General features: G+C 40.3%; 3 protein-coding genes and 1 pseudogene across 3 annotated transcripts; 2 read left to right on the forward strand and 2 right to left on the reverse strand.

Moving 5' to 3' along the window:
* Window positions 1-3127: 3127 nt before the first annotated feature.
* Window positions 3128-11998, reverse strand: LOC129519448 (methylosome protein 50). The gene is made up of 10 exons (XM_055339959.1): window positions 11718-11998; window positions 11352-11537; window positions 9786-9927; window positions 9444-9493; window positions 6487-6557; window positions 6317-6371; window positions 5760-5831; window positions 5080-5188; window positions 4472-4540; window positions 3128-3891 (listed from the first exon to the last, which is right to left on the reverse strand). The coding sequence occupies exons 1-10, from the start codon at window positions 11830-11832 to the stop codon at window positions 3732-3734; spliced, it is 1029 nt and encodes a 342-aa protein (XP_055195934.1). The 5' UTR covers window positions 11833-11998; the 3' UTR covers window positions 3128-3731.
* Window positions 11999-12084: 86 nt separating this feature from the next.
* On the forward strand, window positions 12085-24616 carry LOC129519449 (ATP synthase F(0) complex subunit B1, mitochondrial). The gene is made up of 7 exons (XM_055339960.1): window positions 12085-12235; window positions 12480-12516; window positions 16574-16719; window positions 18597-18760; window positions 19157-19282; window positions 22929-23108; window positions 24319-24616. Exons 1-7 carry the CDS (start codon window positions 12196-12198, stop codon window positions 24394-24396), a joined length of 771 nt encoding a protein of 256 aa, XP_055195935.1. The 5' UTR covers window positions 12085-12195; the 3' UTR covers window positions 24397-24616.
* Window positions 24617-47651: 23035 nt separating this feature from the next.
* On the forward strand, window positions 47652-48795 carry LOC129519817 (olfactory receptor 6C6-like). Its single transcript, XM_055340652.1, has 2 exons — window positions 47652-47689; window positions 47889-48795. The coding sequence occupies exons 1-2, from the start codon at window positions 47652-47654 to the stop codon at window positions 48793-48795; spliced, it is 945 nt and encodes a 314-aa protein (XP_055196627.1).
* A 6992-nt stretch (window positions 48796-55787) lies between these two features.
* On the reverse strand, window positions 55788-61883 carry LOC129519818 (olfactory receptor 6C74-like; annotated as a pseudogene).
* Window positions 61884-72089: the final 10206 nt, after the last annotated feature.

Below are 72089 nucleotides of genomic sequence, written 5' to 3' on the forward strand. Positions count from 1 at the left end.
ATCAGGAGATGATCAAGCCTCTTGAGAGCAACAATGATTGGTCAGGCTGGGCAACAACTTGTACCACTGGTTACATTTCCCCTGGTATGGTTTCTAACACTAATGACCATGCTCTTACTGGGGATTCCCAATTCCTAGCCTGAGTCACCTAATTCTTGTTAAATGAGTCTCTGCATTAATTTCCCTTCCTGTTCTGTAAACCATAGACACTACAGTTGTTCCCCACAGCCTGGGTCCTGACTCAGTCTTGCCAGGCACCTGGAGCCCTTGCTGCCTATTTTTAAGACCCCCTTGAAGCGAATGCCTGCCTCTCATAAGCTTACCCTCATGCTGCCTCCTGTCCCCCAGATTCCATATCGCGGAGATTTCCCACTAGGTTTGCATCCTTCCATCCCAACTCCTGCCAGCACTAGTTCTTACTGCTGTCCCCAGCACAGAGCTAAAGTTGCTTGCCAGTCTGAACCATCATCTGCACCTGGGTCAGTCTTCTGGGATCCTACTCTGCTGCACTGGGTAAGGCTGGATCTCAGACCTAACCATTCCATGGCCTGGGATGATGAAGATAAAGAGAACACCACAATGTAACAATGGATGCCTAGGAGTGACCTCTACTTCAGTCAGCGATGACCATGCCAAGGATGGCAACTGTGATTCCATGTGTAAAGCAGATGAATAGTAAATGCTGAATGACGGTCATGTTCAAAGTCATTTGCCAGATCACTCTGCTCTCAACCCTTGAGTTCTGTCAGAACCCACCCGGATACTTGAAAATACTCCTCCCTAGTGCTTAGCCTGTTCTCATGAGAAGACATTTACAAAGGCCTTTCATTTGGCTTCCTGAAGAAATGGCCTACAGCAGTGCACCCCCTGCCGCATTTCACAATACCCAACTAGATGGCAAGATCAGAGTTGAAATATTATGGTTTTAACAAAGCATTTGGCCGAATCTTTCATGACACTCCTATGTAAATTGGACAAGTATGACCTGAGCAAAAATCAATTGGTTGAATCTAGAGTCCAAAGACAGTTGACTATAGATTGGTAAAACTTGAAAGATCTTTACCATTTTACATCTTTAAAATGAATAGGATAGGGGCACCTGGCTGGCCCAATAGGTAGAATGTGAAACTCTTGGCCTCAGGGTTGTAAACTCAAGCCCCACATGTGATGTGCAGTTTATTTAAAATAAAAAAATCTTTTAAAAAACCAAATGGGATAGATTTGGCAGTTTCCAATATTTTACATGAGACAATTTTTGGTTGTGCATGAGGATTTAAAAATTATTGTATATTAAAAAGTGTATATTATCCCTACATCCCTAATTTCATATTGCTTAAAAATTGAGGCAACTCAAAAAAGGATTATTTTAATAAGTTAATAAAGGTAGTACTATTTGGTTATTTTGCTGCTATGATGTGATGGTGAATCAGCAAGTAATGCCCATGTAGCTATTAATGACCTGGCCTCCTGCTGTCCTATGGGGCAGGAGACACCTTGGGAATCAGAGCAATGTCTGGTGCCACCTGAAACCATACAGAGCCTTCGTCAGCATTTGGCTCCAGGCACTACCCAAAAGTTGAGCCTCCTGTAACTGTGGTGACTGCAGACCAGCAGTGGACTAGTGGGTCAGGATGGTGGTCTTTAGAATAAGAACGATGAAGTTAGGGAAATGGATTTACTCCAGCATTAGACATTTGAACCAGTGAAATTAAATGCAGTATGAATGCCTGTAGTTTTAAGCAAAGCAAAATTGAGTCCATTCCCAACTGTCACCACTAAGTTCATGCTCACGCTACTCAAACTAGCATCATGCCCAGGACTCACTGAACCCACCCTACATGGGATACCTATTGCATTTCTCTCATTGAGAAGTCACTTTCTATTCTAAACCAACTTTTTTGCTCACTGTAACATACACATTCAACCCAAACTGGGATGGTCATTGCTACCTGGTATGGTGATTTTGATCAGATTTGCAAATATCTTGGTGGCAATCATTAAACGATGTGATTACTCTCATTGGCAGAGATCTGAATCCAAACCAACTCTTTTTTTTTTTTTTTTAACAGTTAATTTTTCTAAAACTAAATTTTCCCTCTTTGCTGTCATTTTAACCACCTGGATACAAACATTTCCTTGGGTTCTCAACTTCACTGCTTTCCTCTCCATCGCTCAAGTGGAAGAAAAGGACTGCGTAAATTTAGTTCCTACCCACTTCATCCCTCCTCACTTTCTCTAAGCCTAAGAAGGCTAAGAAGTTTATCTAAGAAGTTTATCTCTGTGAAGAACTTAAGCATTTCTACCCACCCACTCTATTACCTTCCAAGAAGTTATTAAAAATAGTGAAGGCTTTCTTCCCATCTTACCCCAAACCTAGTGACCACATGACTACAAATTCCAATGTTTTTACTTGGGGTCATTGTGACAACAGACCGTATGTTTGGCAAGGATGAAGCATGGAAGCTTTACTTAAAACATTGTCCATATTCCTTCAAACTGCCCCGTTTCATGCAACTGTAGCTGAGCTAAACTTGCAAAGCACCAAAGTACGTAACTGATTATATTTAGTTTCATAATCAGTAATTAACCAGGACTTCTGGCAGTAGCCAGTCCACCAACCCAAGTAACCCAATATTTAAATTCCAACTAGCAACTCTTAAGGGGCTAGGGAAGCACACACACAAGTCCTGGGTCATGATATCCTGATGCCTCACACAGTGATATCTCTAACTTCCAAAAACAGGCCAACGAAGCCAACACTTTTTATTTCACCAACTGGTATTTCTGATTTTCTGATGCTGCACTTTAAAATCTTCAGAGTCCACAAAAACAGCATTCAGACCTCCTATGTCCAGAGAATGGGATCCAGAGGCCAGGAGAGGTCAGGCCTCAAGCTGTTTTTCAGTGGGAATCATGGCAGACATTTTTCTCCAAGTCTGTGTCAGTTTTTAACTTAACTGAAATGCCTTTAAGCTCTCCATCATCCCAACTTTTTTCCATGGGATCTATGACAGGAAAACATTCAACTTTCACATATACAGTTCCATGGGCCGGGGTTGGAGGTGGGGGGGGGGGGCAGGGGGGAGCATAATATAGGCACCAGCCAAAATTTTATACAGCCAGAAAATGCATTTTTTTACTCCGTTTAATGGCAAAGAGATGTGCAAAACTATGATGAGTGTCCTGGCTCTTCCTTGAGATGAGCTGGGTGGGATTTTTGTGAATGAAGCACTGCCGTGAAAAAGGCAGACTAAGTTCTATAAAAAATAAAGTTGCTCCCATCTCCATGAGTAGTATATAAGCTGCTTCCAAGAATCCAGGGATGCCCCACATCCCATACCTCATCTAGTCATGGCCACTTCCTTATGCACAGCTACATAGGAAGCATAAAACCCTTTTGTGAACTTTGTGGGGTTTTTTTTTTTTTTTTTTTTGGTGGAGGGAGAGCTTGGAAAGACGTTAAAATGGACTTAATTCCCTCCCACCACCAATAACTATGTATCTACAGACACACACTCAGACATACCTACATATCCAATTTTAAGAACGCTGGTCTTCCCTATGACTACAGGATCCCAGAATCCAGCATCCCTCAGGCAAAGAGACAATGCCTATTAACTGCCCAGATCTGGTGTAGAGCATACTGTAAGGCTCCTGTGTGGTCTCACAGGCTGAGAGGGCAGGGGCAAAGGGATACTCATGGGGGATTCGCTTTTTGTCTTAAATCCAATCTACTCGGCAACACTCTTAGGTCCAAGGACTGGGAGAGGCTCTGTGGGCAGGATGTGGTGGATGACCTGATGGTCCCAGCCTACTGTGGTAAGGAGGGAGTGATTGAGCGGGGACCATGTAGCGTCTCTCACAAAGTCTCTGTGGGCTCGGCTTCTAAACCTAAAAGAGAAAAAAGGAAAGTTTGGGCATGGTGAGAGACAAGAGGAAAATGCAAAGGTGGAGAAGAGAGAGAATCCAACACAACCAGGACACCTTTCTGGATGTGTTACATAAACTTCACCATATGCGTGGCAATGTGGTTATCCATAGAGAACCTCATCTATCACTCGATCCTGCGCCCTAATTCCATATAAAAGTGGTGGCTAAAGAAGGGTAGTAACATGGGCCAGGATCAGAAAGTAAATCCTGGCGAAGAAGAAAGTATAATTCCAGTACTCTGCTGCCTTTCACCCCACAGCAGGCCCATTTCATGTACATGCCGTGTATGTGAAGAGTGCAGACTGCCCCTTTCTGGGGGACAGCTGGAACACCAGGCTGGGAAATCCCACCTGCCACCACACCCCTCCTTGACCAGGGATGGAGCTGGCTGTGAGTCAGCCCCAGGAAGAGGGAGACAGTCATGTCAGCCAGTTGCCATTACCTAGTCCCCTTGAGTGAGACAGCGTACTCAGTGCACTTTAATGAAAACAGAAAGGACCCAGCCAACCACAGCTCTTCTCCCCGATTCCTGATGACTTACACCTCAGAAAGGCCAGAGTCCAGCACAGTGAGTGAGCAGTCCTCACTGACAGCGGCCAGGAAGGGAACACTAGGAGAGCAAGGGGAGGGTTATGACAGGTAAAGCCCTGGTTCCAAGATGAATCCTGCCCAGTCTAGTTCCCAGCCCCCACCCTAAAGGGACCCAGGGGAGGTGGCTTGATCCTCACTTTAGGTTAAGGTCTGGCTACCACTCAACTCCACGTTACAAGTTCCCGGGAAAGATGAGGGAAATGAAACAAGCCAGGTTTACAATTATCCTGGCAACTAACTATCCCATCTGGTCCCTCCCTGCAGCTTTAGCAATAATCCAAAAACACAGTTTTCCCACCCAACAGTCTCAGAAGCCCACAATATTCATCATTTTGGGTGTTGAGCAGGAACAAGACCAGCTTTCAGCCATGTGCAGACAGACACTACATCACCCAAAAAAAGACTATGGTCTTAAGAGATCTTTAGCATTCTGAAACCTCAGCTAGGGCACTGTCTGCTTTAAGGAATGACCTAATTGGCTAATGTTCTGCAAACATAAGCATGCCCCTGCACTGTCCCATTCATACCCAGCAGGCCCCTGGGGACAAAGGACAGTACCTGTGTGGGGAGAACACCAGCCCAGTGACACACTGGGAGTGCACAGCTGAGCTGAGGGCACAACTTGCACTCTTGGTGTCCACCAGGGAGACGGTCCCACTCTCATCACCTAGAGAAAGCAGGGAGCCCATCACAGTGGGTAAGAGCATGGGCCCTGGAGTCAGCCAGACCTGGATTTGAATGTTAGTCCCTCAGTCTTACACAAGCTAACCACTCTGTGCATCAGTTTCTTCTTTTGCAAAGTGGGGATAATTAGTCACTGGTGGTTGTGAAAATTAATGAACGAGGTAGTAATTATTTTAACCACAAACTATGTCATCATAGGTACAGCCTCATTGCTGAGAGCATGAGAGCTACCCCCACTCTACAACAGAATTCTCTACGTAGCGATCCACTTTTTCTGTTGTGATCCACTGACTTCTGGCTGCACCCAAAACATAGGAGCTGAAGCACATACTCAGGAATCAAATATACCAGGAAAAAAGTCCTCACATTTTGCAAAGTCAAACTAAAATCACTTTTGGATCATTCCACCTTCCTACCTCACCACTGGCAGAATTTACATAATGCTCAGGTGTGCTGGTGAGACTGAGCGGCCAGGGCTTTGTGCTTTACAGGGTCAGCGTGCTCTCATCCTCCCCCTTCCCAGAGTCAAAACGCTGTGTGACAGGCCGCCTTACCAAAAACAAAGACTTCACTCTGCTGAGGATGCCAAGCCAGAGAGGTAGGAAGGTAGCCAGAGGCAGTGCAGCCTGCAAAAAGAGAAGAGGGATCTGAAACAAGACTTAGAGCCCAGCTCTGGGAAGGAGCTTCTCAAACAAAATTCACTCCAAATCCCAGAAGCACCTTAATTTGCCTTCTCAAACCCTGCTAAGGCAGTTGTGTCCTTGCCCTCGATCCTCATACCTTCATTTATCCTTCGGCCTCTCCTGTCCTTCCTGGACACTAGTCACAGGCAGGTTTCAGGTATAAAACACGAAGGCAACAATTCTGGCCCCTTTATCTACCCATCCCAGAAACGTAAAGTATATTAGCCACCCACGAATCAACCCATCATCTTGGTACCCACTGCACACAATGGAATCAACAGAGCTTCAATGGGAAAGAGAGTGAGTGATTATGTCTCTTATGCCACAATGACTGAGCATTTGGTGACCTTGCCTTTGTCTCTGGCCCAGGAAGCCTCTTCCAGGTGGGTTCCTACTACCACCCTCCCACCACCGGCTCTCAGACTCACCCATCTGTGATGCTGGCTTGGGACAGCGGGTATCCCAGAGTAAAATTCTGTTGTCCTAGAAGAAGGAACAGGAAAAGAACTTCACAATCCAAAAAGCAGCTGCGGGCCTCCACACTAGACTTGTGGCCAGAGGGTTCGAAGTGAGGAGGGAAGGAAAGGCTGTATCTCACCTCACTGCATGAAAGGAACACGGAATCCTTGTGGGGAGAGGCTGCGACACAGGTGACCTGCCCAGAGTGAGCTGTGAAGGAGAGAGAGGCAAGCATGTCAGAAAAGCTGCAGGCATCACTACCAAGCAGCCCAGATACCACCAAGGGACCCCTTATCTCATGATGCAATCTAACACATTTTGTGAGAGATTTTGGATCAGACAAAACCTAAGAGAAAATGTTGATGGAGTTCTAAGGCTAAAAAGGCATGGAGAAGCCAATGAATTAGTAAAGGGAAGAAAGATCAGAATAGCAATTTTCAGATTTTAGTACACACACCTCCAGACAACATACAGAAACTTTCAAGGGAGGTCTGGACACTGACACATTTAGGAAAATAAACTTTCCCAAAGTTCTGTTTCCTAAAACTGAACTGAGAAGCTTCCAGTCTGCCAGTGCCCCTTTCCTTCCTCCTCTTTTACATTCCCCTCCTCCCAGTTTTATAAGAGACACGCACTTCTCAGCCACCCCACATCTCACCATGGTACAGTGCCCAGGTGTCTGAAACCCTAAAGTATTAAACAAAAGGGGCTTTTCCCTGATAGCCAAAGAGCATCTCGGCAAAATTCAGTGCAGGAGCTGGCCCTGTTTCAGCTACCACAAACCACAACACACCACGAGCAACTAGAGTATTCTGGGACTCTATTTCTGCCTAACAATGAAAATTTTGAGAACTATGACAGATGATCTCCTGAGGACACATCTGACAAATTTAACTGAATTTAAAAATGAAGTCAGACCTTTTCTGATAGGAAGTTGAGTCTAGGGGCTCCTGGGTGGCTCAGTGGTTGAGCGTCGGCCTTTGGCTCAGGGTGTGATCCTGGGGACCCAGGATTGAGACCCACATCGGGCTCCCTGCATGGAGCCTGCTTCTCCCTCTGCCTATGTCTCTGTCTCTCTGTCTCTCTCATGAATAAAGAAATAAAATCTTAAAAAAAAAAAAATCACTGTAAAAATCGAAACCAAACTGACATGTTACTCAAAGCTATGGTTTCACGCCAGCACCATCAGTATCATTTGGGAGCTTCTTAGGAAATAGTCTCAGGACCACCCCAGAGTTGCACTTATGCAAGAGCCTCGGGTAATCCTTTGGTACATTAAAGTTTGAGATGCGGGAATTCCTGGATGGCTCAGCGGTTTGGTGCCTGCCTTCGGCCCAGGACATGATCCCAGAGTCCCGGGATCGAGTCCCACATCAGGCTCCCTGCATGGAACCTGCTTCTCCCTCTGCTTGTGTCTCTGCTTCTCTGCCTCTCTCTCATGAATAAACAAAATCTTAAAAAAAGGAAAAGAAAAAAAGAAGGTTGAGTCTAATTTGGCCAGCTGGCCTAACAAAGCAGGTTGGTTTTTAGCCAGTTAGGTTATTCGGTAGACATTTGGCAGAGGTTACAGGGACTTAAACTGCAAATCCAAAATCTTGACCAACACGTGCTTGAAACCAGTGCACAATAAATGATATGGCCAGAAAGTACCTCCTTTGCAACTATTTAAATTTAAATTAGATGCCAATTTAAAAATGTGAGGGTAGTTTTTCAAAAAATTTTCAGGAGGGCTACATGATAAAAACTTTAAAGATCACTGCTCTATGATACATACAGGCTGTGGAAACCACCTACTCTGAAGGCATTTACCAGGCTACTGGAGATAGTCTGAATATGGCTCTGCCCAAGACAGGAGGATGTAATCCAACCACCTTTCATAGTTCTTTCCTAGCTCTTGAATCCATAAAAAGCCAACACAATGAAAAGGAATTGACCGGCTCACTTGTAAGCAAAGTTGAGACAAGCACCATGGGAAAATACAAAAGATAAAGAGTAAGTGGTTCCTCTGCCCTCAAGGGATTTGCAATTCAGTGGGGGGAGTAAGACAGAAATACAAAGAACTGATGAAATGCAATGAATGGAAAAAGTGCTGAAGGAGTTAGTGCAGACCAGGAAAATCCCTCATAGACCTAAAAAACAAAAGGCATCAGTGTTTTAACATTGACTATTAACAAATCTTGGACTCCCACTAGAGTCTAAGAATTATAAATAGTGAAGGTCCAGGATATGTAGGAGTTTCTAGTTTTTTGCTTTGGCACATATATGAATCATACACTTTGCAATTAGAATTGGCAGGGAATGGCACTTAGCTATTGAGTGAACCAGGTAACTACCTGGCATCTATATCTCTTAACCACACACACATTAATGCTCTAGGCATCATCTCCATAAGAGAATGGCTCTCAGAATAAAGTCAGCTGCTACTGCTATTGATGAAAGTAAAAAAAAAAAAAAAAGTAACATTAATAGCAAATAATGGTTATCACTAGAAAAACAAATTTTATGGAAGTGAATATTCAAAAGTGCAAGATTCACAAGTTTCAGAGTGTATACGTGGAAAATGCCAAGGCTCTACTATGGCTGGGTTTGATTAGACCAGTTTTTATTTACAGGGCAAGAGACAGAAGGGCTCCACTGCCATAACAAGAAAATGAGATATTAATCCACAAGCCACGCAAATCACGAAAGGTGAAGGACTGCAGACGGAGAGATGAGGTGAGTGCCACCATCAGTGCGAAGTAAAACTTGGAAACAAAAGGGAGCATCAGAAATGGAAAGGGAGATCACTGACCAGGTGGAAAAAAATGCCAAAGGACTTGGGAACCCACTGATGGTGAGGAAGCAGGAGGGGTGGAAAAGTTTGCCTTCGAGGTGGAGTCTCATGTGGCCAAAAGATGGGGAGGCCAGTACTAGAAACAGGAAAATTATTAAGAAAAGGCATGGAACAGATACTGGGGCCTGATATACTTTTTGGAAAAAAACTATAAAGCAGAAAGGACAAGGAACTGCTGCCCCTAACACCCAAAGTTCAAAGAGCCCAAAGGAAGAATACAAACAAAACAGCTAAGGCCAGGATTAAAAAGAATGTGCACTTACCCCGGTATGAACTCAGTACCATCTGCTGGGCAAGGTCCCAAACCTTGATGCTAACAAGCAAAAGGAAACAGATCCTTAATTTTGACCTACAGTATCTACAAAAACACACGTGTTCAAACAAGAGCTTCCTTTAACTGACATGTCCTATGTCACTGCCTATTGGGCTTCTGAAAAGGCCTATTCACAATGAATTTCAGTATCTCTAAGGAAATGTTATAGACATGTCATAATAAATCACTGTGTTCTTACAGTAAGCCCAAAACATTACTTGGAGAGGCTAATAGGATAGTAAAGACACCCAAAGGACGTCTCATTGCAGGAGCAATGAGCACAAGGACCCACCAGAAGTCTTTGCTACCGCTGACAGCCTGCGTGCCAGAGCTCAGGACACTGACTGTAGACACGATGTCATCATGCTCATACTTGCAGAACTTGCTGACAATGAGTGTCTCGTTCTCGTCCAGTTCCCACAATTCAACAGCACCTGTTGGGAGTGGGGAGAAGGTTGAGGGAAATGAGTGTGGATATCACCAAGACAGTAATTCACTTTCAGGATTTTTCTTTTTTTTTTTTTTTTGTAAAAGGTTTTTTATTTATTTATTTACGATAGTCACAGAGAGAGAGAGAGAGGCAGAGACACAGGCAGAGGGAGAAGCAGGCTCCACGCACCGGGAGCCCGATGTAGGATTCGATCCCGTGTCTCCAGGATCGCGCCCTGGGCCAAAGGCAGGCGCCAAACCGCTGCGCCACCCAGGGATCCCCCACTTTCAGGATTTTTCAAGTGAGTCCACTGTCACTAAACTAACAAAGTAAGCTATCGCTATAAAACCAAATCCGGGGATCCCAGGGGGGGCTCAGCAGTTTAGCGCCTGCCTTCAGTCCAGGGTGTGATCCTGGAGATCCGGGATCGAGTCCCGCGTCAGTCTCCTTGCATGGAGCCTGCTTCTCCCTCTGCCTGTGTCTCTGCCTCTCTCTCTCTCTTTCCCTCTGTGTCTCATGAATAAATAAATAAAATCTTAAAAAAAAAAAAAAAAGCAAAATCCACTGTCACAAGAGGATTCAGCTAATTACCAAGCCAACTGGTTTTATTCTGGCATTACTGTTTTCTTAATAATGGTTCAAACAATTTGGTGAGGAAAGCTTCCAGAAAGACAAGGAAAGATGGAATGGCTGGTAAAATCCGTTATCTGGCTTCCAGTGAGAAAACTCTAGAGAGTAAGTGCGAGGAGACATGGATAAAGTGTCAGCAATCTGTGTAGCACACAGTCCAGTGTGGTTTAATCTTCCCAATTACTTGGACATTAATATTCGTTAAACAATTTGAATAAACACCTTATAACTCCTCTAAAAATATTGTGAATAACTGAACGTCTTGCACTGTGACAGAGTAAGTACAGAGAACCCCCCAAGTTATCTTAGATATGTGGTGCTCAAGCTCAATTGTCCAAGGCTCCATCTGTAATGTCCCACTTTTATCCTTCCATGCAACGCCTGCCAATCTTCAAATTCTGATTTTTTTCATTCCAAAGACCCTATTGCTGAACTTGACTTTCAAAGCAAGCAAAGCAGAATGAAGACATTTAAAGAGAAGAAAATGGGAAGAAATGGAAAGAGCACAGACTGCTTACGCATCATCTTTAAGACCAAGATTATCCTTGGTCTGGGTTGAGAGGCGATGCCGGGAAGTTTACCGAAAAGAAAAATGGTTCTGATCCACTTCTTAATTTTGTTAGAAATTCCCACCAGGCAATTCAAAATATCGGAAAAGCATTTTCCTGCTACACAAGACGTCTCCTTCGGAGCAGCACCCTGAAGGTCCCCGAAGCACGAGGTGGGACGGCAAAGGCTGCGCCGGTGCAGCCGCGTCCCGTCCGTCACCGCACCCGAGGGCTGGGGAGAGTCACTCACCCGAGTCGGAGGCCACCAGGATACCTCTGTCCCCAACCCACGCGAGGTCGGCCACTCCGGCCTCCGTCTGCACTCCGGCGGAGCAGAAGCCTTCGTTGGGGGCGGCGCAGGGGTCCTTGAAGAGCCAGAGGGAGCCGGCCCAGCAGCGGCCGCTGAGGCTGGAGGCGCCGAGCAGGAGCGCCCCGTCTAGGGAAGCGCGAGCCGTCAGCGCGGGAGGCGGCCCCGCTCGTCTCCACGGCGACCGCAGGCTGCGGCGGCCGGGGGCGGGAGGGGGACGGAAGGGGGGACCGGGCGGGGGTCGGGGGCTCGCGGCGCGGCGGGGCGGGGCGGGAGCGCGGGGAGGGCCGGGCCCGGGGGGCGGCTCACCCGACCGGTAGCGCGCAGCCTCCAACTGCCGTTCCATGCAGGCGGGCGCGTTAGGGGGGAGGCTCCACTCGCGGGCCGCTGGGGGCACCAGGGGGGGCGGCGTTTCCTTCCGCATCGCCACCGCTCCGACTCCAACCGAGACCCCAAACCGCACGCCCGCCGGAGCTCGGCGCCGGCAGCCCCCACGTGGTGCCCCTGCGGGCCCCCGCCCCTCTCCGCAGGCTCGGGCCGCTCTACATCTCGCGAGAAGTGCTTCTACGCTCGCCCTCCGCCGTCGGCAGCGCCCTCTGGCCAAAGGTTCATCCGGCTCCACGCCTCGTATCGCGAGAAAAAAAAAGTCGAGGCAAAGTTAATGGACAGAGGGCGCAATGCTCTCGTCTCGCGATACTTGTGAGCGGCCATCTTGCTCCCGCCTCTGACGGAGCGCCCGGTCCGGGTCATTGGGACGCAGAGGACCCTGCGTGGACCCTCGTTGAACATGCTGCGCCGGGTGGTGCTTTCAGCGGCCGCCGCAGCGGGTGAGAGACCTACACCCTGGTCCGGACTGTCAGGGAGATTGCAAGGGGGCGCGTCTAGGGTTATTGGAAGCGGTGGAAGGAGCGGGCGTGCAGAAGGGCGCAGCGGACTCGGGCCTCGGTGGCATGGGAATCCCCCCGCCGGGGTGGCGCGGGGGTGTCGGGCGGGCCCCGCGGGGGCGGGGGCGCGGACGGGGCGGATCGGACTCCACCTTGACTTTGCTGACCGCGCTTTGTTTACGTGCAGCGCCCTGTCTGAGGAACGCAGCCCTCCTCGGCCCGGGGTAAGTGAGGGCAGAGCCCCTCCCTCCGCCCTGTCCTGCGCCGCACTGCACCTCTCTGGGACCCCTCTGAGCTGCAGGCCCGCAGTCGCCCTTCGTTAGGTGATCTAGAAAGGCCTAAAGCTCATCCCGGCAGTGCTGCTCCGTGGCCGCCTGCAGCGTTGTCGTGTCGTCCCCCGGCAAAGACTAAGGGGATAAGCGCTGTGTTGTGACCAAACTAGAAGCCAGGCTTGGGGTCCTCGAAGCTCCGCCCTTGACCTTCAGCTAGGCTTACGTGCTACAGCGGGAATCCGGAGCTTCTAAAACAAGTTTCCTTAAGTAAAACCGGAAAGCATATTATTTTTAGTCTCTCTCTCAGATTCCAACTTTTACAGAGAAATCATTCACGGATTCTGTGAATATTTATCTTGCCAGCTACATAACCAGATAGAAAAATGAGTGAGGCTGACGTGCGTATGTGGAGCTCACCTCCAGGGGTCGCAGCTCCAGCGTAGCGGGTTCGAGCAAGGGCGGAAGCTACAGTAACGCCCGGTTTCTCCCCTGAACAAGCTGCGGGACCTCGATCTCCTCTGTAAAATGGAGATAATCGTACGTTATGGGTTAGAACTAAGAGACTGAATTCCTGTAAAATTCTGAAAACAGTGCTCAGTATACACCGTGTGCTTAGTGTTGGCATCTGTTATTAATGTTCCGTAAATCCTATTAATTTCTTTTGGAATTCTCTTTCTGCTTCCAGACTTAGACTTAAATCTTGCCAAACATAATGACTTTATGCCTTGAAAAAATGGCTTTTAATTCATCTGATTAATTTTTGTCTGCACAATAAAGTGAGGCTACAATTGCTCCCAACATATCAGAGAAAAAAGAATCCATACAGACAAGTAAACAATTTAAATATGAGTCACAAATAAAATGATTACAGTGTAAGATACAAGGAATGTACTCAATTTCTCCTCGTTTTCACATTCTATATGTCAGCAAGGCTGTTTCCTCCAAATTATATCTGGACTCTAACCATTCTTCCACTGCCACTGCTGTGAACGCCCATCAGTTTTCACCTGGTCTATTTCAGTAGTCTCTTAACTAGTCTTCTTACATGTCTATTTTTGTCCCACAACAGCCCATTCTTCTACTAGCCTTAGGGATTACGTAAGCCCCGGGCCCCAACAAAACCCTTCAGAGCTCCTCTTTCCACAACTTCAATACAATGTGAATCCTGGGACCTTGACTGCTCATTGCTGTACCCCTAGCACCTGACATACAGGTGAATGAATGTAAGATTGGAAAGGGCTTTATAAAGGATACCCTTGAGATGTTCTGAAGGCTGGGTGGGCTTGGCAGCCATTTAGTGAGACACACCAGGCTGAAAGAGCAGCATGAGGCATGTTTTTGGTTTTTTTGGGGGGTGGGGTGGGGAGCTATATATTTATAGCTGTGTGTGTGTGTGTGTGTGTAAATATATATTTAGATATGTATGTATATATTTACTTATTTATGTATAGTTCCATATGGCTGGAGGATAGGAGAATGAAGGAAGATGAGGATATAAAATCTGACAGGTGTTGAATCATGTACGCCATGTTAAAGATTTTGTTTTCTGTAGGCAGGAGAGCCTGTTGAGTTTTTTGTCTTATAAGATTTTGCTTATTCATGAGAGACACAGAAAGGCAGAATCAGGCTCCCACGGTGAGTCCATGCAGGACCTGATCCCTGGGATCATGACCTGAGCCAAAGATAGACGCTCAACCACTGAGCCACCTGGATGTCTGGAGCCTGTTGAGGTTTTTTGGGTTTTGGGTTTGTTTTTGTTTTTAGTTTTTTTTTTTTTTTAAGATTTTATTTATTCATGAGAGATACAGAGAGAGAGGCAGAGACACAGGCAGAGGGAGAAGCAGGCTCCATGCAGGGAGCCTGACAACCACTGAGCGACTCAGGTGCCTGAGCCTGTTGAGTTTTAAAGTCAAATTTACATTTTAAAAACATTGGCACTAATGTGGAGGAGCTAAGTTTTTTTGTTTTTTGTTTTTTTAATTTTTATTTATTTATGATAGTCACACACAGAGAGAGAGAGAGAGAGAGAGGAAGAGACACAGGCAGAGGGAGAAGCAGGCTCCATGCACCGGGAGCCAGATGCGGGACTCGATCCCGGGTTGGAGGAGCTAAGTTTAAAGGGGTATTTGTTGAGAAGCAGAGAGAGACCAGGGTTTGGATTATTAAGTAGTTTAGGCCAGAGATGATGAGGGCTTAAATTAAGATAGCTAGTTCAAGAGAGGATTTGAGTTGGCCTGAAATATTTATTTTATTTGTTTGTTTGTTTATTTTGGCCTGAACTATTTAAATACGTGGTTCTGGGTGGCTCAGTGGTTGAGTGCCTACCTTTGGCTCAGAGCGTGATTCCAGAGTGGGGGGATCGGGTCCCATATCGAGCTCACTGCATGGAGCCTGCTTCTCCTTCTGCCTATGTCTCTGCCTCTCTCTCTCTCTCTCTCTCTCTCTCTCTCTGTCTCTCATGAATAAATAAATAAAAATTTAAAAATAAATGAAAGAACCTCGAACATGATTCTCAAATTACAAAAGTTGGTGGGCTAGCTAAAACATAGGGAAGCAGAAATAACCTTCAAACGATAAGCAGCTAACCAAAATCAATTAACTCATATAAGCCCTTACCTTGCAAAGGGATAGAGGTTGAGTGGGGAGGTGGGGGATAAAAAACATAGAGAATTTGAAGGAGACTGAGGTTGACAGCGTGTATAAAAAGACGAGGATTTTATTTCATCATAATTTTAATGAAATGGTAATATGTTGTAACTGCTAAAAATGCAGTCCGGAATATGAGAGTAGTTTACAAATCTATGATAATACAATAATTTAAGGTGAGTTCTGTATACCTCACTGTAGTAAACAAAACCGGGCAGCTTCTTGTGAACTGTCAGGATTGTGAGAGAACGGAGATGGTTAACCCAGATACATGGAAATTCTATGTGTTACACAGAAAAATGGAATTAATGAATAGAGATTTCAAGTATGTACACAGCAGTTCCATTTAAAGATGAACATAATTAGAGCTACCCCACACCGAAAAGGCTTGTTTCACACAATGGTTAGTTAGCACCCCATCACAGAGAATACTCAAGTCAAAGTTCTTGCCATCAAGATGCTCACAACACAGTGAATATATAATAGCTATTTGCTTACATATTCTACTGTATGCTTAGCACCATTTGAAGCTCTTTACCTAAAATCTTCAGAGCAACCCTGTAAACTCATTCTTTATTCCCACGCTACCTAGAGAAATCCGTGATTACAAAAGATTAATCTACTTGCTCAAAGTCAAGTGGCAGGTCTAGGATTTAAAGCCAGATAATCAGGCAGCCTGGGTGGCTCTGCGGTTTAGTGCCACCTTCAGCCCAGGGTGTGATCCTGGAGACCTGGGATCGAGTCCCACGTCAGGCTCCCTGCATTGAGCCTGTTTCTTTCTCTGCCTGTGTCTCTGCACATCTCTCTCTCTCTCTCTCATAAATCTTTAAAAAAAATAATAAATAAAGCCAGGTAATCTGACTATAAAATCTATGTTCTTACATATTGGAATTCTAATAATAAACATACAAAGTGCTAGACAGATGACTTTTAAGACCTACAGAAGGGCTTTGAGTATCGATTGGGTAGAAAGTTATATACAACTTTACTCGGGACGCCTGGGTGGTTCAGTGGTTGAGCGTCTGCCTTCAGTCCAGGGCCTGATCCTGGAGTCCTGAGATCGAGTCCCACATTGGGCTCCCTGCATGGAGCCGCCTCCTGCGTCTACCTGTGTCTCCGCCTCTCTCTCTCTCTCTCTCTCTCTCTCTCTCTCTGTATCTCTCATGAATAAATAAGTAAAATCTTTATAAAAAACAACTTTGTTTGCCTGCCACAGCTAATTATTAGACCCTAACTTTCCCATTCCTGGTCTATTCTCTTTGCATTATGACAGTAGCAAACTGCCTCAGTCCTCATCCCCATTCTTTCTACTAATTGTGCATATGTTATGTTCTCTTTAAATTTGTGTGATTGCTACCCCTAGGGCATTGCAGGCGACAAGGATCTTCCACACAGGGCAGCCGAGTCTTGCACCTGTACCCCCTCTTCCTGAATATGGAGGGAAAGTTCGTTTGGGCCTGATCCCCGAAGAATTCTTCCAGTTCCTTTATCCCAAAACTGGGGTAACAGGTGAGCATTTGCCCAGCGTTTGATAGTACATTTAGGTGGTATAGTTTGTTTATCTAGGATTTGGTGGTCTCTTACCTCTTCCGCGTATGCACAAAAATGAAGTCAAAGGTAGATTGTGGATGTAATTCAATGTAACAGTTGTGATTTGGTTGCCCTGATTTGTCTGTGGTAAATGTGGTTGGGATTTTCACTTGATTTTATACCATTGTCTCCATTTGTTGATAAATGAGTCACTGAATGCCTGCTCTGTGCCAAGTACTCTTCTAGGCATAGACCGTGAGCTGAGGTGCCTGCCTTCCAAGGAACACACATTCTATTATAGGATAAGCAGGAAAGAGATGAGTAACTGTATAATATATCGTCAGGTGGTGGAAAGAGCTGTGTATTAAAGTAGGGTTTATTAAATTGTATAAGTAAAAACAGAAGTTGGGCAATATGTATCAGGGTTCCCCCCCCCTTTTTTTTTTTAAGATTTTATTTATTTATTCATGAGAGACACACACACACACAGAGGCAGAGACACAGGCAGAGGGAGAAGCAGGCTCCATGCAGGAAGCCTGATGTGAGACCCGATTCCGGGTCTCCAGGATCACATCCCAGGCCAAAGACAGTGCTAAACCGCTGAGCCACCGGGGCTGCCAGTTTTTTGTTTTGTTTTTTTTTTTCCTTTTAATAAAGCATACACTCTTCTGAAATCTTACATTTTCATAGTGCAGTCTGCTTTCACTTAAATTATTTAATCCTCATAGTAGTCCTGTAAGAATTTTGTTACCAAAAAGAACTAGAAACTAAAGTATGGGCTGAGATTTATTCTTTCTAGTTTATGAGTTGGCCTTAAACCCAAGTTCCTACTTCCGAATTCTTGTGCCACCTACTGCTGTGAGGAGGGGATTCTGGAAGCCAAGGGTTGTTTGTTTTTTTAAACCTCCAGAAGGTGACCGAAAATAGGGTTTCTGTAACTGAAATTGCAAGAAACATTAGGGTCCTCAGATCCCCACAGGTGATTAAAATATTACCAACAATAGGCTTTCTTGCAAATTCACATTTAAAGTTTTGAATTTACGTTCAGCTTTAAGATTTATATATTAGAGACAAATTTTTAAAAGAGCTATTGAAACTTTTTATGGGAAACTGGATAAAATACATTTGAGACCCTTATTCTTGTGTTACATCCTTTGGTATTCATTTTACTCAGAAACACTGTAAAATGCTGCCTTAAGGAGGCAGCTTTGTCCTTCCCTAGCTCTTCTGAGGCACAACAGAAAATCCTAAAGAAATGTACATCATGGTTTTATGTCCTTTCAGAACTCAACATTGGTTAAAGAAAAAGATAGCTATATTTGAAGCATTATAACTAGGTGTTACAGGAATTGAGAATCCTGATTCATCCTAATAGATAAATACTACTTTTTGGGGGGGGATTTTTGTTTGCTTGCTTGCTTGCTTATTTCTAGTGTCAGGTTCCTCCTATTCAGTAAAAATAGGCAGGACCGGATAAATTTTATCCTTACCAGTGTTCCCATTCAATAAATAGTATATCTTGCACAAATTACTTAAGTAGTTGTACTAGGCACTTTACATACATTATTTCTCAGTTTCATCCACCCTGTGAAGAAAGTATTATTCCCATCTTACAGATGAGGAAACTAAACTGAAAGATTATTTATATCATTCAGTTTCTTCTGTGTTGCAGAGTCAGATTCCCTGATCTAGATCCTTTTTTTCAGCGCTACCACACTGCTCCTCAGTACAGGGTTATTTTTAATCCAGTTGCTTTAAATCATTACATAACACCTTCAACTAATCAGATGTAGAACTTTTTGTCTTTCCTTTCAGATGTAGTATATCCATCATAAAATAACTTTTCCTTCTTTTAGGACCCTACGTGCTTGGAACTGGACTTATCTTATATTCTCTGTCCAAAGAAATATATGTGATTACTGCAGAGACCTTCTCTGCCATATCAACAATAGGGTTGCTTATCTATGTAGTTAAAAAATACGGTGCCTCTATTGGAGAATTTGCTGATAAACTCAGTGAGGTAAGAACTGTAAACCTTATTTCTCATTTTAGACTATTAAAAGCATCCATACCATCAAGTGATGTTTCTGATGTTCATGTTAGGGGACAAGCATATAGAAATGAATCTAATTACGATGATTAAAGTTATAAGTGTTAATGTTGGTTATTAATTTGAGATAAATACTTTTAAGTCTACCAAACTGTCCAGTTTTTTCATAGTTTTGCTCATTCGACAAGATACTTCATAGTTATTGTGAGCAATTATCTTTAAGGATTTGTGCATGTCTCCCAGTATATGTTTCTTCATGAGTGATTTTCACAAATGAGGAATATAACTTTGAGGAAGCATAGAATGAAGCTATTTTTGTTACTCTCTCTGTTTTCACTGATCTTTGTTGTAAAATCATAATTGCAGCAAAAAATCGCCCAACTAGAAGAGGTGAAACAGGCTTCCATTCAACAGATCCAGGATGCAATTGATACAGAGAAGTCACAGCAGGCACTGGTTCAAAAGCGCCATTACCTTTTTGATGTCCAGAGGGTAGGTTTCAGAACCTTTTAAGGAAAATAAAGTTAACCCGTTTGTGTGCATTTAAAACAAAAATCAAATTTTATGAGAATTGGTTGAATATGTTGAGCATATAGTATTTAGAAAAGAGGTGGGGTTTGGCAATTACAAGTATTTAGATATTTAATATCTATCAAGTGGATAAATAGTTACTCTAAAATTAGAGTAAAGGTTATAAAAACATATTTTTGGATCTACACAGGACAGTAGCCATTAAATTATAGCTGACTAAAAAATGGTATTCACTATCTAAGGCCATAGGTGGAATACATGCTGTGCATTTCATATGTGCTCGCTATGAGGAACTCTTACTTGACTTACTTACAGTGAGAAAATCTGATACTTTAGATTCCAATTCACAAACCAAATTCAGATAGCTGTAAAGCTTTTTTACTGTGGTCAAGGCATCATTAGATTCTAAAATACACTTCATCTCTGAAACATTTCTAGGAATATGCTCAAGTATTTTTGTTTAAACAATCACATTGTTACCTACTTTGAGCCCTTGCTTTATTTTATGCCTTTTATAGTGAGATGCCCTATAATTGAAATTTTATGCTAAAGAAGCACATATGAAATGAAAAATGAGGTGCTAAGGTAAAGTATATGAAGTATTAAGGATCTAGGCCAGTATTTCTTAGTGTGGTTTGTAGTACCACATGTATCAGTCCTCTTTGGTGCAGGTTTATGAACCCAGCCCAAGACTTTGTAGATTCAGAACCTGTGTTAGGGACTGTCTAAGAATCTAGATTTTAAAAAACTGATCCCTAAAGATTCTTAAGCACATAAATGTTTAAAAAATCTCAGGAAACTTTATAACCTCTTTCTGTACATACTTAGGTTTCAACCAGAGAATCCTTCCTACCTCATACATGATATGTACACACACAAAATTTGACTTTTGAAGATGTAGCCCTTTCATAAGAATCAGATGGTAGTCTTTATATTTTTACTTATTTTTGAAATATTTAGTGACTACTGATAGAGCTCTTCCTGTGTGAGACTCTGGCAGGTATTTGGGAATAAAAGAAAGTCTGCTTTTATGGAGTCTGCTTTCGAGCCAGGAGTTAAGGGGACAGAGAAAAAAAATAACTGAGCAGATAAAGAATATCAACTGGTCATAAGTGCTATGTAGAACAACAAACTAGGAAAGGAAATGAGAGGGAGTTAGTTTTATTGGGCAGTCTAGAGAGGCCTCTAATATGATACTTGAACAGACACCTGAAGAAATGTTGGTGCAAGCTGTGTGGACTTCTGGGGAAATAGTATTACAGCAGAGTGAAGAAAAATTGCAAGGGCCCAAAACCTGGAAGCTTATTTGGTATGGTCAAGGAATAGTAAGGAGACCAGAATAGTTGAAGCAAATGGATGAGGAGGAGAAAAAGCAGAGAGTGGTCAGGGGCTAAATTGGGTCAAGTCTTGTAGACTTCTCTGTGGACTCTTACCTGTCCTCTGAATAAGAAAGTCATTGAAGCTTTTAAGCAGAGGAGTAACACCATCTCACTTGTCTTTTGAAGGGTCACTCTGATTGCCTTGTTGGAAATAGCCTTCGGTCTGGTAGCGTTGGTTTGAAATGCCTGCCAATTAGCCAAGTAGAGTTATGTGGTATAGACCATTACATAATATATGAGTCTGGAATTTATGGGGAGAATTCCAGGCTGAAGATTGGGGAGTCACGAGCTGACAGGTGGCACTTAAAAGTTATAAAACAAGAACATGGTGAGGGAAAACCGGTGACAAGGACAGTTCCAGTGTGTAGTCATCCTAGTTGTTATGGTCAAGAAATAAAGGGCCTAAAATTTGCCATGGATTTAGCAACATGGAGGTTGTTGGTGACCTTGTAAGGGCTATTTTTAGTAAAGTGGTGGGAGTTGCTTGAAGAAAAAGTAGAAGGGAAGAAATTGAAGTCAGAGTATAGACAACTGTCAAAATTGTCAAGGAGTTTTATTGTAATGGGAGGCAAAGAAATCAGTTGCTAAGCAGAATAATTCAGAGAAAGACAAATACCATATGATTCCACTTGTGGGATTTAAGAAACAAAACAAATGAACATGGGAGGAGAAAGGCAAACCAAGAGGTAGACTCTTAGCTGTAGAGAACAAACTGATGGTTATTTGGCTGGGGGGGGGGGAGTGAAGTAGGTGATGGGGATTCAGGAGTACACTTTGCTGCGATGAGCACAAGGTGATGTATGGAAGTGTTGAATCATTATATTGCACTCCTGAAACTATTACTACATTGTATGTTAACTAATTGGAATTTAAATAAAAACTTGAAAGAGAAAAAAAATAAAAATTAAAAAAAATAAAAATAAAAATTTTAAAAATTCAGAAACTATAAGGGGAAAATTTGTTGTTGACTTCACAAAAATTTTTTATATAAAAATTAGCATAAACAAAGTTAAATGACAAACTGGGAAGAATGTGTGGGTTCCATATGACACAAAAGGGTAGTTCTTCTGGAGAGACCAATATCCCAGTAGAAAACTAGGCCTAGGACACAGACCATTCATAAATACATGTAAATGATTTCTAAATATGTCAATGTTCTTAGATAGTGACAGTTAAAATTCGTATTTTTTCTGCTTCTGAGAATAGAGAGTAAAAGGTTTTATAGTTATCATTGGTCAAGGTGTGATAGGCATTTGTGTTGCTGGTAGGACAATGACGTAGCACAATTTTATGTGGAATGTGACAGTGTTAATTAAAGAGCATCAGCTTTATAGCCTGGCTCCTTGTATTCAGATCTTGGCTTGCTTCACAGTTTTTTAGCTCTGTACAAATAGAACAACCTTGGACAAATTCCATAGCTTCTGCCTCAATTTCTTTACTGGAAGTTGGATATAATAATAACTATGCCATGGTATGATTATAAGACTAAATTGACACATAGTTTGTAGAACATAGATAATCAACATGTTATTAGAGCAAGTATTTACACATAAGTGCAAAGACAACAGATGTAGCATTATTTCTAGTAGAAAAAATTTTGAAGCAGTCTAATGTATTCATAGAGCTTGGTTAAATAAACTGGATTACGGGACACCAGTATAGTAGAATTCAACGTAACTTAAAATTGTGGTGGGTCTTTATGTCATAATTCGTAAAAGTGATGTGTGTGTGCATGTGCATACCTGCCTATACCTGTATTTTGTTTATTGAAAATTTCTGTGAGGGAGTTACAGGACTTACAGGAAGATGGTGGCCTTGGGTGGGCTGGAAGAAACTTACTGTATATACTTTTTTTTTTTTTTTAAGGTTTTATTTATTTATTCATGAGAGACCCTGAGAGAGAGAAGCACAGGCAGAGGGAGAAGCAGGCTCCCTGCAGGGAGCCTGACGGATTCGATCCCGGGTCTCCAGGATCAGGCCCTGGGCTGAAGGCAGGCGCTAAACTGCTGAGCCACCCAGGGATCCCATTGTGTATACTTTTAAATATATTTTTACCACATCCTAGCAGAGTTTGTTTAGCACATGTATCTCTTACCCATTCATATTAAGTAAAACCATTTTGCATAAAGTACAAGAAAGTGGTGGGGTATTCTAACCAGCGGAATCGCAGAGTGGAAGTGACCCTTCAACGATGCAGACTTTTTCATCAATTCTTAATTTTGCTTCAGAATAACATTGCTATGGCACTGGAGCTCACTTACCGGGAACGGCTGCATAGAGTGTACAGGGAAGTGAAGAATCGCCTAGACTATCACATCTCTGTGCAGAATATGATGCGTCGAAAGGAACAAGAACACATGATAAACTGGGTGGAGAAGCATGTGGTGCAGAGCATATCTGCCCAGCAGGTACATGGTGTCCTGAAGTTTCTGGAATTGTATTGACTTCTCACAAAGCTCTGCTGATGCTCTGGTACAATAGGAATAGCTGGCAAGGAGTCATTAGCCTAGAGACAATGGGGTCACCCTGCTTCATTGTTCTGGGAAGACACTGCACAGCTACCTTGGTGGCCTTCCTCTTCCTCAGAATTTGGTCACCAAAGGGTCTCTTGCTGTCAGAGACAGTGACAGTTGAGAACACTGTGGTACACTTATATTCAAGTTCTGTCACTTAGGAAATGCTAACCAACATAGTTCATTTCTCTGTACAATAGACTGGATAAAGCTATTTCTGAGTCCCTTTCATTTCCTAATTCCATGATCTCTATTCCATTTCCTCTTCCCAGCCACTTACATCATTGGTCTTGAACAGAAAAGAAATGTTTATTACTCACCTAAATTTGTTTTCCTTTTCTAAAGTTTATATATTTTTTTTATTATGACTTGATTTCTCTCCCAAATATATAGAGTATGTAGGTATTTATGACCATTTTCTGTTATAATCATCAGGGATTAGAAGAAGTGTTTTAATTGTCTACCAACAATTAAAGGATTTTTTTTTCCAGTAAATTCTTTTTTTTTTTTTTTTTTTTTTAATGATAGTCACACAGAGAGAGAGAGAGGCAGAGACATAGGCAGAGGGAGAAGCAGGCTCCATGCACAGGAGCCCGACGTGGGATTCGATCCTGGGTCTCCAGGATTGCGCCCTGGGCCAAAGGCAGGCGCTAAACCGCTGTGCCACCCAGGGATCCCTCCAGTAAATTCTTTTGCATAAAAGTAACATACTTAGGAATTGAGGAAAACACAAAAAAAATAAGAGACAAAATTTTTATTCTTGACATTTCTGTGATTGTTGTTAGGCTGCTGTTTTTCAAGCAGCTGTTAGCTATGCAAGCTAACATTGTTGGCACGTGGTTATAGCAGCATCTGGCTTCCCGTTCTATATAGATTTCACTCATAAAAGCTGTGAGCCAGGGGATTTTTAACTAATTCCCTGGATTTGCTTAGAATAAATTGCATCTCTCTGTGGTACAGAAAATATTCCTAGTAATCTGCCATGTCATTTTGAGATTGTGTAGGAATCTCAAGATCTTCTAGGAGGTATCCTTTAGAATTACAGTGTTTTGTGCCCTTCTTTGATCTAGAGACGTCTAAACAGATTTTTCTTTCCTTGTCACAGGAAAAGGAGACAATTGCCAAGTGTATTGCAGATCTAAAGCTGCTTGCAAAGAAGGCTCAATCACAGCCAGTTCTCTAAATGCATCTATCCCGGTGGAGAGAGCTAGAAGCAATTAACTAGCCTGTGACATCTTTCTGTTAACCTTTCCTAAAATGAAAAGTTTGTTTCATATAGTGAGAAAATTAAAATGATCTATTTGCCAGTGAGAGGTTTTTCATCCTTCTTGCTTGTATTTTGAGTTCCATGATCACTTTTGAAAGACCAGTTTGCTTTTAATAAAATTTGTTGGCTAAGACTACCAAGTTATAGCTTAAACTTGTAATTAATTCTACTATCTTGCACTTTATAAGTGACAGTTAAAACTAGATTTTTCAAGTTGCATAATATTCTGAACTATTTTAACATATGGCTAAAAATTAAACATGTCATTGAACTGATAATTCAGTGGTAAACTATTTCTGGCTAACAGGTAATAGGAAATTTAAAGCTTTTTATTAATCTTAAAATAACTAAAGAAAACGTGTATCAAGTCACATTATTGGTTTTATTGTTTTAGTAATATGTCATGGAAAATATTATGAACCTGATGTGTCATAAAATTATCGTAAAGAGTCTAGCATTAAAGTCAGAAAATTCTGCCTTTCCATAGGTTTGTCTGCATTTCTATAAGGATATGCTTATACACAAAGGACGACTTTAATAGGAAATATTTGGAAATGTGTACCATTTGGATAACTGCTATTTTCACTGACTTCCTAGGATTTTAATTTATGTAACAGTCGATTTCGGGTCAGTATTTATTGATAGCTAATGTATTCCTCTGCTATAGAAATCAGATTGACATCTTTATTGTTACTTTAATAGAGGTTTTCCAAATTATTTGTTTCACAAAGGATTTATAAATGCCTAATTTGTGCTAAGTACCATCCTGCACTGGTCATATGGAGATAAAATTTCCTCCTAGAAAGTCAAAATTCTAGAAAGGCATAAGAATATACGAACAATAGAGACTCTAGCACAGGTGCTTTGAGATTATAATGACAAGTACCATTTCACAAGCCTCGTTTTTCTTGTATGTAACTGTCAGCATTCAGTCAGAGAAGCAGAACTAATAGGGTATAGTAATTTAAGTAGGCTTATATGGGATTGGACTTGATGCTGTTGTGGGAGCTGGTCAAGCATGGCTCTGCAAGGCTGTTAACCTTTGTTTCTGATGTAACAGCTTGAAGTCCACAGGGCAGGCTGTAAAGAGGGAAGATGGATGTAAAGTGGGAGACATGGGAACAAGTAGAAATCACAAGCACAGACTGAAACCCTTGTCATTTTTATTACCTCTGGCTTTGATGGTATGACTCCTGGAAGGAAAAGTCTCAGTCCTTTATCACACATACCTTGTCCAAAGTTTAGAAAAGCTGAAGAATGATCCAGGGGAAGGTTGAGAAGTTGCAAGCTCAGCTACAGCTGGTGAGCCCCACATCAGCATTAAATGTATGAGCTACTAAATAGCTGTGGCTTCACATCGGCCCTCTAAAGTTGCTCAAGAATTGAATGCTTACTCTAACCAAAACATTCGGGGACAAGAATTCTGGAAAGTTCAGCCTAACACACTTGACACATTACAAACCACCACAATAATTAGCATATTAATAAATGTTAACCTGAATGAATAATACTTAAAGACTAATCTCAAGAAGCCCTTGAACATCAGTAAAACATGGAGAGAGCAGAAAGGTGACAGGTCAGAAAAGAAAGGCTGAGCGGGCATTTGAAAGAGGAGGTTCACCAAGAGTGAGAGGTGGGTCCAGAAAGGAGTGGCATTCGTGATTGTAGAAAAGCTAATGTAGGAGAGTAGCATTTTTGAAACTCAAGTTATTTATGAAATATAAATAGGACATATATTGGGGTCCTTAAATGCTGTGCTTTGAAGTTGGGTTTTGTTCTGAGGAAGGGAGCCAGTGAACAGGTTTTAGCACAAGAATGACTAGATTTTTCAGAAAAGTAATTCAACAGTGGAGGACAGTTTACAGAGAGGCAAAGCTGGTTTGGCTCTGGGATCATTCAAGCCAAAAGACCTTAAAGACCTTAACTAAAGGCAGCATTAGTGAGACTTGACTGTGCCTATGGAAGAAGGGAACCATCAATATGAGTCACAGCTTTCTTAGAAGAGAACAGGTGGTAGTATTGTTCCTGTGATTTGGGGTACAGGACTAACTATGATTGGAAGGAAAATGAGGCTGAGTATAGAGCCATGAAGGAACGAACATCAGTGTTTGAGAAATGGCAGAGGATTTAGCAAAAGAAGGAATGGCCAGTTATTGAGGAAAACCAGAAGAGAACAGTGTCATAAACTCAAGACAGCAGAGAGTTCTCTATCAGAAGAGCCACTTTTTCAAGGGCATTAAGAGGACTTCATAGCTTGAAAGTCTTTGGTGGCCCCTCTTAGAGTAGTACTTGTGAACAGCAGGGACAGAAGGTAAATTACAGTCGTGATAAAGGATTGAAAGACTGAGGAAATAGACGTACATAGAGTAATTTCCAGTAATTTCACCCTCACTTGTACTGTCTGCACGTGTATTGGATACCTTACAGGCATCTCAAATGTAAGTTCAAATATCTCTTAGTCTCCACCCCCCGCCTGCTTTTCTCTGTCTTCTCTATCTCAGATAATGGCACCACCATTTACCCAAGTTGGTCAGCCCAAAAAACCAGGAGCATAATCCCTTTACTTTTCTATCAGTCCATCAGCAAGTCTTGTTACCTCTACTCAAAATTTTTCACAAATCTGTCCACTCCTACCACTGCCTGATCCAAGCTGCCATGTTTCACTTGGGCTACTGTGATTTTCTGTTGTCACACTTGCACCCCTTTTAACAATCCTCTGAAGCCAAAGTGAGCTTTATAAAATAAAAGTCGAGTCCTTTCACTCCCCTGCATTAAAAGTTGTAATGCCCTATCACATTTAGAATAGAATCTAATCCTTACTGTTATTTATAAGATGCTATATGATCTGATCGCCAACAATCTGACCTCACCTATCACTCTCCCTGTACTGCTCTGACCACCCTTTCCTTGCTATTCCTTAAACGTCTGAACTTGTCCAGTTTGCAGCCTTTGCACAAACTTACAGCTCTCAGACAGGTTGCCAGAGATGGCAAATATATACTGCTTCTCAATATGTGGGACAGCCAAGCTGTTAGAGTCCTCGGGCCAATGATTCCAGGCTAAGAACAGCTTCATCTAGGGCTTCTCATCAGGCCACTTGGTTGCAGCAGAGTCTGAGGAGAGCCCCACGGTCCCCAAAACCAGAGGACCGGATGAGTGATGTCCTCTGCTCAGCAACACTGAAACCTCGCTAAGAGAGTGCTATGCCACCTGGACATAAGAAATGGCGGCCAGTTGTAGGGCACATGCTGCTTCTGTTGGGCAAGGGGCCACAGATATATGTGCTGGGGGAATTTGTGTACCTATGGCCAAGGAGTATGGGACCCAAAGTGAAGCCAGTCAGTGGTGAGAGGAGGTGATAAGCCAAGCAGGATTTCTAGAGACAAAACTCCAATGCCCGGTCTAAATCTCTATCTTCAAATTAGAAATTTATTTCTATGTGCTACATGTAGCTTAGTACTTACAAACTGGCTGTATGGTGCTTGGCTGTGCAATCTGCATATTAGAGTATCATGATGCTTTTCTAAATACATGATATGAAGAAGTCCAATTGAAGTATTTTTGTATTAGCAATATAAATAGTTTATAATGTCAATGAAAAAAGGAAAATATTACATTCTTTTGTTAAAAGTTTTAGAGTGAGCATAAAAAATTTATTATCAATGATAATCCTCTGAAGACGATTCTAGTCAATCCAATCCCCTAATTCAGTGGAGGGGGTTCGTATTTTTTTATTGGGGTTCAATTTGCCAACATATAACATCGAGTGCTCATTCCGTCAAGTGCCCCCCTCAGTGCCCGTCACCCAGTCACCCCACGCACCCGCCCACCTCCCCTTCCACCACCCCTTGTTCTTTTCCCAGAGTTAGGTGTCTCTTGTATTCTGTCTCCCGCACTGATATTTCCCACTCATTTTCTCTCCTTTCCCCTTTATTCCCTTTCACTATTTTTTATATTCCCCAAATGAGTGAGACCATATAATGTTTGTCCTTCTCCGATTGACTTATTTCACTCAACATAATACCCTCCAGTTCCATCCACGTTGAAGCAAATGGTGGGTATTCGTCGTTTCTAATGGCTGAGGAATATTACACTGTATACATAGACCACATCTTCTTTATCCATTCATCTTTCAATGGACACCGAGGCTCCTTCCACAGTTTGGCTACTGTGGACATTGCTGCTAGAAACATCGGGGTGCAGGTGTTCTGGCGTCTCACTGTATCTGTATCTTTGGGGTAAATCCCCAGCAGTGCAATTGCTGGTCATAGGGCAGATCTATTTTTAACTCTTTGAGGAACCTACACACAGTTTTCCGGAGTGGCTGCACCATTTCACATTCCCACCAACAGTGCAGGAGGGTTCCCTTTTCTCCGCATCCTCTCCAACATTTGCGGTTTCCTGCCTTGTTAATTTTCCCCATTCTCACTGGTGTGAGGTGGGATCTCGTTGTGGTTTTGATTTATATTTCCCTGATGACAAGTGATGTGGAGCGTTTTCTCATGTGCTTGTTGGCCATGTCTATGTCTTCCTTTCCTATGAAATTTCTGTTCATATCTTTTGCCTATTTCATGATTGGATTGTTTCTTTGTTGTTGAGTTTAATAAGTTCTTTACAGATCTTGGATACTGGCCCTTTATCTGATAGGTCATTTGCAAATATCTTCTCCCATTCTGTAGGTTGTCTTTTAGTTTTGTTGACTGTTTCTTTTGCTGTGCAGGATCTTTTTATCATGATGAAGTCCCAATAATTCATTTTTGCTTTTGTTTCCCTTGCCTTCATGCAAGAAGTTGCTGTGGCCAAGTTCAAAAAGGGTATTGCCTGTGTTCTCTAGGATTTGGATGGATTCTTTTTGTTTGTTTTAATTATTTTTTTATTGGAGTTCAATTTGCAAACATAGAGCATAACACCCAGTGCTCATCCCATCAAGTGCCCCCTTCAGTGCCCGTCACCCAGTCACCCCATCCCCTGCCCACCTCCCTTCCTCCTGCATTTTCTCCCCTTTCCCCTTTATTCCCTTTCACTGTTTTTTATATTCCCCAAATGAATGGATTCTTGACTCACATTTAGATCTTACATCTATTTTGAGTTTATCTTTCTGTCTGGTGTAAGAGAATGGTCTAGTTTCATTCTTCACGTGGCTGTCCAATTTTCCCAGCACCATTACTGAAGAGATGGTCCTTTTTCCGGTGGATAATCTTTCCTGCTTTGTCAAATATTAGTTGACCATAGAGTGGAAGGCACATTTCTGGATTCTCTATTCTGTTCCATTGATCTATGTGTCTGTTTTTGTGCCAGTACCACATTGCCTTGATGACCACAGCTTTGTAGTACAACCTGAAATCTGGCATTGTGATGCCCCTGGCTATGGTTTTCTTTTTTAATATTCCCCTGACTATTCGGGGACTTTTCTTATTCCACAAATCTTAAGATGATTTGTTCCAACTCTCTGAAGAAAGTCCATGGTATTTTGATAAGGATTGCATTAAATGTGTACATTGCCCTGGGTAGCATTGACATTTTCACAATATTAATTCTTCCAATCCATGAGCATGGAATATTTTTCCAACTCTTTGTGTCTTCCTCAATTTCTTTCAGAAGTGTTCTGTAGTCTTTAGGGTATAGATCCTTTACCTCTTTGGTTAGGTTTATTCCTAGGTATCTTATGCTTTTGGGGGCAATTATAAATGGGATTGACTCCTTGATTTCTCTTACTTCAGTCTCAGTGCATAGAAATATCACTGACTTCTGGGCATTGATTTTGTATCCTGCCACACTGCCAAATTGCTGGATGACTTCTAGCAATCTTGGGGTGGAGTCTTTCGGTTTTCTAAGTACAGTATCATGTCATTGGCAAAGAGGGAGAGTTTGAGTTCTTCTTTGCCAATTTGAATGCCTTTTATTTCTTTTTGTTGTCTTATCGCTGAGGCTAGGACTTCTAGTACTATGTTGAATAGCAGTGGTGAGAGTGGACATCCCTGTTGTGTTCCTCATCTTAGGGGAAGGGCTCCCAGTGTTTCCCCATTGAGAATGATATTTGTTGTGGGCTTTTTATAGATGGCTTTTAAGATGCTGAGGAGGGGCGGGGCAAGATGGCAGAAGAGTAGGGTCCCCAAATCACCTGTCCCCACCAAATTACCAAGATAACCTTAAAATCATCCTGAAAATCTACGAATTCGGCCTGAGATTTAAAGAGAGAACACCTGGAATGCTACAGTGAGAAGAGTTCATGCTTCCATCAAGGTAGGAAGATGGGGAAAAAAGAAATAAAGAAACAAAAGGCCTCCAAGGTTGGGGGGGCGGGGGGCACGAGGAGCCGGGCAAGGCCGGGGCGAGTGTCCCCAGGACAGGAAAGCCCCGCCTGGAGAAGCAGGAGTTTCACCAATCTTCCTGGAGGGAAAGGGGCTCGCAGAGAGTTAGAGCAGGACCCCAGGAGGGGGGGATGCCTTCATGCTCCCTGGGACACGAACAGAGCACCTGCGCCCCAGGGAAGAGCGCCCACACCCCACGGCCCAGCTCCCTAAAGCGCTGCAGCTTGCGCCCCACGGGCCCTGGAGCAGCTCAGAGAGGCTCCGGCAGAGGCTCCGCGGGGAGGGGGCTGCCGGGCCGGGAGCGCGATTCCAGCAGCGCAGGCTGGGGAGCACAGTGTGCCGGGGACACAGCCCAGGATCCGGCCTCCCCCCGGGACACGCAGAGGCCAGGAGGGCCCAGGACAGCAAGGACGCTCCTGCCCCGAGCTGAGCAGATCAGCGGCCCCGCCCCCGGAGCATCCAGGCCCTGCAGACAGAGAGCTCCGTAGTCACTGCAGGAGCTGAATCCAGGGCTCCAGGGCTCCAGAGCTGGCCACGGCCACTGTGGTTGTTCCTCCTGCGGCCTCACGGGGTAAACAACCCCCACTGAGCCTCACAGTGGCCTCACCGGATAAACAGCTTAAACATCTTTCACTGACCCTGCACCAGGCAGGGGCTGAGCAGCAACCCCAAGTGCTAACACCTGAAAATCATCACAACAGGCCCTCCCCCAGAAGACCAGCTAGACCAGTAGGGGAAAAACAAATTATTGATCAAGCAGCACTGGAAAGTTCCAGGGGGAAGTCAAGGGACTTACAATATACAGAATCAGAGGATACTCCCCCTGTTTTTTGTTTGTTTGTTTGTTATGATTTGTTTGCTTCCTCACCCTTTTTTTCTTTTTTTTCTTCTCTTTTTTTTCTTCCTTTTTTCTTTTTTCTTTTTTCCTTTTTCTTTCCTTCTTTCTCTTCTCTCCTTTTCTCCTTTTCCCAATACAACTTGTTTTTGGCCACTCTGCACTGAGCAAAATGACTAGAAGGAAAACCTCACCTCAAAAGAAAGAATCAGAAACAGTCCTCTCTCCCACAGAGTTACAAAATTTGGATTACAATTCAATGTCAGAAAGCCAATTCAGAAGCACTATTATACAGCTACTGGTGGCTCTAGTAAAAAGCATAAAGGACTCAAGAGACTTCATGACTGCGGAATCTAGATCTAATCAGGCAGAAATCAAAAATCAATTTAATGAGATGCAATCCAAACTAGAGGTCCTAACGACGAGGGTTAACGAGGTGGAAGAACGAGTGAGTGACATAGAAGACAAGTCTATGGCAAAGAGGGAAACTGAGGAAAAAAGAGACAAACTGTTAAAAGATCATGAGGATAGATTAAGGGAAATAAGTGACAGCCTGAGGAAGAAAAACCTACGTTTAATTGGGGTTTCCAAGGGTGCCGAAAGGGACAGAGGGCCAGAATATGTATTTGAACAAATCCTAGCTGAAAACTTTCCTAATCTGGGAAGGGAAACAGGCATTCAGATCCAGGAAATAGAGAGATCCCCCCCCTAAAATAAATAAAAACCGTTCAACACCTCGACATTTAATAGTGAAGCTTGCAAATTCCAAAGATAAAGAGAAGATCCTTAAAGCAGCAAGAGACAAGAAGTCCCTGACTTTTATGGGGAGGAGTATTAGGGTAACAGCAGACCTCTCCACAGAGACCTGGCAGGCCAGAAAGCGCTGGCAGGATATATTCAGGGTCCTAAATGAGAAGAACATGCAGCCAAGAATACTTTATCCAGCAAGGCTCTCATTCAAAATGGAAGGAGAGATAAAGAGCTTCCAAGACAGGCAGTAACTGAAAGAATATGTGACCTCCAAACCAGCTCTGCAAGAGATTTTAAGGGGGACTCTGAAGATTCCTCTTTAAGAAGTCCAATGGAACAATCCACAAAAACAGGGACTGAATAGGTATCATGATGACACTAAACTCATGTGTTCTATGTATACAATGGAATATTACTCAGCCATTAAAAACGACAAATACCCACCATTTGCTTCAATGTGGATGGAACTGGAGAGTATTATGCTGAGTGAAATAAGTCAATTGGAGAAGGACAAACATTATATGGTCTCATTCATTTGGGGAATATAAAAAATAGTGAAAGGGAATAAAGAGGAAGGAGAAAAAATAAGTGGGAAATATCAGAAAGGGAGACAGAACATGAAAGACTCCTAACTCTGGGAAAGGAACTAGGGGTGGTGGAAGAGGAGGAGAGCGGGGGGTGGCGGTGAATGGGTGGTGGGCACTGAGGTGGGCACTTGACGGGATGAGCACTGGGTGTTATTCTGTATGTTGGCAAATTGAACAACAATAAAAAAATAAATTAAAAAAATAGATGCTGAGGAATGTTCCTTCTATCCCTATACTCTGAAGAGTTTTGATAAGGAATGCCGCTGTATTTTGTCAAATGCTTTCTCTGCAACTCTTAAGAGGATCATATGGTTCTTGTTTTTGTGATATGTATGATCTATCACAAGATTGCTTTACGAGTGTTGAACCAGCCTTGCAACCCGGGGATAAATCCCACTTGGTCATGGTCAATAATCTTCTTAATGTATTGTTGGATCCTATTGGCTAATATCTTGTTGAGAATTTTTGCATCTGTGTTCATCTGGGATATTGGTCTATAATTCTCTTTTTTGGTGGAGTCTTTGTCTGGTTTTGGAATTAAGGTGATGCTGGCCACATAGAATGAGTTTGGAAGTATTCCATCTCTTTCTATCTTTTTGAAACAGCTTTAGTAGAATAGGTATGGTTTTCTTCTATAAACATTTGATAGAATTCCAGTGGGAAGCCATCTGGTCCTGGACTTTGATGTCTTGGGAGGTTTTTGATGACTGCTTCAATATTCTCCCTGTTTATCCGCCTGTTCAGGTTTTCTATTTCTTCCTGTTCCAGTTTTGGTAATTTGTGGTTTTCCAGAAATGCATCCATTTCTTCTAGATTACTTAATTTATTGGCGTAGAGCTGTTCATATGTTTTTAAAATCGTTTGTATTTCCTTGGTATTGGTGGTGATCTCTCCATTTTCATTCGTAATTTTATTAATTTGAGCCTTTTCTCTTTTGTTTTTAATAAGGCTGGCTAATGGTTTATCTATCTTATTAATTCTTTCAAAAAACCAACTCCTGGTTTTGTTGATCTGTTCCACAGTTGTTCTGGTTTCTATTTCATTGAGTTCTGCTCGAAACTTTATTAACTCTCTTCTGGTGCTGGTTGAAGGTTTTATTTGCTGGTCCTTCTCTAGCTCCTTTAGGTGCAAGATTAGCATTTGTATTTGAGTTCTTTCCAGCTTTTGGATGGATGCTTGTATTGCGATGTATTTTCCTCTCAGGACTACTTTTGTTGTACTCCAAAGATTTTGAACAGTTGTATCTTCATTCTCATTAGTTTCCATGAATCTTTTTAATTCTTCTCTAATTTACTGGTTGACCCTTTCATCCTTTAACAGGATGCTCTTTAACCTCCAGGTGTTTGGATTTCTTCCAAATTTCTTCTTGTGATTTAGTTCTAGTTTCAAAGCATTATGGTCTGAATATATGCAGGGGACAATCCCATTCTTTTGGTATCGGTTCAGACCTGATTTGTGACCCAGTATGTGGTCTATTCTGGAGAAAGTTCCATGTGCACTTAAGAATGTGTATTCAGTTGCATTTGGATGTAAACTTCTATAAATGTCTGTGAAAACCATCTGGTCCAGTGTATCATTTAAAGCTCTTGTTTCCTTGGAGATCTGTCATTTACACAAAGCACTATGTTGGCCAGCCTGGGTGGCTCAGCGGTTTGGCGCCACCTTCAGTCCAGGGCATCATCCTGGAGACCCAGGATCGAGTACCACTTCGGGCTCCCTGCGTGGAGCCTGCTTCTCCCTCTGCCTGTGTCTCTGACTCTCTCTCTGTGTCTCTCATGAATAAATAAATAAAATTTTAAAAAAGAAAGCGCTGCATTGAAGTCTCCCAGTATAAGTGTATTATTATCTAAGTATGTCTTAACTTTGGTTATTGATATACTTGGCAGCTCCCACATTAGGTACATAAATATTGATGATTTTTAGGTCCTCTTGTTGGATAGACCCTTTAAGTATGATATAGTGTCCCTCTTCATCTCTTACTACAGTCTTTGGGATAAACAATTTATCTGATATGAGGATTGCTACCCCTGCTTTCCTTGAGGACCATTTGAATGGTAAATGGTTCTCCAACCTTTAATCTTCAGGCTGTAGTTGTCCTTATGTCTAAAATTAGTCTCTTGTAGACAGCAAATAGATAGATCTTGCATTTTTATCCAGTCTGAAACCCTGCGTCTTTTGATGGGATCATTAAGCCCATTCACTAGTTCTGTTCAGAGTTACTACTGAAAGATATGAATTTAGTGTCATCATAATACCTATTCATCCTGTTTTTGTGGACTGTTTCTTCGGATTTCCTCTTTCTTTTACAGAGTCCCCCTTAATATTTCTTGCAGAGCTGGTTTGGAGGTCACATATTCTTTCAGTTTCTGCCTATCTTGGAAGATCTTTATCTCTCCTTCTATTCTGAATGAGAGCCTTGCTGGATAGAGTATTCTTGGCTGCATGTTCTTCTCATTTAGGACCCTGAATATATCCTGCCAGCCCTTTCTGGTTGCCAGGGTCTGTGGAGAGTTCTGCTGTTAACTGAATACTTCTCCCATATGAGCTAAGGATCTCTTGTCTCTTGCTGCTTTAAGGATCTTCTCTTTATCTTTGGAATTTGCAAGTTTCACTATTAAATGTCGGGGTGTTGAACGGTTTTTACTGATTTTAGGGGGGATCTCTCTATTTCCTGGATATGAATGCCAATCTCCATTGGGAAGGGAGCTAGTTGAAAGCTGGCTGCAAGACATACTTCTAAGTGTTGAGAAAAGCGCCCATCCCTCTCGGGGCCACACTGTATGTGTACTTAGCTACAAACTGCCTTCTCTTACGTGACTGTCAGAAGTTGTGTGACAGGCAAGTTGGAAGTTGGACAAAACAAAGGCTCATTTCTCCTCCTTCGATACGGCGCTTTCCGTTGAGACTTCTCACCTTGAGAAGGGCTTCTTGGTAATTCTCATAGGAGAGAGGCTACTAGAAAGCTGGCTTCCAGGCCTATTTACATCAGAGACGGGTCACACGGCAGGACCCTCCTGCATACTGACTGCTTGTGGACTTAGCTCTCAACATCCTTAGGTTCGATGCTGGCAGACATTGTGTGCAAAGCATGTGGAAGCTGTAGGCCCAGACGCCTGGTGTATCCGATTCAATACAGCGGTTTCCTAGTAGCATGCTCAATTAGAATGGAGCTAGATTCTAACTGCCAGACATGAGAGCCTAGTTGAAAACTGGCTTTGAGGCCTATTTACTTCGGAGAGATGAGCACACGTGCTATCCCTCGCAGTACCACATGGCCTGTGGATTTACTCTGTAACATGTTCAACTTAGATGCTTCTCAGAAGCTGCATGTGAGGCAAGCAGCACGCTGCAGGCATGGAGGCCTACTGTCTCCTGAGCTTAGTACACCTTTTGCACTGGTAATTCCTGCAGGAGAATGGCATCTGCTTGTAACTCCCTTGGGAGCAAGTATAGTCGTCAGCGGGCTACAAGATGTACTTACTCCCGAGGCATGAACACAGGTGCTGTCCCTGGCGCTTTCACGCTGCCTGTGCATATAATTTCTGACATCCTATCTTGGATGATTGTCAGAAGCTATGAGTGAGCAAAGCAGCAAGTTGCAGGCCTGGAAGTCTTGTGTCTCCAAGTACGGTACAAGCGCTGGAAAGGAGCCTCCTCACCGAGAAGGGTGCCAAGTTCTAACCCCTATAAGAACGAAGCTAATTGAAAGCTCGCTTAAAGACCTCCTTACGTCTAAGAGTTGAGCTCACTGCAGGACCATCCCGCATCCTGACTGCCTCTCAATGTCGCTCCCAAGATCCTCATGTTAGATTCTGGCAGAAGTTGTGTGCAAAGCCTGTAGAAGCTACAGGCCCAGACGCCCGGTGTATCCGAGTCAGTGCAGCCATTTCCTAGTAACATGCTCAGTTACATTGGAGCTAGGTTCGAACATGCATAAATGAGAAGCTAGCAGAAATCTGGCTTGAAGGCATACTTTCTTCAGAGAGTTGAGACGGGGTACTGTCCCTCACAGTCCCACACTGCCTGGGGATTTAGGTTCCAACACTCTCCATCAGATAACTGACGGAAGCATGAAAGGCCAATGGCAAGCCGCAGGCCTGGAAGGCTTGTGTCTCCGTGTTCTATACAGCTTTGGTCTCGGTCAGTCCTACCGCACAATGAAGTTAGCCACTAACTCTCCTAGGAGCGAGTCTAGCTGTAAGCTGGATAGAAGGCATCCTTTCTTCTCAGAGTTGAGCTGATGCCTTGTATCTCCCCCACCCGACTGCCTGGAAACTTAGCTTCTAACACCCTTCTGTTCGATGCCTGACAGAAGCTGTGTGAGAGACAAGTGAATGTTACAGGCCCAGACTTCTGGTGTCTCCCTGTTGCATACAGCGATTTCCAAGGAACATCCTCCCTGAGAATGGAGCTAGAATCGAAGTGCCCTCTATGAGATGCTAGTTAAAAACTGGCGTCAAGGACTACATACTATGGAGAGGTGAGCACACCTGCTGTCCCTCACAGGACCACACCGCCGCCTCCTTGTGGAGGATTTACTTTTTTCTTTCTTTTTTGGATTTAAGTTATTTTGTATTGGTGTTCAATTTGCCAATATATAGAATAACACCCAGTGCTCATCCCGTCAAGTGTCCACATCAGTGCCCATCACTCAGTCACCCCCCACCCCCTGACCACCTCCCCTTCCACCACCCCGAGTTCGTCTCTCAGAGTTAGGAGTCTTTCATGTTCTGTCTGCCTTTCTGATATTTCCCACTCATTTTTTCTCCTTTACCCTTTACTCCCTTTCACTATTTTTTATATTCCCCAAATGAATGAGATGAAATAATGTTTGTCCCTCTCCGATTGACTTATTTCACTCAGCATAATACCCTCCAGTTCCATCCACGTCAAAACAAATGGTGGGTATTTGTCATTTCTATTCCCTGAGGAATATTCCATTGTTTATTCTTGAAGATAAACCACATCTTCTTTATCCATTCATCTTTCGATGGACACCGAGGCTCCTTCCACAGTTTGGCTACTGTGGACATTGCTGCTAGAAACATCGGGGTGCAGGTGTCCCGGCGTTTCATTGCATCTCCATCTTTGGGGTAAATCCCCAACAGTGCAATTGCTGGGTCATAGGGCAAATCTATTTTTAACTCTTTGAGGAACCTCCACAGTTTTCCAGAGTGGCTGCACCAGTTCACATTCCCGCCAACAGTGTAAGAGGGTTCCCTTTTCTCTGCATCCTCTCCAACATTTGTGGTTTCCTGCCTTGTTAATTTTCCCAATTCTCACTGGTATGAGGTGGTATCTCATTGTGGTTTTGATTTATATTTCCCTGAAGGCAAGTGATGCAGAGCATTTTCTCATGTGCATGTTGGCCATGTCTATGTCTTCCTCGGTGAGATTTCTGTTCATGTCTTTTGCCCATTTCATGATTGGATTGTTTGTTTCTTTGGTGTTGCGTTTAATAAGTTCTTCATAGATCTTGGAAACTAGCCCTTTATCTGATAGGTCATTTGCAAATATCTTCTCCCATTCTGTAGGTTGTCTTTTAGATTTGTTGACTGTATCCTTTGCTGTGCAAAAGCTTCTTATCTTGATGAAGTCCCAATAGTTCATTTTTGCTTCTGTTTCTTTTGCCTTCGTGGATGTATCTTGCAAGAAGTTACTGTGGCCGAGTTCAAAAAGGGTGTTGCCTGTGTTCTCCTCTAGGATTTTGATGGAATCTTGTCTCACATTTAGATCTTTCATCCATTTTGAGTTTATCTTTGTGTATGGTGCAAGGGAGTGGTCTAGTTTCATTCTTCTGCATGTGGATGTCCAATTTTCCCAGCACCATTTATTGAAGAGACTTTCTTCCAATGGATAGTCTTTCCTCCTTTATCGAATATTAGTTGACCATAAAGTTCAGGGTCCACTTCTGGGTTCTCTATTCTGTTCCATTGATCTATGTGTCTGTTTTTGTGCCAGTACCACACTGTCTTGATGACCACAGCTTTGTAGTACAACCTGAAATCTGGCATTGTGATGCCCCCGGCTATGGTTTTCTTTTTTAAAATTCCCCTGGCTATTCGGGGTCTTTTCTGATTCCACACAAATCTTAAAATAATTTGTTCTAAGTCTCTGAAGAAAGTCCATGGTATTTTGATAGGGATTGCATTAAACGTGTAAATTGCCCTGGGTAACATTGACATTTTCACAATATTAATTCTGCCAATCCATGAGCATGGAATATTTTTCCATCTCTTTGTGTCTTCCTCAACTTCTTTCAGAAGTGTTCTATAGTTTTTAGGGTATAGATCCTTTACCTCTTTGGTTAGGTTTATTCCTAGGTATCTTATGCTTTTGGGTGCAATTGTAAATGGGATTGACTCCTTAATTTCTCTTTCTTCAGTCTCATTGTTAGTGTATAGAAATGCCATTGATTTCTGGGCATTGATTTTGTATCCTGCCACGCTGCCAAATTGCTGCATGAGTTCTAGCAATCTTGGGGTGGAGGCTTTTGGGGTTTCTATGTAGAGTATCATGTCATCGGCGAAGAAGGAGAGTTTGACTTCTTCTTTGCCAATTTGAATGCCTTTAATGTCTTTTTGTTGTCTGATTGCTGAGGCTAGGACTTCCAGTACTATGTTGAACAGCAGTGGTGAGAGTGGACATCCCTGTCTTCTTCCTGATCTTAGGGGAAAGGCTCCCAGTGCTTCCCCATTGAGAATGATATTTGCTGTGGGCTTTTCGTAGATGGCTTTTAAGAGGTCGAGGAAAGTTCCCTCTATCCCTACACTCTGAAGAGTTTTGATCAGGAATGGATGCTGTATTTTGTCAAATGCTTTCTCTGCATCTAATGAGAGGATCATATGGTTCTTGGTTTTTCTCTTCCTGATATGATGAATCACATTGATTGTTTTACGAGTGTTGAACCAGCCTTGTGTCCCAGGGATAAATCCTACTTGGTCGTGGTGAATAATTTTCTTAATGTGTTGTTGGATCCTATTGGCTAGTATCTTGTTGAGAATTTTTGCATCCATGTTCATCAGGGATATTGGTCTGTAATTCTCCTTTTTGGTGGGGTCTTTGTCTGGTTTTGGAATGAAGGTGTTGCTGGCCTCATAGAATGAATTTGGAAGTACTCCATCTCTTTCTATCTTTCCAAACAGCTTTAGTAGAATAGGTATGATTTCTTCTTTAAACGTTTGATAGAATTCCCCTGGGAAGCCATCTGGCCCTGGACTCTTGTGTCTTGGGAGGTTTTTGATGACTGCTTCAATTTCCTCCCTGGTTATTGGCCTGTTCAGGTTTTCTATTTCTTCCTGTTCCAGTTTTGGTAGTTTGTGGCTTTCCAGGAATGCGTCCATTTCTTCTAGATTGCCTAATTTATTGGCGTAGAGCTGTTCATAATATGTTTTTAAAATCGTTTGTATTTCCTTGGTGTTGGTACTGATCTCTTCTTTCTCATTCATGATTTTATTAACTTGAGTCTTCTCTCTCTTCTTTTTAATAAGGCTGGCTAATGGTTTATCTATCTTATTAATTCTTTCAAAGAACCAACTCCTGGTTTTGTGATCTGTTCCACAGTTCTTCTGGCCTCGATTTTGTTGAGTTCTGCTCGAATCTTTATTAACTCTCTTCCTCTGCTGTGTGTAGGATCTATTTGCTGCTTTTTCTCTAGCTCCTTTAGGTGTAAGGTTAGCTTTTGTATTTGAGTTATTTCCAGTTTTTGAATGGATGCTTGTATTGCGATGTATTTCCCCCTCAGGACTGCTTTTGCTGCATCCCAGAGATTTTGAATGGTTGTATCTTCATTCTCGTTAGTTTCCATGAATCTTTTTAATTCTTCCTTAATTTCCTGGTTGACCCTTTCATCTTTTAGCAGGATGGTCCTTAACCTCCACGTGTTTGAAGTCCTTCCAAACTTCTTCTTGTGATTTGGTTCTAATTTCAAGGCATTATGGTCTGAGAATATGCAGGGGACAATCCCAATCTTTTGGTATCGGTTCAGACCCGACTTGTGACCCAGTATGTGGTCTATTCTGGAGAAAGTTCCATGTGCACTTGATAAGAATGTGTATTCAGTTGAGTGTGGATGTAAAGTTCGTTAGATATCTGTGAAATCCATCTGGTCCAGTGTATCATTTAAAGCTCTCGTTTCTTTGGAGACGTTGTGTTTAGAAGACCTATGGAGTGTAGAAAGCACTAGATTGAAGTCACCAAGTATAAGTGTATTATTATCTAAGTATGTCTTAACTTTCGTTATTAAATGATTGATATATTTGGCAGCTCCCACATTTGGGGCATATATATTGAGGATTGTTAAGTCCTCTTGTTGGATAGATCCTTTAAGTATGATATAGTGTCCCTCTTCATCTCTCACTACAGTCTTCGGGGTAAATTTTAGTTTATCTGATATAAGGATGGCTACCCCTGCTTTCTTTTGAGAACCATTTGAATGGTAAATGGTTCTCCAACCTTTTATTTTCAGGTTGTAGGTGTCCTTCTGTCTAAAATGAGTCTCTTGTAGACAGCAAATAGATGGGTCCTGCTTTTTTATCCAGTCTGAAACCTGCGCCTTTTGATGGGGTCATTGAGCCCGTTCACGTTCAGAGTTACTATTGACAGATATGAGTTTCGTGTCATCATGATATCTATTCAGTCCTTGTTTTTGTGGATTGTTCCACTGAACTTCTTCTTAAAGGGGAATTTTAAGAGTCCCCCTTAATATGTCTTGCAGGGCTGGTTTGGAGGTCACATATTCTTTCAGTTCCTGCCTGTCTTGGAAGCTCTTTATCTCTCCTTCCATTCTGAATGAGAGCCTTGCTGGATAAAGCATTCTTGGTTGCATGTTCTTCTCATTTAGGACCCTGAATATATCCTGCCAGCCCTTTCTGGCTTGCCAGGTCTCTGTGGAGAGGTCTGCTGTTACCCTAATACTCCTCCCCATAAAAGTCAGGGATTTCCTGTCTCTTGCTGCTTTAAGGATCTTCTCTTTATCTTTGGAATTTGCAAGCTTCTATTAAATGTCGAGGTTTTGAACGATTTTTATTGATTTTAGGGGTGGGTATCTCTCTATTTCCTGGATCTGAATGCCTGTTTCCCTTCCCATGTTAGGAAAGTTTTCAGCTATGATTTGTTCAAATACATATTCTGGCCCTCTCTCCCTTTCGGCACCCTCGGGAACCCCAATTAAACGTAGGTTTTTCTTCCTCAGTCTGTCATTTATTTTCCTTAATCTATCCTCATGGTCTTTCAATTGTTTGTCACCTTTTCTTCAGTTTCTGTCTTTGCCATCAACTTGTCTTCCATGTCACTCACTTGTTCTTCCACCTCGTTAACCCTCGTTGTTAGGACTTCTAGTTTGGATTGCATCTCATTCAATTGATTTTTAATTTCTGCCTGATTGGATCTAAATTCTGCAGTCATGAAGTCTCGTGAGTCCTTAATGGTTTTTTCTAGAGCCACCAGTAGCTGTATAATAGTGCTTCTGAATTGGCTTTCTGACATTGAATTGTAATCCAGATTTTGTAATTCTGTGGGAGGACTGTTTCTGATTCTTTCTTTTGAGGTGAGGTTTTCCTTCTAGTCATTTTGCTCAGTGCAGAGTGGCCAAAACCAAGTTGTACTGGGAAAAGGAGAAAAAGTGAGAGAAGGAAAGAAAAGAGAAAAAGAAAAAAGAAAAAGAAGAAAAAGAGAAAGAAAAAGAAAGGTGAAAAAAAAAGGGGGGTGGGGGAAGCAATCAGAAATCAAAACGAAAAAAAAAAAAAAAAAGAGGGGATCCCTGGGTGGCGCAGCGGTTTGGCGCTTGCCTTTGGCCCAGGGCGCGATCCTGGAGACCCGGGATCGAATCCCACGTCAGACTCCCGGTGCATGGAGCCTGCTTCTCCCTCTGCCTGTGTCTCTGCCTCTCTCTCTCTCACTGTGTGACTATCATAAATAAATAAAAATTTAAAAAAAAGAAAAGAAAAAGAAAAAAAAAGAAAGAAAAACACGGGGGAGTATCTTCTCATTCTGTAGACTTTAAGTCCCTTGACTTCCCCTGGAACTGGTCCGTCTAGCTGGTCTTCTGGGGGAGGGGCCTGCTGTGCTGATTTTCAGGTGTTAGCACTTGGGGGAGCTGCTCTGCCCCCTGCCTGGTGCAGGGCTCAGTGGGGGTTGTTTACCCCGTGGGGCCCCAGGAGGAACAGCCACAGTGGTCATGGCAGCTCTGGAGCCTGGATTCAGCCCCCGCAGTAACTACTGAGCTCTCCGTCCGCAGGGCTTGGAGGCTGCCGGGCGGGGCCGCTGATCTGCTCAGCTCGGGGCAGGAGCGTCCTCGCTGTCCTGGGCCCTCCCGGCCTCTGCCTGTCCCGGGGGAGGCCGGATCCTGGGCTGTGTCCCGGCGCCCTGTGCTCCGGGGCCTGCGCTGTTGGATTCGCGCTCCGGGTCGCGCAGCCGCCGCTCTGCGGAGCCGCTCGAAACCCTCCGAGCTGCTCCCGGCCGCGCAGCCCCCTCCGCACGGAGCCTCTTCCTCTGCCCGAGCCACCGCCGCCGAGCTGCTCCCGGAGCCGCGCAGCCCCCTCCGCGGAGCCGCCGCCGGAGCCCCTCTGAGCTGCTCCGGCCCCGCCATGCGCGCTGCAGCCCTTAGGGAGCTCGGCGCACTCTCCCGGGGCGCAGGTGTCTGTTAGTGTCCCAGGGAGCCCGAGGGCATCCCCGCCCTCCTGGGTCCTGCTCTAACTCCCTGCGAGCCCCTTTCCGCCCGGGAAGGTTGGTGCAGCTCCTGCTTCTCCGGGACGGGGGGAGGGGGGGGGCTCTCCTGTCCTGGGAACACTCGCCCCGGCCTTAGCCCAGCTCCTCACGGGGCCCCTGCCCCTTGGATGCCTTTTGTTTCTTTATTTCTCCCCCCCCCCCGTTTTCCTACTTTGATAGAAGCGTGAACTCTTCTCACTGTAGCATTCCAGCTGGTCTCTCTTTAAATCTCAGGCCGAATTCGTAGATTTTTCAGGATGATTTGAAGGTTATCTAGGTAATTTGGTGGGGACAGGTGATTTGGGGACCCTACTCTTCCGCCATCTTGCCCCTCCCCTCATATGCCGTAATTTGTTAAACTATTTGCAAGATGCTGGATATTGGATCATTTCTAGTTTTGGGTATTAACATAAAATGTATTTTACACATAAAATCAGTTTACTTGAAGGATCAAAATAATTTCATCAGCATCCATCTGAAGCCTCAACTTATTAATCTGATAAAATATTATGCTTGTTACTTGTAAATATAACTCACTACCATGTGTCAGAGTGTAAGATGGTTTACATTAATGTCTGAAATTGCTTCTTTGCTAATTGGAAGCAAGGTAGTGTCTTGGGCTTGTATAAACCAGTTTGGGATTTTTCAGTGTTGCCCCAGGACAGTGAACTGATGATGATCCTGTTAAATAGTTCATCAATTATTTAAGTCACTTATGATACTCCTCTGGGGAGCTTTTATTTAAAGTGGATTACAGTAGTGTCTCTTATTGCCAGTCATTAGTACTTTTGGACCTTTGATCCCCAAAGATTAGGTTTTCTTTTCCTTTGTTTTATTTCAGTAGAACCTCTGGGTCTGTAGTAAGTAGAAAGTGATAAAACTGCAGTATTTCATAAGTGTACAGGGACCAATATGGAATTTCTCTTGGAACAGCTGCTTATCTTTCATCAGATGATGCCCCGAGTCTTTTTCAGTTGCTGTATTTCATTTTATTTTAAAGTATAAACTACTCATTTTGAGGTTTTGAATGACAGCAATTATAACAACAAGCTTTCACAAAATGCAACTTATCTGGAATAGAAGATGGATGTCCATTAAAATTAATACTGGAGTTCTGAACTTCAAAGTGAGTATGAATCTGAGGGAATTTGGAAATTCTTTACAGAAGGACTGTATATACATGGTCCTTCCCAGAAAAATCATTCATAGTAAGTATCCAGCTCAGAAAATAAAATATGATGATAAAAGACTAAAATCATAATTAATTATGTCAACATACATCTCTGCCATGCACACTTAAGGGAACACTAGATACAATAGGTTCAGGGAGGTAAGGCAACTATAATTTTAACTTGACTTCAAAATCAGAAGTTATATCAAAGGCACAAGTCCAATTCAGGGAGTTGAATTTGAGTTCTCAATTTTTAAGGTCTATAAATGTTTTTAATGGTACAGTCATTTGTTGGCTGTGTATTAACAGATATTGTAATCTGTTTTATTCAAATACAGTTACATCTAAATTTCATTTTTCTCTGATTCTCTGTATGAATTAAGTATTGCCCTTGGTTAAGTGATATGGAAAAAATGCTGAGCAACTGTTCTCTCAAATGTAATAATATAGTTCTAGAACAGTCTGATAGATCCACGCGGTAACCAAAATTGTATGAGTAACTCCTAGAGCATACTTTTTCAAGTCAGAAATAGAGCAAAGTTGGGAGTTTTAAGAAGAACATAAGTATACATTTTTATAAAAAAAAGTTTGTGACCACTCAGCTGAAGACTGCGTCTTCAATTGCCATTAATAAAATTTAAGCTATTCCCTAAAATCTGTTTCAGAAAACCACGTTAAGCATGAAGCATCTTAGTTTTGTTCTTTTCCCAACAAAAAAAATTAAGAAACAGATAGCAATATTAATAAGACAAAAGCAAAAGAATAAAAATAACAGAGTGCTTTAATAATTTATTTCCTTTAAAAGTTTGCAGGTAATGCATATAATGAAATAGACTAGAATGTTTCACATAAAATGGAATACTATAACATGGAAATAAACAGAATTTTTACACTTAGAAAGGACAGACAGTAATATAATGTTTGGGAGGAAACATTTTACTCTACTATTCAGATTCTTTTTGCTGGTTTAAGAATTAAATTGACATGAGACATTAACAGGAAAATATCAAATTAATAGCATATATATGGGAAGAGAGCTTTGTAAGATTATGAGAATTATGGGCAGTCAGGCACTTGAGGCTACCATTTTGAGCTACAAAGGATGTAGGGGTCTGGGACTTCAAGGAAGAGATTCCAAAGGAAAATGAAAAAGAGAAAGTGGGAAACAAATTTTTGCTGGGCCACACAGAAAGAATGAACATAAAGAAGAATTTTAAGAACCAGACTTTGCTAAGGTCCTCCCTCTCGACCACATTTTAGATCTTGCCAATTCATATTAGCATACAAACAACCATAATTATTTGTGGTAATATCTCCCTTTTTTTTTGAAGATCTAATTGATTTATTAAGCAATTCATGAATTGTGCAGCATCCCATCCAGCAAGTAGAGATGTTCCCAAGTGTTGTACAAAAAGAAGGTTTTTATAGGAAGAAAGACAGGGCAATAGGTTACTAGCAAAGGATAATATCTCCCTTTTTGAAGCAAGTCTTTTATCTAAATTCTTTTAGACATTTGGGGAGGTAAAAAGGAAAACATTCTGAGACCTCCATTTCTTAAAAATAATCAGCTTAAATTAATCATCATGTCAAAGAGACACATTTTGGGGTGGCAGATTTTACTTTCCTACAATAATTTCTGAAGTAATCAATAGTTTTACAAAAATATTGGGGAATATTAAGAAGCAGTGACCCAAATTATGTAGACACATTAGGAATACACCTCAAAAAGGTTAATTGAAAAAATACAGAATATTTTTATTAAAATATGTTGTTTGTTTTTGTCATGTTTTCCTTTGTTGTATTTATTATATTTCCTAAAAGACAACCAACCGTTTGAATGCCATAGCATAGCCAGTCAAGAAAGTTGATAATAATTGTGTATTCTTAGTACAGAAAAAGATTCACTTTATCTAATTAATGGAAGTCAATCCTGCTTAGTCATTGATTATCATAGGAATTATATATAACTCTAAATCCTGGTTTTGAAAATCACTCGGATACAATTTCTAAAACACAGAACAACTTTGTGTCTTTTGCTCAGGTGGAATAAAAATGATGGAAAACTACACTAAAAATGATTCATATTCTTTTATTTAAATTATGCATGTAGAGTTGAGTCGACTCAGGAAGAATGGGTAAAAATGCATATTAGCCAAAGAAAATATTCAAGTTCAAGAGAAAAAATTGTGAGAAATATTACAATAAAGAGAACAAATGGTTAGGAAAGAATTTAGAATTATCTTTAGCATGTAATTATGTATCATTGTAAATTTCAGATGAAAAATAATTTACAAATAGATAAATTAGCGAATATATGTCCTTTTCCACTTAAGGTAAATATATAAATATTTAGGTTAATATATATATTTAGTTAAAATATGTAATTAGTATATATATTCATTTAGGGTTTTTTTAAATTTTATTTTATTCATGAGAGACACACAGAGAGAGAGAGAGAGGGGCAGAGACACAGGCAGAGGGAGAAGCAGGCTCCATGCAGGGAGCCTGATGTGGGACTCGATCCTGGGATCCCAGGATCACACTCTGGGCCGAAGGCGGCGCTAAACCGCTGAGGCACCCAGGCTGCACCTATTCATTTAGTTTATATGTATTTAGGTTAATTTCTATATATTCAATTTATATACATTTAGGCCTATTTATATATATTTAGGTTTTATGTAGTTATATATATATGTTAATGTGTGTATATATAGGTTATTTTACATTACGCTACAGTATATTATATTCATGTATATGTTTGACTTTGTCCTCTTTTCTTATGTATATTTGATAAGGCTTATAAAAGAGAGATGAAAAACCATTCAACGGAAATAGAGTTTATTCTCATAATTCTGACGGATGATGGGATCCCTGGGTGGCGCAGCGGTTTGGCGCCTGCCTTTGGCCCAGGGCGCGATCCTGGAGACCCGGCATCGAATCCTACATCGGGCTCCCGGTGCATGGAGCCTGCTTCTCCCTCTGCCTGTGTCTCTGCCTCTCTCTCTCTTTGACTACCATAAATAAATAAAAATTAAAAAAGAAAAATAAATACTGACGGATGACCCACAATTGCAAGTTGTCATTTTTGTGTTTTTATTTCTTAATTACACATTGAGCCTGATGGGGAACTTAACCATTATCCTCCTCACTCTGCTGGATCCTCACCTCAAGATGCCAATGTATTTCTTTCTCCGTAATTTCTCATTTTTAGAAATCATATTCACAATGGTATGTATTCCCAGATACTTGAAAACCATAGTGACTAAAGAAAAAAACATTTCATATAATAACTGTGTGGCTCAATTATTTTTTATTCTCTTACTGGGAGTTGCAGAGTTTTACCCTCTGGCTGCTATGTCCTATGACCACTATATTGCCATCTCTAAACCCTTGCATTACCCAATCATTATGAACAGCAGAGTGTGCTATTGGCTTGTACTTTCTTCCTGGCTGACTGGATTCCTAATCATCTTTCCCCTATTGCTCATGGGACTCAAGCTGGATTTCTGTGCTTCCAAAATGATTGATCACTTTATGTGTGAAACTCCCCCCATCCTGCAGATATCTTGCACAGACACACATGTCCTAGAATTGATGTCTTTCATATTCGCTGTGGTGACACTTGTGGTCACATTGGTGTTAGTGGTTCTCTCCTACACTTGCATCATGAAGACCATTATTAAATTCCCTTCTGCACAGCAAAGGACCAAAGCTTTTTCCACCTGTACTTCCCATATGATTGTTGTCTCCATGACATATGGGAGCTGCAACTTTATGTATATTAAGCCATCTACCAAAGAAAGGGTGACTGTATCCAAAGATGTAGCTTTGCTGTATACCTCAATTGCCCCTTTACTAAATCCCTTCATTTATACCCTAAGGAACCAGCAGGTGAAAGATATCTTTTGGGATATGTTACAAAAAAGGTTGTGTTTTTCAAAAAAACAATTGTAATAATTGCTACAAATCACAACATTGCCATAAAAACAAAAAATCTTTCATTCATTTCTTTTTTTAAAAAGATTTTATTTATTTGAGATAGAGAGGGGGAACAGAGTGGGGGCCAGAGGGAGAGGGAGAAGCAGGCTCCCTGCTGAGCAAGGAGTCCCATGCTGGGCTTGATCCCAGGACTCTGGGATCATGACCTGGGCCAAAGGCAGACACTCAACAAACTGAGCCACTAGGCGCCCTTATTCATTTCTTCTGATCATGTTTTTCTATTTCATTACTTATCTCATATAGGACATTCTCTTGAAGAATCCTGCAGCTCAGTCTCACCCTCACATTGTATTCTTCCTAATGAAAACACCCTGCTACAATAACTTACTCTCTCAAGTAGGTAATGCAAGCTTTAAATAGCATTTTTTAAATAATAAATTTATTTTTTATTGGTGTTCAATTTAAATAGCATTTTTATTGTATATTAGCCACTAGAAACCATGACTTTAAATAAAATATGCCTTTTATAAGTATAATTTGCTATATGTAATTTGTTAATTGATTAAACATATATTGTGTATCTCTCTTATTTCAGATGTTGCAAGGCTCTCAGTCCTTATGCTTGAGAAGCTTGTCCCTAAGTAAGGAGACAAACACCTAACTCTAAGATTGATATATAGTGTATAATTAGTGTTGTCATAAAGGGATATTAAAATACAATAGGGCAGGGATCCCTGGGTGGCTCAGTGGTTTAGCGCCTGCCTTCGGCCCAGGGCGCGATCCTGGAGTCCCGGGATCGAGTCCCACGTCGGGCTCCCGGCATGGAGCCTGCTTTTCCCTCCTCCTGTGTCTCTGCCTCTCTCTCTCTCTGTGTCTATCATAAATAAATAAATAAATCTTTAAAAAAATACGATAGGGCATACCATATAGCTTCTAAGTAATTTTGGAGTTCTGGGAGGACTTTTAGAAGAAGGTAATAATTATATTGAGGCTAAAAATATACATAAAGAAAGAAGACTGAGTTAGAAATGTATGCAAATAGCACAGAGGTGTTAGATAATGACACACATTTGGAGAATTCATATATCTAATGTTTTAAAAAAGGGTTTTCGAGATATTCAGCCTGAATTCACTAAAGGTTTTCTTACAAATACAAAATGGAATACTGCACAGAATATATAAAATTTTTGTGCCTCAGATTTTCCAAATATAAAGTAGGAGAAAAAAAATTTTTTTGAGAAAAATTATTTTAAAGTTTTTATTTTATTTATTTTAGAGAAAGTGTGTGGGAGGGGGTAGGGGTGAGCAGGGAGAAAGGGAAGTGGACTCCTCACTGAGCCTGGAGCCCATGAGGGGCTTGATCTCAGGACACTGAGATCAGGATCTGAGCCAAAACCAAGAGTTGGATGCTTAACAGTTGAGCATCTGGGGACCCCTAAAGTAGGAGAAATTTAATCCACATCTCATAGTTCATTAAATAAATGCTATTAAAACTGTTTAGCACTCAGTAAAAGATATCACTTATTTTGAATGCTCAAAAATGTGGTTCAATTAGTACTTCATATGCTGTTATACAGATAGAGAAAACAAGCCTAGAGAAATTGAAGGGATCTGTATACCACAACTGTATTTTGGACTTAAACTTAGTATTTTAGTAATGTTGAAAGGTTTTGTGTAAGACTCACCTTGGTAGTCTTACAAATGTAGATTATATTATTCCTACTTCTTTCATTCCTATGTCTGGAATATAACCAATATACTCTATGTTACTAATCTGTTTTCTAAAATTGTAAAATAAATGCAATGTTTTCCATAGCAGCATAGTGTCAAATCATTACCTGATATAAGGTTTATTTGCCAAAATCTTTCTCTCAATTCCAGTTTGTTTTCTACCTAGCAAAATTATGTTAAGTAATTCTGACCTGAAGAAAAAATGCACAGATTCTTTTCCTTTGGAAACAATGGTGTAAGCCCCCATATTAAAAAATTCAGCAAACTTCCAGCCAGGAAAGATTTATTTCCTGTGTAGATATTCCGCCCTTAATTTTGGTTTAGGGAAGTGATAGAACCATATCTCTCATCTACCTCATTTCTTTTTGTTCGTGGTAATTAGATTAATACTTCAATCTGTTTAGAAACCCTATGTAAATGCGTCTGACCTCAATTGCTTGCCACTGTTTTTAGAATTCGACAAACAAAAAAAACAGACTTTGGTATTTTTTTTAATTTTTATTTATTTATGATAGTCACAGAGAGAGAGAGAGAGAGAGAGAGAGAGAGAGGCAGAGATACAGGCAGAGGGAGAAGCAGGCTCCATGCACCAGAAGCCCGACGTGGGATTCGATCCCGGATCTCCAGGATCGCGCCCTGGGCCAAAGGCAGGCGCTAAACCGCTGCGCCACCCAGGGATCCCTGACTTTGGTATTTTTATAGAAATTTTGGTCAAAAGGGAATTCTCAATTGACTTACAAATTTGCAAGCAATTTTTTAAATTTATTACTAAAAATATGATTACTTTTACTTTCATTCAATGATTCTGAGAATCTTCTAAAACTATTAAAAACATTTTTCCAATACTCTAATCTCATAATTCTAATTTCCATTTCTTCTGAAAGCTTCATAATTAGGAATTTCAAGTCCTTGGAAAACACGATTATTACTTACATTAAAAGAGTAAACTTATTTGAACCCTTTTATTCACTAATAAGGGTTGCATTATTCAAATAGTTAATGTATAACTACAGAAATCCTTAAGGACATCTGCAAAGAGTCTGTGAAGTACTAGTCCAAAGATAAACATTCGCTTGAGGAACCACAAGAAAAAATTCAATTGCACTCAAGCCAGTATAAAATAGTGAAAGGGAATAAAGGGGAAAGGAGAAAAAATGAGTGGGAAATATCAGAAAGGGAGACAGAACATGAAAGACTCCTATCTCTGGGAAATGAACTAGGGGTGGTGGAAGGGGAGGTGGGTGGTGCGTGGGGGTGATTGGGTGACGGGCACTGAGGTGGGCACTTGATGGGATGAGCAACGGGTGTTATTCCATATGCTGGCAAATTGAACACCAATAAAAAATAAATTTATAAAAAAACACAAAGTGACAAAGAAGAAGTCAAACTCTCCCTCCTTGCAGATGACATGATACTGTACATGGAAAACCCAAAAGACTCCACCCCAAGATTGCTAGAACTCATACAGCAATTCGGCATTATGGCAGGATACAAAATCAGTGCGCAGAAATCAGTGGCATTTCTATACACCAACAATGAGACTGAAGAAAAAGAAATTAAGGGGTCAATCCCATTTACAATTGCACCCAAAAGCATAAGATACTTAGGAATAAACCTAACCGAGGAGGTAAAGGATCTATACCCTAAAAACTACAGAACACTTCTGAAAGAAATTGAGGAAAACACAAAGAGATGGAAAAATATTCCATGCTCATGGATTGGAAGAATTAATATTGTGAAAATGTCCATGCTACCCAGGGCAATTTACACATTTAATGCAATCCCTATCCAAATACCATGGGCTTTCTTCAGAGAGTTGAAACAAATAATCTTAATATTTGTGTGGAATCAGAAAAGACCCCGAATAGCCAGGGGAATTTTAAAAAAGAAAACCAGAGCTGGGGGCATCACAATGCCAGATTTCAGGCTGTACTACAAAGCTGTAGTCATCAAGACAGTGTGGTAGTGGCATAAAAACAGATACAGAGATCAATGGAACAGAATAGAGAATCCAGAAGTGGACCCTCAACTTTATGGTCATAATATTCGACAAAGCAGCAAAGACTATCTCCTGGAAAAAGGACAGTCTCTTCAATAAACGGTGCTGGGAAAATTGGGCATCCACATGCAGAAGAATGAAAGTAGACCATACTCTTACACCATACACAAAGATATACTCAAAATGGATGAAAGATGTAAACGTGACACAAGAATCCATCAAAATCCTAGAGAAGAATACAGGCAACACCCCTTTTGAACTTGGCCACAGCAACTTCTTGCAAGATAAATCTATTAAGGCAAGGGAAACAAAAGCAAAAATGAATTAAGGGGACTTCATCAAGATAAAAAGCTTCTGCACAGCAAAAGAAACAGTCAACAATCAACCTACAGGATGGGAGAAGATATTTGCAAATCACCTATTAGATAAAGGGCTAGTATCCAAGATCTACAAAGAACTTATTAACCTCAACAGCAAAAAAAACAGACAATCCAATCATGAAATGGGCAAAAGGCATGAACAGAAATCTCACAGAGGAAGACATAGACGTGGCCAACAAGCACATGAGAAAATGCTCCGCATCACTGGCCATCAGGGAAATACAAACCCAAACTACAATCATATCCCACCTCACACCAGTGAGAATGGGGAAAATTAAAAAGGCAGGAAACAACAAATGTTGGAGAGGATGTGGAGAAAGGGGAACCCTCCTGCACTATTGATGGGAATGTGAACTGGTGCAGTCACTCTGGAAAACTGTGTGGAGGTTCCTCAAAGAGTTAAAAATAGATCTGCCCTACGACCCAGCAATTGCACTGCTGGGGATTTACTCCAAAGATACGGATGCAGTGAAACGCCAAAACACCTGCCCCCCAATGTTTCTAGCAGCAACGTCCACAAAAGCCAAATTGTGGAAGGAGCCTCGGTGTCCATCGAAAGATGAATGGATAAAGAAGATGTGGTCTATGTATCCAATGGAATATTACTCAGCCATTAGAAATGGCAAATACCCACCATTTGCTTCGACGTGGATGGAACTGGAGGGTATTATGCTGAGTGAAGTAAGTCAATCGGAGAAGGACAAACATTATATGTTCTCATTCATTTGGGGAATATAAAAATTAGTGAAAGGGAATAAAGGGAAAGGAGAGAAAATGAGTCGGAAATATCAGAGAGGGAGACAGAACATGAGAGAATCCCAACTCTGGGAAATGAACACGGGGTAGTGGAAGGAGAGGTGAGTGGGGGGATGGGGTGACTGGGTGATGGGCACTGAGGGTGGCACTTGGCGGGATGAGCACTGTGTGTTATGCTATATGTTGGCAAATTGAACTCCAACAAGAAAATATTTTTTAAAAGTTAACAAAGACAGAAGAAAAAAAAAGCAAAAACCAACAGTAATAATCTCTCTAGGGAGGCAGGTTTTGGAGGCCAAATGTACCAGTTCTAGTGGACATAATAGAAGGTGATATGTCATAGACAAACAACAGAAAAGGCAGGTGGTGCAGCTTAATCTAGTTGGGAATGGGAAGAAGTTTGAATAGGAATATCTTAGTTTAGAAGTGCTAGACCCTTATTAAGGTTTAGATAATCTGTGGTAACAAACTTGTAAGTGACAGACATTTAAAAATGAGAAGCTTTATCAGAATATCTCAACAAAAATTAGTGCTTTTACTTGGAGTTTTAAGTAAACTCATTGTTTGGCTCATTAGTAGGATCAGAATAATCAGAATATTGAGAAAGCCTTAGTTTAAGTTATACTTGTACAGGTGACTATTGAACAACACAAGTTTGACCTACACTGTTTCACTTATATGTAGATTTTTTTGATAAATACATACAGTACTGTAAATGTATTTCTTATTAACATCTTCTTTACTCCAGCTTATTTTATTGTAAGAATTGTAAGAATTATATATCGATATAATTCATATAGCATACAAAATATGTGTTAATAGACTATGTTACCAGTAAGCCTTTCTATTAATAGTAGTCTTTCAGCAGATAAGATTTTAGAGAGTAAAAAGTTATACATGGATTTTACTTTCCAGGGAGGCAGTGCTCCAATCACTATGTTGTTCAAGGGTCAACTGAGTTAGACTGTCTCAATATGTTTTGTATAGATAGATAAATAGATAGATAGATAGATAGATAGATAGATATAGATGTATATATTTGTGTGTTTTACATATATATGTGTGTTTTATATACATATATATGTATTTCAACATGCTTGAAATCACATTTGTGACTCAAATCTCTTTTAAGATGCAGTTCATTCTACAAGTTGTACCCAAACATATAATATAGTCCAGTTGATTATATATTAATGTAATCCTTCTCCTGCCTGTATTTTATTCTACTTCTTAAGATAGTGTTATTCAAAAATGTTTTCTTCTAAATAACTGGTTCATATAGAACATACTTTAGCAAAACAATCACATTTTTAATAGACAATTTCAAAGATGAGCATCACTAATGATGGCTAATATCTGTTAAAATTTTAAATTAATTACTTTAAACACAATCATTATTACTAAACTATATTATAGAAATATAAATGAAAATTAATTTTAAGTAAATAAAATGAGTAAGTAAATAAACTCAATATTTAAAAAAATATACCTGATTACAAATAAAGATGGTAATAACCTTGGGATAGTGTGTTACATTAAGTATAATTCAAATTAAACAACATTTTATAGTCTTGACTAATTACAAATTAAAGACAAAGGAGACATGTTGAAAAACGTAGCTCTGGAGCCTGGGTGGCTTAGTCAGTTAAGCGTCTGCCTTCAGTTCAGGTCATGATCCCAGGGTCCTGGGATCCAGCCCTGCATTGGGCTCCAAGCTCAGCGGGAACCTTGTTTCTTCCTCTCCTTCTGTCATTCCCCCTTCTTGTGTTCTCTGACTCTCTCTCTCTCTCTCTCTCTCTCTCTCTCTCTCTCTCTCTCTGTCAAACAAATAAATGGAGTCTTTTAAAAATATAAGAAAAATGTAGTTCAATTTTGTTCCTTTATCTAGAGGAAAAAGGAAATAAGATGCGAAAAAGTATATATCTAATAAAGAATATAGGGAACAATTCAAAAAAAGAATATAGGGAACATTAACTTCTGTGGAACAAAGTGTTTGTGAATAAAGCTTGAATGAGATTAAGATATTATAGGGATAAACAAAAAAAGAAGAGGAATCTGTGTATTGAAAGCTACTATTGAATATGCTGGCACTATTTGAAACTTCTTTGCCCATTTCCAATATATATTATATAATAGGATACTCATTTGTTTGAGAAAGAAACAATTTTGTGTACCATGTTCATGAAGGCTGTTTTTACTTGCTTGTTCCACAAAGTGTAGATGAAAGGATTAAAAAGTAAAGCAACAGAGGTGTTGAGCACTGCAATTCCCTTGGAATAAGATGTTCTTTGTTTGACTGATGGCTTAACATACATGAAGATGCAGCTGCCATAAGAAAGGGATATCACAATCATGTGAGAAGAACATGTTGAAGAAGCCTTTTTCCTCTGATTGACTGAAAGGATTTTTAGAATTCTTTTTTTTTAATTTTTATTTATTTATGATAGTCACACAGAGAGAGAGAGGGAGGCAGAGACACAGGCAGAGGGAGAAGCAGGCTCCATGCACCGGGAGCCCGACGTGGGATTCAATCCCGGGTCTCCAGGATCGCGCCCTGGGCCAAAGGCAGGCGCTAAACCGCTGCGCCACCCAGGGATCCCCGGATTTTTAGAATTCTTAATACAATGTAGGTATATGATATTATCACCATTACCAATGTGACTATGAGTGTCACCAAAGCAGAGATGTATCCCATTGTCTCTAAGAGCTGTGTGTCTGAGCAGGAGATCTGCAACAGGGGGTTGTGGCACAGTAGAAATGATCAACAATGTTGAAGGCATAGAAGTCAAGATTTAAGCCTAAGAGGAGAGGTGGAAAGATGACAAAAGACCCAGCAAACCGACAACACAAGACAAGTTGCATGCAGATCTTACTGCTCATGATGGTTGTGTAATGCAGGGGCTTACAAATGGCAACATAGCAGTCATAGGACATAGCTGCCAGCAAGCAAAATTCAGATGCACCAAGAAGGAAGGTAAAAAACAATTGAGGTGCAAGCAATTAAAGGAAATGTTTTTTGGGCAGCCCAGGTGGCTCAGCGGTTTAGCACCAACTTCGGCCCAGGGCGTGATCCTGAAGACCTGGGATCGAGTCCCATGTGGGGCTCCCTGCATGGAGCCTGCTTCTTCCTCTGCCTGTGTCTCTGCCTCTCTCTCTCTCTCTCTGTCTTTGTGTGTTTCATGAATCTGCAGCAAGGGGGTTGTGTCACAGTAGAAATGATCTACAATTTAGGGATGCATGTAATAGTATAGGAAATTTATGAGAAGGAAAAAATACATGGGGGTCTTGTGATGAGTATCCACCAGGGTGAGTGTGCTGATGGTTAAGTTGCCAGAGATGCTCAGCAAGTAGGTGAGAAGCAGGAAGACAAATAACACAACTTTCAATTGTGTATCATCAGTCAGACCTGCCAGGATAAACACTATCCCTTGCGTGTGGTTTCCTACTAATGTCCTCTACTTTCCCAGGTCTAAATAGGAAAGAAAAAAGAAAGAGAGAATTTGATGATCCCAATGGAAAAATGACAGTGATTTAAGTGTTTAAGGTAAAGTTAGCAAAATGATGTTTCAAATAGAATAACATAATGCTTATTCATGTTTTGAAAGATGGATATGCCGGGACAAACAACAGCTTGCATTTCCAGAGTATCTGTACAGAGAATTTCATCTTTAATTTGCAGTTCTACCAGAGAATAATCTATGTGATGATAGCAATTGTTGATTGTTTTTATATAAGAGGAAATATCAGAGGCAAATTAGACTTTCAAAGCACGGAAAAATTCTTCTTCTCTCTTGATTTTGTGCAGGAGTTGAGATGGATATCATTTCTTATTCAATTAAGAGGTTTGCATTCTAGAACCAATATGATTATTGTCATTAAAGTACATCAGGAAATGATTTTCATAAAATATACACACACATACCTCCCAATAATCAATAAACAGGATTAATACAACTTTATCATTTTACTTAACTAATTATATTCAAATGCCTGATTTTTCTGTCATTTCTTTCATGGCTAATGAGATACAGTTTCAGAGAAGTGAATATGAAATGTCATGACTAATTTTGTTTTCTGGCCTTAGTAGTATTTCCATCCCATCAATGTTGTTATCATCTCCACTCCTACACAATGTATTCCCAGACAAAAGTGGCATGTTGGTGTGTATAATAAGAAAGGGAAGTTTTACTTTAAAGGTTATGATTCTGAAAAAAATTAAATGAGAGTAATGAATACAGAAGGAGATAGAAATATATAAATATTTGTTCATATGAGTGGGGGAAAAATATATAGACAAAGCTTTATGGAAACCTAGAGAAGCATGAAGGGGTTTTTAGAAATAGAATAGTGAAGGGTGCCTGACTGGCCGAGCCAAATAAGCGGTGGTCTATTGATTTTGGCTTAGGTCATGATCTCAGGACCCTGGGATCAAGTCTCGAGTCTGACTCTGTGCTCAGCGCGGAGTCCGCTTCTCTCCCTCTCCCTCTTCCCTTCCCTCTGCTCTCTGTCTCTTTCTCTCTCTCAAATAAATAAATAGATTAAAAAAAAAGAGGATAGTAAGCTTAGGGAAAAAATTGAAAGAAGCAAATTACTAAGTAAAGATTAAAAGAAGACTAAAGCTTCAAAATTAGTAATAATCTTAAAATTAAAGTATGTAAATTAGTCAGTATAGTAAATAAAAACTATAAGAAAATGTTTACCATAAAATTTCTCTCCATCTGCTTCTATGCTTTACACTTACTATTTTATTCTTTGTCTAAAATAAAGAAAAGAGGAACAATTTGTGATCAGCATGACCTAAAAGAGATGAAGAGGTATGTGGTAAATTTCAAACAGAGTGAGTCACAGACAAAATTTTAGAAGACATGTATTTTCCCTATCATAAGAATATTCAAATATTTGGCTAACACATAATTTTTATTTTTTTAATATTTTATTTATTTATTCATGAGAGACACACAGAGAGGCAGAGATACAGGCAGAGGGAGAAGCAGGCTCCACGCAGGGAGCCCGACGTGGGACTGGATCCCAGGTCTCCAGGATCACTCCCTGGGCCGAAAGCAGTGCTAAACCACTGAGCCACTCGGGCTGCCCAAGCTAACACATAATTAAATAAATATAAACTATACATAAGTATAGTTATTACAATACATGGCATATATGAAATGAGATAATCAGATTATTTTGGTTTGCACAGCTATCAAATTAGAGATCAGTTTGAAAGAGTGTTTTTTTTTTCTTAGTTGTCCTCTGAAAAGTACAATTTCTACCAATGATTATAGGTCAGTTTATAGTGCTTTTAAAAAAATTGATTCTAAGGGAGAATTCTTTCCTCGGTATCTTCACATCAAATACATAAAATGATTAAAATTTAATAATGGGCCCCAGATAAGACTATGTTTTCTGCTCTGAGAATATAAATATAATTATTTCCAATCTCAAAAACATACATTATTATTTCAAAGACATATAAGTAAAAATAAACATACAAGTACAAATAAAATTTGTTACTAGTTATACCTAGAGGCATTTATACGAGGATTCTTTTTTTTTTTTTATTTAAAACCCCAAAATACTGGAGATGAAATCATCTTTTATTTTCATCTTATATTTGGTTATCAAGAGACATGCAAAACCCTGTAATTTCAATGAGAACAGTGTTTTTGTGTCTTTTTATCACATATCCGCTTAATATTAGGTGTAATATTACTAAGTCGAATCCGCATATGTGGTGCAGCATCAAGTCTTTTCCTGTATTTTGTTTTTGTTGCGGCATAATATGAAAATCCTGTTTCACACAGGTGCATCGTAGCAAAAGGAAGAAGTACACGAACTGCACGCCTTGCAATGCTTGGGTACTCTTGAATTAGGCTACTCCAAAAATCATTTAGTGAAAGTTCACTAAAATTTTGTTTCACTTGAGAATCAGATGTTAAATCAATCAGGCTCTCATAGTCCCGTGCTACTAATGAGGCAGGTTTAACAGTTACTGTAAACGGATTTCTAACCCAAGTGTTACTGTCATTTGTTACAGGAAAATATTTTAACAGAGTAGAGCGCAAACCCCTTAGGTGCTGCACAATGGCACTACAAATATCTTTATCAACTGTAGAATTGATTTCAGTCAAAAAGTCACTGAGTGTAGGAAAACAATCAAAGTTTTCTTCTTCTACAGATGAAGCCCAAAATTCCAATTTTCTTAACAATGATGACATTTTATCAAATACTGTGAAAACGGTTACATTTTTTCCTTGCATTGATAGATTAACCTCATTTAATTTAGTAAAAATATCTGCAAGATATGCAAGTCTTAGCAGCCAAGATGAATTTGTTAAACAGTCAGACAGTCGAAAAGCTGAATCCATGAAAACCAACAGCTCACGACGAAGCTCAAAAAGTCTTACAAGAACTTTACCTCGGGAAAGCCACCTCACCTCTGTATTCAGAAGAAGTGCTGTGTGCTGGGCACCCATTTCCTCACATAAAATTTTTAGTAGCCTGGACTGATGTGGCCGAGCTTTAATGTAATTGATGATTTGTACTGCCTGATCTAGCACATTTTTCAGAGATGTAGGCATTATTTTAACTGCTAGTGCATGTCTATATAATAGGCAGTGACTACTGGTGCTTTCGGGAGCCACATATTTTATCAAGGTGACCGCCTCAGCAATTTTCCCGTCCATTGCCCCAGAAGCATCACTACAAACATCAACACATTTTTCCCATTCAATTTCATGTTTCTGCATAAAACTGTTGATGCAGTTGAAAATTTCTTCACCAGTAGCATTACTTTGCAAAGACTCACATAAGAGTAGGTCTTCCTCAATAGATTTATTAAACCTGTAACGAACAAACACAAGCAGCACTGCAAGTCCTGAAACATCAGCTGATTCATCTAGTTGCAGTGAAAACCCATCGCAAATTTTCAGTCTACATACAAGCTCTTCTTCAATGTCAGCAGCAAGATCCTTAATCCGACGTGCAACAGTACTATTTGATAGTTGTACTGCATCTATTTTTTTGCTATACTGTTCGTCAAACATCCGCATCACAACGTCTTTTGCACAAGGCTTGATAAGTAATTCTCCAATAGTATGAGCCTCTCCACTCAGGGCTATATGGTAACTTACATTGTATGATGCCTCTGTAGCACTTTCATTATCTGTATTGACAATTTTAGGTGTTGGAGGTTTATTATTTTCAGGTGAATCAAGATGTTGCTTGAAAAAGCTTATGTCTTTGTCTTTATAGGCAGCATGTTTAGTTTCCAAATGTCTTCGAAGCTTACTAGGGGCCAAAGAACTATTTGATAAAATTTTCTTACATAACACACACTGAGCATGAGGCGCATCTCTATTCCCAAAGTAAGTAAATCCAAAAGACAGATAACTTTCATCATATTTTCTTCTTTTTGGTTTCTTACTAAATGTTGTGGAACTGGACATAAATTTGACCCTGGAAAGCTCACCTTCTGATTTTTTAGACACTGAAGGTTGCAACTGTTCATTCTCGCTTTGTAATATTCCAACCTTTTGATCGTTTGATTCAGACACAATTTGATAACAAAAAGATTCTACTTCCTGTTTAAGACTTCCTTGTTTCAGCAACAGATCCATAGGCAATGTGTTTGTGGTACAAAACATGGTTAATTTAGAATAAACATTGAGTATCACAGATGTATTGAAATTATATGACAGGATACACAGAAGATGAGCAATCATCAAAGAGATGATATAGAGCAACACATCAGTTAATTTGTAAATGCTGCCTATGCATCAATGCGCAGATGGAACATCACACGTTCGTGTATCAGGTGATCTCTCATGCGACTTCCTGGTGCTCTCAGGTATGGCACACCTTTTCTGAAATGAAGAGTACTCCCTTCTGCAATCACACTCTCCACCTTGGCAGCTTGAAATGAAGACTCTTCAAAAGAATAAAATTAGGGTATGGGGTGGAAAGGGAGTAACCAAAATCATGCTTCTTTAAACGGTCACTTCGACGTGCTGCGGGGCCGGCCATCCCTCCAGGTCGCAGGTGCGCGCTGCCGGCGGACCGCCGCATCCGGGGGCTCGCCCACCCTCGCCTCCAGAACTCCTGTCTCGCGTCCCCGGGCAGTCTCCTCGGCACCCAACACTATCTCTCTACGTCACCTCCCTCAGGGACGGAGGCCGGTCTTCTCTGCGGCTGGGCTGCAGGGCAGCGCCGCGGTCCCCGGCTGAGCCTGCGGCCGCCATTTTACACAGCCTATACGCGGATTCTAAGATAAAAAATAAGATCTGTTGTCAAAGTCGTTACTAATTGAGTGAATAAAAGAGAGGACTACTGTTTTTCCTTCACATTTCTTTTACATTCACGTCATTGTGAAACGATGAATCACACATTTTTGTACATTTACAAAAATTACTCCAAAGGCAACAACTGTAGGAATGCTTATATCTAAAACACCTACATCATTCTTTTACTATGTCAGATTATTTCTTTGTCCACCTTCCACAGATACACACACTAACCATCCCCCAACATGCACTGTACAAACATTAGCAAGGTCATGTTACAAAACCATTACAAGTTAGGCCTAGGTTAGATCTTGTGAATACTAGTGAAACTTTTAAAAAGTGATTTTTCAATACTAAATTTTCATTGTATTCTGTTTTCTTGATTTCCCTTAAATCAAAATTTAAAGGTTAAAAAAAACAAGGTTAATACCATAATTGTAAAAATAGGAGAAAATGGGTTAAAATATATCTAATAGAAATATGGCCTTTATTTTTTTTATTATTTTTAATTTTTTTAATTTATTTTTTCATGAGTGATAGAGGGAGAGACACAGGCAGAGGGAGAATCAGGCTCCATGCAGGGAACCCAACGTAGGACTCGATCCTGGGTCTCCAGGATCATACACTGAGCTGCAAACAGTGCTAAAGAACTGCGCCACCTGGGCTGCCCAAATATGGCCTTTAAATTTGAGACATACCAATTACTTTCATCGTTTTGAGTCCTAAATCAGTCTACCAAACACTTAAACATCACACTTTTTTCTTGAAGATGTTAAACAAATTTATTCAAATTAGCTCTATTTCAATATTTAACTCTTTTATTATCATGCTGAACAACACTAGCATTCAGATCCTCTCTGAATGAATCCCTCTACCCCACAATCTATGATTGTTTTTCTTATCTACTCACAGCAACTTTATAAATGGTTTTAGGGCTTTTTTCCCCAGATTTTTTAGACTAGTATATTAAATTTCCCCATTACTACAATTTACTTTTTTTATATATATTGAATGTTTTTCTTAGTATTATTCACAGTGCTATATAAAATTCATCAACACTTAATCCCATTGAATATTTATGCTTTCTGTGCCCTGAAGGAAAATATCTAAAGATTAGGAAGAGTTCCCAGAGGATATGAGATCCAAGAACACAATTCCCAAAGGGTCACAAATTTGTGCATTATACGTGAGTTCTCCCCAGGCACTAACTACTTAAAAAAAGAAATTTATATATATATATATATTTCAAAACTACTTTTAATTGTGTCTCCAAAGCTTTCAGTATCGATTTCCTTAATCTATGTTTGGCTTTCCACACAGATGTATTTTGATATCCCAAGTACAGAGAAATACAAGAAATTGGAAGTTGAAAAAGAAAAGATTATTTTAATTGGTAATAACAAGTGACAATATTAGTTGGAGAATTTATTAGCCTGTCATAGCCTGTCAATTGTACTTGAAATACCTGACATTTTATATCCTATGTACTACTTTTTTTCTATTCTGAATTCAGTCTTTCCTCCAAATAGTCTTTTTTTTAATATAAAATTTTATTTATTTATGATAGTCACACACACACAGAGAGAGAGGGGCAGAGACACAGGCAGAGGGAGAAGCAGGCTCCATGCACCGGGAGCCCAATGTGGGATTCGATCCCGAGTCTCCACAATCGCACCCTGGGCCAAAGGCAGGCGCCAAACCGCTGCGCCACCCAGGGATCCCTCCAAGTAGTCTTTACAAAATGATCTAGTAGATCTTAAGCTGATATTTCATGACACCCAAGCATTCTCCACTTCCTCTGTATTAATGGAATATTTATCTATGTAAGCTAACCTTCCTTGCAACTTGTGACCATGTGACTAAATTATGAGCAAAGGATCTAAGAGGAGATGTTGTGCAATTTCCAAGTATTATCCTTTGATAAAAAGGGTTTGCCCTTTTCTTCCTCTCTACCTACTCTCATTGTTGTGATGATATCAGCACATGGGATGGCAAGCCATTTGGAGCCATGAGTATGGGTAATGATACTAGGAATACACTGACTACTCAACAAGAGAGAGCACACCCAGGTTCCTGACAGAATTGCAGGTCCTACCCACTTAGAAACACAGTGACTTCATGGAGGAGCTTCAACATACCAGCCTTAACATTTAAACAAGATAAAAATAAAGTCACTATTGTTTAAAGTGCTGTGATATTTGTCTTTCTCATACTCTACCAAATCCATGGTATTAATCAAAACCTGAGTAGACGGGGATCCCTGGGTGGCGCAGCGGTTTGGCGCCTGCCTTTGGCCCAGGGCGCGATCCTGGGGATCCGGGATCGAGTCCCACGTCGGGCTCCCGGTGCATGGAGCCTGCTTCTCCCTCTGCCTGTGTCTCTGCCCCCCCCCTCTCTCTCTCTCTGTGACTATCATAAATAAATAAAAATTAATAAAAAATTAAAAAAAAAAAAAAAACAAAACCTGAGTAGAGTCTGAACTTTTACCTTGAGTCTAACAGGTTGACCCACCATCATTTCATAGATACTGACAGATATACCCTACTGAGTCAATGACAGAAAACTTTATTATTTATTATATAGCAGGAAGCAGGAGCTTCATGTTCTCATCAGCTCCCTTTACCCCTAAATTCTCTGCAGGGAAGGACCCTAATGGATATTGTGGTTTACACAAGGCACCTACATCTAAGCCTGAGGATCCTCTAAGCTAGCAATTATCAGTCTTTTAAAGAGAAAAATATGCCTGATTTTGCCCTACTAGAAGACAGTATCTTTAATATTCTGCTAAGGGGAAATAATCTCCTAAATCTGTTACAAACATTCTTGAATAGAGAGTCCAGAACAAAAACTATCAAAATATGTGGAAATGTTTCAGAATGTCCTCCCACCAAATCCGCCCCTGATTTCTAAACCTCAGCTTCTGCTGCAAATTCACCAAGGTATGCTCCTCTGTTGACCTCTCTGATTAATCTGCTGATCTCTTTTATCACTCCCAAGATGCACTGACAGTGTTCTCCAAAATGTTGCAAACCAGTGACCAGCCTCACACAAGTAGAAACCCAAGAGTACCCGAAGTCTTTTAGAAAGAATTTACAATTTTGGAGGTTCATTTATATTACAGGCTAGCAGTGCCTCCAACATAGCTTTCAGCTGGTTAGTAAGACTGTGGCCTCCCAATTCAATAACTTGTTCTTGGAGGGACTGCAGGTATATTTAATCCAGTCTGTCTTTTTTGTTCAAGCCATCAACCATGTGACATTTGTCTGCTCCAGTATATGACTTAAAATAGGAGTGAGGAAGATATTTGGAAGTGTTTTGCCTGACTAAAGTAAAAAAACCTAAGAAAGAACACATATTGGTGAAGACGTGGAGACAAAGGAAACCTTGTACACTCTTGGTGGGAATGCAAATTGGTGCAGCCACTGTGGAAAACACTGTGGAGGTTCTTCAAAAAATTAAAAATAGAACTACCATATGATCCAGCAATTCCACTTCTGGGTACTTACCCAAAGAATATGAAAACACTAATTTGAAAGGATATTTCAACCCCTATGTTTACTGCAGCACTTTTTACAATAGTCAAATTGTTGAAGCAACTACTGACTGATGAATGGATAAAGATCTGATATCTATCTTCAATTATAATATTATACTTATATAAAATATAAAAATATAAATATAATGTAAAATAATATATTATGCATATTATGTATATTATGTGATATTATGTATTATGTAATACAGTAATATTTTATGTACATTATTATGTATAATAATATGTATATAATAATATTGTATGTGTGTAATACATAATATTATACATATTATGTATATTATATATACACATATATATATATACAATTGAATAGTACTCAGCCATAAAAAAGAATGAAATCTTGTCATTTGCAACAACATGGATGAATCTAAAGGATATAATGCTAAGTGAAATGTCAGAGAAAGACAAATACCATAGAATTTCACTCATAAGTGGAATTTAAGAAACAAAACAAAGAAAAAAAGACAAACCAAAAAGTAGATTCTTAACTATTGAGAACAAACTAGAGGGAAGGCAGGTGGAGTGATGGGTAAAATAGATGAAGGGGATTAATAACACACCTAATATGATGACGACTGAGTAATGTATACAATTGTTGTCCACTATGTTGTACATTTGAAGTGAATATTGAAATGTTAATTTTATTGGAATTAAAATAAAATTTAAAAAGAAGTATTTTGCCTGAGGGTGAAAGAAGGTGAGAGAAGTGACAAGGAAGTGCTAGAGTGGCCCCCTATTGTCTCTGTTACCTTCACAGCACCATCTGGTGGAGGATGGCTTACCTGACAGGCAAGCATTTTTAAGGCTTTTGCACTAGAGTATTTGTCTTCTGCAGGTAGGCTCTAGGAACAGTTCTTAATGATCAAAGATCATTAACAGTTTTCTGAGGTCTAAGGTGTCCTCCTGCCTGATGCTGGGTTTTTCTCTGTCTCCACTTCCACAAAATCTGAGTAGTCCATTCCAGGGCTGTAATTTCACTGGTTTCCAGTTATCCCCTACTGATACTCAGACCTTTCATCTAGAAGGGTCAGGTGCATGAGGGACAAGGACATTTTTATAAAACTTATCCAGAATTAAGCTTAAATCTATTAGACTCCTTGTGGCCATGTTACCGCCTAGAATGTGTGTCAAGCAAACTAATTTGAGTTTGTTAAAGCAATAAGATAACAACGTTTTGGGTGATATCATTAAATTTATTGGACTTGTACCCTTAGGTTCCTATAGACTATGACAGCTTCTTAGACATTTCTTATTTTGATAACCAAGACAATTTTGAGAAGTACTTGTCAAGCAACTTCTAGAATCTCACTTTATTGGAATTTGTCTGTTCTGGATACTCTCAGGTGACGAGCAAGGGAATATATGTTTATACCTAACCAGATCTATACACACAAATATGTGTTTGCATACGTATTCTTCTGTATCTATGTTAAGCTACTCATGAATTCATACTAATATATTCCACTTTAACCCAATATCACATGAATCATTCTACATTTGTCCTCTTGCTCATATGTATCACTCCAGCAGTGAAACAATGGCTCCTACCATCTGCCAATGACTCAATTATTACATTACAATAGAAATGTATTATAGGAAGCAACTTCATCAACCAGAATACGGGAATTTTGACTTGAGTCTTACTAATTCACTCATTTCTACACATAGGTTAGCATCTTTTCTCCCCCTTCTCCATTCAGTGAGGTTGTTTCATACTTTCATAATACTATTAAATACTTCTGCATTATATTTTAAGATCCTGGATCTATTTTTTAAATTTGCTCACATTAGAGTTATTCTTTGTGTTGTAATGTTCTTTCTACTTGTTTTGGCAACTGTAGTGTGATATAACTATGACCACTGTAGTGTCATATGCAATCGCTTTCCTACTCTAATAAAAAACTGTGCTTCAACTGTTCAACTCTCCAGCTCCCAAGTCCTGGCAATCTCTAACATGTTTCCTTTCCCTATAAATTTGTTCTAGAACAGCCCTATCTCCTAATAGCATCATCTTTGGGGGTTAGGATTTCAATATATAATTGGGGGGTACATATTAAGAACATAGCAATAATTTATCAACTAAAATTGACAAAAGTCTGGGGAAATATATGTGAGAGTAGATTCTAAGGGTGACATACCAGGGGAAAGTAAATATAATTCTACATAAGGGTGAATTTATTGATATATTTTCAATGATTGTGATTTTCTTTTCTTTCTTCTTTCTTTCTTTCTTTCTTTCTTTCTTTCTTTTTCTTTCTTTCTTTCTTTCTTTCTTTCTCTTTTTCTTTCTTCTTTTTTTTTTAAACTAGGCTGTTACTTTCAGAAAGCTAGCTTACCAGCACATCACAGGTCAGAGTGAAGCCTGAGTAGTGGTTGTGGATTTAATGGAATTCAAACTTCTGATGATGGCTATAATTTTTTGTTCAATTACATAGCAACTTGGATTTGTGAATGATTTATCCTGATTAAATTTGAAATATTAGAAAAATAAATCCAAAGATGTAAAATGACAAAACTTGGAACAGTTTTATAATATGCAATCCACTTATATATCCCTTAACTGTGTAACTGTTGAAGATCCAGAAGAAAATTATTTGTACAAGGTATTGATTCACAAGGAGGTATGAACAACATTGAAAGGAATCGTAATTGCTGGTCTGAAATGAAAGTGGGATATTTATAGTGATTCTACTGCATCTGAAAAGTCATCCTAAATATGTTAACATGGATATGCTCAGAGCCAAGTAGAAAACCATGGAGTTCATCCTCATTAACAAATAATACATCAAAGCATCTTTCCTTGGCAAAACTGCAGTATTTGGTACCACCATCAAATACTTTTAAAAATGATGTAGGAATGGTGATCCATTCCACATAGCCATTTAATTAAAATATTTACCTGCCCTACCCCAGATGAATCTTAAAGCATGACAGTAGATTCATATACCGAATTAGTTGGTAACACCAATTGCAACTGTGTTTTAGATTATGGCCCATTTGTTAGTTTAAATCCAAAACAGTCTTGGGACTAAATACTAAGTTATTGAATTCTGAACCTATTTTTATGGACTAATAGAACATAACAGGTAGATTGCATCACCTTAATATAGTAAAGTAGACAAGATAGCAGACCTTCATCCTGGCTTTAGGGTCATCTCTGGCCTTTTGATATAATTTAGACCATTGACAAGCAAACCACAACCTTCAGGACAAGCCCACAGGCTGTTTTTGTACAGCCTTATCTCTAGGGATGGTTTTTAGATTCAAAGGGTCAGAAGAGGAAGTAGGGAGAATAGGGCAATGGAGGAAGCATTTAATGGTATATTTTCAAAAAATGTATCAGAGAATCAGAATTTCTCACACAAAGTATTTTTTAAATACACATTTTTAAATACACATTAAATATACATTACAAGTAGACAGATTCCAAATTTCTCTTTTCTATGATAACAAAACCCATCAATAGTATGCTTTCATCAAGACATTTCCCCCACTCTGTCCCAAAATGCATGAATTTTAATAGTATATAAAAAAGTAACAAGTTTTCAAAAGAAATGTGTTAAGCTGAAGAAATTTAGAAATTGTTTGCTTGAAATTATTGCCATGGTTATTGTTACTGAAGATTACATAAGTTCATTGAGTATGAAAACGCTCATCCACCCATTTGGAAAACCTGGAAATATTTTAATCTCTATTAAAATATTCCAAATAAAGACTTTCTCTCCACTTTAAAACTATTTATATAGAAATAAAAATTTAGGCAGCAGATTTACATTAGAGAAGACAGAAATGTAGTAATTTAATATCAAAAAATTCAAATAGGACAGAAGAAAAATTGTCATTTTCACTTCTGATGTGACTGGCATGCATTGTGAAGCGTCCATTTTGAGCTATGAAGGCCCTTCCAAGTATAAAGATCAAATAGGCTTAGAATAAGACTTTCACATAATTGTGATAATTAATTTATCACAAAATTAAGGTATTTAAAAAAATTAAGCTATTTGTAAATATAATAATATATGTTTTAACAAATTGAATCTAATAGTTGTACCATTAACATTAAAATTAATTTATATCACAGTTATACTATAAAATATATTGATTCTTTTGCCTAATCTCCTTGCTCAATTTCTATTTTTCTATTAACATGTTTAAATATTCTATACTATAGTAAATATATAATTTATGAACAAATATACATATAGTATGAAATTGAAGTGTTTTGTTTGAGTTTTGTTTTTTTACTGGTAGAATGTGTGATAAATAATAATAATAACAAGGTAAAGAAATTTAGAAACTGATTGTTTGAAATGATTGCCATGATCTCTATTTACAGAAACAAAAAAAATTCCATATTACTTAAGGACATAGTGATTCAATTTCCCTCATAGTTATAGGTCTATTATCATTTTTTATTTTCCCTTGAGTCAGTGACAGTTTGTGGGTTCCTAGAAATATGTGCTTTTCAGCTAAGTTTTAAAAATCTAGGTGGTGCATTAACTCTATATAGAATATGTGTAAAATTGAATCTCTGAATTCCACAACAGTGGAAAGGAACATGGAAAAATTAAAGTCTAATTTTTGTCTTCCTCTGAGAGAATTTTAAGAGGAAATAGATAAAACACCAAATAAAGACACAAATGATTTTGGCCCAAATAAGGGACAGATAGGGGAGAGAATGAGCCTTTGGAGATTAGTCAGGCCACATGAAAATTATGTCAGGAAAAATAGTCAATATTATTTTGAATACAAGCATTGAAGCACCCCACATTTCTTGCTTTATTTTACTCATGATCTCAGTAATATCACTAAAATGGTTCACTTCACTGAGAAAATCTCCATCTTTTTGGTCATGTGCATAAAAGTGTCTTTCACTTGTTTGTTTCTCAGTGTATATATGAAGGGATTCAACATGGGGGCAACAGAGGTACTGAGCAGGGCTATCCATTTATTTAAAGATTCTCTGCATGGAGCCTGCTTCTCCCTTTGCCTGTGTCTCTGCCTCTCTCTCTGTGTTCTCGTGAATAAATAAATAAAATCTTAAAAAAAATAGAAACAAAGAAATAGAAAAATTGTCATAATATTTTGACTTACATCTTCTATAGTTGCATTTTTTGCAGTCTAGTTAGTTTACATTAATATCTTACACCATCAAGTGACTCATTCTTCTTGTTAAATGCATCTCCTTTCTGTTTATTGCTCCTTACGATAGTATTCTGCAAGTCAGATTTCAGCTGAGGACTCTTGGCCTTTTAAAAAACATGAACTTGACCGAAACATCTGACGCCCATACAAGAGGGATTCAGTGCTTTCACCAAACCTCTGAAAACTCTTCAAGATTGAAATCCTCATGACCACCTGTAGGTCTGCTTTTCCCTTTTTCCTGAAGACTTGTGTTTACTTTTGTCTCACTCACGTGTTATTCTCTTTTCACTGCTATGGACCCAAGCAGATAGGAAGTATATCCTCATGCGTGATGACTATATTATATAGCATGCTTTATTTAGTTTTTGCAGGAGAGTTCTAGAAAACAAGACATTTAAAAAATGTTATCTGGGGATCCCTGGGTGGCGCAGCGGTTTGGCACCTGCCTTTGGCCCAGGGCGCGATCCTGGAGACCCGGGATCGAATCCCACGTCAGGCTCCCGGTGCATGGAGCCTGCTTCTCCCTCTGCCTGTGTCTCTGCCTCTCTCTCTCTCTCTCTCTCTCTCTCTGTATGACTATCATAAATAAATAAAAAAAATAAAAATAAAAAAATTAAAAAAAATTTTAAAAAATGTTATCTACTCATACCTGGTAATTTGTTTCCATGTCATTGTGTTGCTCTGTTGCCATGGTGGCCTCTTCCCTCTTAGTCCTGTCCTCCCTCTTTTCTCTTATTCTCTTGTGTTTTGCTTAGCCTCTTAAAATTCAGAATTGTGTTAACCTTTTGATTTTTTTCTCATCTTCCATCTTTTTCCATACCATGCCTACATTCGCATGTTTATCAGCTTAAATGTCTATCTCCAATTCTTTCTAAAGTGTGATGATATCATGACCATATTTTCCTTAAGAAGAATATCATGTCATATCTTACATTGCATTTTAAACATAACATTTCATATAGTCCAGTTCAGCTGTTAAAAATATACAGATATCTCCAGTGGTTATAAGTAATTACAATACAACTAAGATTTCCCCTCTCTTTCTCCCTTTATTTCATTCTTTACTTACCTATTTTCCTTTCTTTCCCCCAGACCCTTCAATGTATTATTTTTTGGTTTTTATTTTTTATTTATTTATTTTTTAATAATAAATTTACTTTTTATTGGTGTTCAATTTGCCAACATACAGAATAACACTCAGTGCTCATCCCGTCAAGTGCCCCCCTCAGTGCCCATCACCCATTCACCCTCACCCCCGCGCTCCTCCCCTTCCACCACCCCTAGTTCGTTTCCCAGAGTTAGGAGTCTTTATGTTGTGTCCCTTTCTGATATTTCCTACCCATTTCTTCCCCCTTCCCTTCTATTCCCTTTCACTATTATTTATATCCCCAAATGAATGAGAACATATAATGTTTGTCCTTCTCCGATTGACTCATTCCACTCAGCATAATACCCTCCAGTTC

This window comes from Nyctereutes procyonoides, unplaced genomic scaffold (genome assembly GCF_905146905.1).
Source record: "Nyctereutes procyonoides isolate TBG_1078 unplaced genomic scaffold, NYPRO_anot_genome, whole genome shotgun sequence".
In the NCBI taxonomy this organism is placed as follows: Eukaryota; Metazoa; Chordata; class Mammalia; order Carnivora; family Canidae; genus Nyctereutes; species Nyctereutes procyonoides.

Coding starts and splice junctions, on each gene's coding strand:
- LOC129519448 (XM_055339959.1), bottom strand. CDS start 11,832: ATGCGGAAGGAAACGCCGCCCCCCCTGGTGCCCCCAGCGGCCCGCGAG. Junction 6,372..6,486: donor TGTTCCTTTCATGCAGTGAG/GTGAGATACAGC, acceptor TCCTTCTTCTAG/GACAACAGAATTTTACTCTG. Junction 4,541..5,079: donor CTGGTGTTCTCCCCACACAG/GTACTGTCCTTT, acceptor TTGCTCTCCTAG/TGTTCCCTTCCTGGCCGCTG.
- LOC129519449 (XM_055339960.1), top strand. CDS start 12,196: ATGCTGCGCCGGGTGGTGCTTTCAGCGGCCGCCGCAGCGG. Junction 12,517..16,573: donor GCAGCCCTCCTCGGCCCGGG/GTAAGTGAGGGC, acceptor TGCTACCCCTAG/GGCATTGCAGGCGACAAGGA. Junction 23,109..24,318: donor AGAGCATATCTGCCCAGCAG/GTACATGGTGTC, acceptor TCCTTGTCACAG/GAAAAGGAGACAATTGCCAA.
- LOC129519817 (XM_055340652.1), top strand. CDS start 47,652: ATGAAAAACCATTCAACGGAAATAGAGTTTATTCTCAT. Junction 47,690..47,888: donor GAAATAGAGTTTATTCTCAT/AATTCTGACGGA, acceptor AAAAGAAAAATA/AATACTGACGGATGACCCAC.